Source organism: Ptychodera flava, unplaced genomic scaffold, assembly GCF_041260155.1.
Source record: "Ptychodera flava strain L36383 unplaced genomic scaffold, AS_Pfla_20210202 Scaffold_33__1_contigs__length_2856901_pilon, whole genome shotgun sequence".
In the NCBI taxonomy this organism is placed as follows: Eukaryota; Metazoa; Hemichordata; class Enteropneusta; family Ptychoderidae; genus Ptychodera; species Ptychodera flava.
The window spans coordinates 622203-694291 of NW_027248355.1; the positions used below are offsets into that span (position 1 = coordinate 622203).

The 72089-nt window shown below is 38.8% G+C and overlaps 3 protein-coding genes and 2 long non-coding RNA genes across 5 annotated transcripts; 2 read left to right on the top strand and 3 right to left on the bottom strand.

Annotated features, from left to right (window-relative positions):
- Positions 1 to 22624: 22624 nt before the first annotated feature.
- On the bottom strand, positions 22625 to 46102 carry LOC139127532 (zinc finger protein 26-like). The gene is made up of 3 exons (XM_070693438.1): positions 45863 to 46102; positions 24813 to 27115; positions 22625 to 22690 (listed from the first exon to the last, which is right to left on the bottom strand). The coding sequence occupies exons 2-3, from the start codon at positions 26469 to 26471 to the stop codon at positions 22625 to 22627; spliced, it is 1725 nt and encodes a 574-aa protein (XP_070549539.1). The 5' UTR covers positions 26472 to 27115; positions 45863 to 46102.
- Positions 28524 to 36382, top strand: LOC139127521 (uncharacterized). Its single transcript, XR_011551043.1, has 3 exons — positions 28524 to 28730; positions 35728 to 35893; positions 36244 to 36382. It is a non-coding gene; the product is annotated as an uncharacterized lncRNA (long non-coding RNA).
- Positions 28907 to 36396, bottom strand: LOC139127520 (uncharacterized). Its single transcript, XM_070693425.1, has 3 exons — positions 36175 to 36396; positions 35659 to 35886; positions 28907 to 29549 (listed from the first exon to the last, which is right to left on the bottom strand). Exons 1-3 carry the CDS (start codon positions 36377 to 36379, stop codon positions 29128 to 29130), a joined length of 855 nt encoding a protein of 284 aa, XP_070549526.1. The 5' UTR covers positions 36380 to 36396; the 3' UTR covers positions 28907 to 29127.
- Positions 36669 to 38941, bottom strand: LOC139127533 (uncharacterized). Its single transcript, XM_070693439.1, has 2 exons — positions 37455 to 38941; positions 36669 to 36908 (listed from the first exon to the last, which is right to left on the bottom strand). The coding sequence occupies exons 1-2, from the start codon at positions 38547 to 38549 to the stop codon at positions 36669 to 36671; spliced, it is 1335 nt and encodes a 444-aa protein (XP_070549540.1). The 5' UTR covers positions 38550 to 38941.
- Positions 46103 to 48817: 2715 nt separating the features above from the next.
- LOC139127551 (uncharacterized) lies at positions 48818 to 50097 on the top strand. The gene is made up of 2 exons (XR_011551044.1): positions 48818 to 48999; positions 49876 to 50097. It is a non-coding gene; the product is annotated as an uncharacterized lncRNA (long non-coding RNA).
- The last annotated feature ends 21992 nt before the right edge of the window (positions 50098 to 72089 follow it).

Below are 72089 nucleotides of genomic sequence, written 5' to 3' on the forward strand. Positions count from 1 at the left end.
TCATACAATGGTTACAACAGCCATTTTAACAACGATGTACACGTTTCGGGAGAGATCGAAACATTGGCTGATCTAACATTTTTGGAAAAACATTGAGAACAGTAGAATTAGTCGATGTGTTATAACCAAAAGAGGCAAGTTTCTGTGCGGGGAAAAGTTTTAATGGACAAGAGAAACTTCATGTTTAAAGTAGTAAATACATTTTACTATTGCTGTGAATAAAATAAAATTGCCTTTAGTCAATAACGTAACATTCTTGGATACGTATCCAAATTGTGTAGTAAAAAGATGGATTTTCCTTTGGACATTTCATTTTTTGTGCAAATGAAATTGGCAGTTTAAAAAGTTTGATGTCGGGAGGGATGCACATATCCAAACATATAAAAGTATTTATTTTTCTTTAAAAAAAAATCTTCTTTCATCTTTCGATGTTACGACTACACACACATGTGATACAAAAATTGGGATAAACTACAGGACAATCCGATGTATTCATCCTCTATACCAGTAATATGACGGCGAATCGTAAGACTCCCCAATCCTCTATCCTTAAGATATTGGCACACGTGTTTACAGTTCAGTCTAAGTTCTTTTACGAATTGATCTCCAAGCGAACTCAACGAACAATCACTGCGTCATTTTTATCATTTAGCGTAGTTGAATGCCCAGTTCGCGAGGACACACTCGATGTTCGGAGAACAAAATCGATCTCTTCAAGTACAACTGACTTATATCAGTTATACCACTCTCTGCCTCGTGCCCATTGTTCTAACCATGCTCTCTAATTTCCATAACCGAATATTTTATTATATACCACCTGGCTTTCTTTGTTTTAAAAAGTGTCCGATTTACAAGTTCTTTTGTTTAAAAGTGTCCGATTTACTAGTAAATCGGATAGTTCTTTTGTTAAAAACTGTCCGTTTTACTAGTAAATCGGACTCTTTTAAACAAAAGAACTTGTAAAATGGACACTTTTTAAACAAAATAAGTCACGTGGCGACGAGTAAAAAAACAATTGCGAGACATCACAGTACAATAAATCCCCACAATTCTCTTTGATTTGTATCCATGAAGGTTACTTTTCTAAAAGCTTTTTAAGTTCTGCAAGTAAGCACTAATTTCAGCATCAGAATAATTGTTAAATAATATCCAGTAAAAGTACGTTTAGAAATTTCAGCAAAAGTTTCAAAATAACCATTAAACAACCATGGAAGTCATGTTCTGTAGGTACTACAAATGCCATACTTTTTAGGCAGCAAGTTATGACGAACTGAAGGGGTCATTCTCTGAGAAAACTTAGAATGCAAATTGTCTTTTGTCATTTCCATTGGAAAAAATCAATATCCTTTTGTTTCAAAAAACAGGTGCAACTGGTCTCCCTACTTCCATCACATTATTCTGTATGGCTGAAGACACAATCAGTGGAAAATTATACAGAAATGCTATCTCCTCTCTCATCTTGCATAATTTTCCAAATCATTTAAAGTGAGAATTGAGAAGAATGGTGTTCTTAAAAGTACGTTTTCAGAATTTTGCAAGTAGTCCAGGTATTTGTCTACACATGGGAGACATGGTAGACTTCACACGGTGTCTGGTTCCCTGACCCATTTCCCCGGTAGAGGGCGTGGGGAAATATAGGGTCAGGTACGGCTAATGTAAACATGGACGCTATTGGGTTAAAATAAAACAAGCTGTGATTGGATGAAAGTAACACTTGTAACTTTTTCTCATCTTTCTTGGGTTTCGCACTTTCAGGCTCACTTGACACCAACTTCTTGTTTGTACCACAAAGCCGCGGAGGTAGAAAGAAAGACTTTCTAACTCAATGATTTAGCCACTGTGATTTAGCACACCTCTTAATACTTTTAGAACGTCGACATGATGCCTGGCATTTTTCACGAAATTCGGACACACCATTCTATCCATTGAAATCAATCGTCGTTCACAGTTCCAACAAAGTTTGCTTTCAATTAGCTGTGATATCGCAGCAGTACTTGTGGCGTGTATCGAACGTGCTCGGGTCATTGGGGTCACGCCACAGCCGGCGATGACCTCAATGACCCTAGCGCGTTCGATACACGCAACAAGTACTGCTGTGATATCACAGCCAGCCTTCAATCACCTCTATTTCCCCGTACTTCTGGATTAATCCTTTCAGTTTATGTTTCCCGTCTCGTGTGCCAATGTTTTTGGTTCGGATACCAGTGTTCGAACATAATTCTGATCCAGTCGAATTTTGAACCGGTGTTTTCATGGTAGCAGCCATATTTGTTGTAGCATGTTCTGTCAGGTGACTAACCTCCGCCATCTTGAACAAAATTCTGTTCAAGATGGCTACCCGGTACCTGACCCTATATTTCCCCACGCCCTCTACCGGGAAATGGGTCAGGGAACCAGACTAACCTGGTAGACTTCTCTGGGGAATCTCTGAGAGACAAATCGCAATCAATTATGGGAAATTTACAGTACTGTGCATTATACCAGAAGAAATTTATTTCACCATTAAGTACAGAGTAAAGACACTTTAAAAGAATCACCGGACTGAATTAATTTTGCACGACTGTACATCTCAAAATCAATTACAGGCAGGTCACCGTGAAATAACGGTATTGATTGCAAATATCACTTCTGTGTTAAGGTTATTGTTATCACGATCATTCAAAGCTGAAATTTAGACTTCAAAGTCAGTTATCAACACTGAATGTAGAGGTTTCAGTCGCCCTTCGTAAAGTTAAATCTAGCGACAGGCAAACACACACGCAGTACCGCAGTCATTGTGGATCTACACGTATTTTTTGTACTTGCAGTTTCTGTGCGCCTTTCTCTGACGTGGCTGACGAGAGAAATTATAGGGAGGGAGGGCCAGTATTTTTTTCAAATCACATTGCCCGTAAAATTGTAACATTAAAAATTGATCAATCAAAATTCTGTACATTAGTTTCATATGATAAGGTTGCTATATTTCAAATATCTAGGTCTTAAGCTGCGAATATTAAGAAGATTTTACAAAATTATTTTTGAGAATTTATGACCTGCCCTATCCCCACTCTGCAACTAAGTGAGGCTTATCATACGTAAGAGTCAAACACGGCTGGTGTCTATTGAACTTTGACTGGTATGAGACACTGACCTTCAACCCTCTAATCATCCTGTACCTCACTAATTATGCACATCTATAAATTATAGTCTAGCTAACACAGGTAGAGGTCTGAAGTTTAGTGGACGGAATTGATTATGTTAACTAAGATTTCTGCTAAAATATCAAACGACCAGGATGACATTTGACCCAGCCAATATTGCTAAAGGTCTGATTTTTAGTGGACAGCCATCATTGGACGAAAGTGTTTAGCAAAAATATCAAGTAACCAGGATGACCTTTGACCTGAATTTAACTTATTTGCCAGTATATTAGTGCAACAGCCTTCACATTTGGTGGGATGAGGCGTCACATTATGAATTAGTTAATATTTGTCAAATAAAATATTATTGATGTTGACTATAGCACGTACAGGGACGGCATAACAATTGGGGAGAGTCACTTTTTTCAGCATCATTTAGAAAAATTCGACCTTCCTCCCTATATTTTTTTCCAGTCCCTTACCGGCCAGCACATGTTGAATTGCGTGAACACACATATCGGAGGTCACCACTTTATGCACATACAAGGTGTCTATTAAATGTGATTTAATAGTGAAGATGAATCGATAAAGTGAATTAGAGTGAAAATGCACCTATTCTAGCTGACATGCTAATTCCGTGGCATCGTGAACTTTGGATCGCGGCACGTGAATTGGGCTTACCCCGTTTTGATGGTGAGAGAACGCAAGACAAGGTCTTTGACTCTAAAACCAGGTATGTGAGTTGTCAGAAATTGATAGTCTGCGTCCCCAATCTGCGCTAGCGCATTTCAATCTGCAATGTCGAACTGCACCCCTGTTCTGCAATATCAATCTGCGCCCGTATTCTGCATTCTCGATCCATAAATGTTTTAATTAGATTTTTTAACAGCGACATTTACGAAACTACCGCGATATAGCTGCCGGCCAGACCGTAGGATAAGGGTGAGTGTGGAAATATATTTGTATTGCATGTATATAACTTCGTGGCATGGCTGTGTGAACCGATTATATCTATGGGCCTCCCACCATCATACCAACACTTCTACTCCCTTTGATCGTATTTTCATTACATGTGGGAGAAATCACTATTTATTAACCCATAATACGAGAAACCTATTCAGTGTGTTCGTAATATATTTTTTAAAAATGAGGCGAACTCTGAAGACTGGTCATGAGAGAAAATGCCGAGAGAGTTTGACCGGTTGACCTAGCTGTTAATTTTATGCAGGAAATTACAATAACAATGCTTGGTCGAATGACGCAGTGCCTTGAGGGTGGGATCACCAGTGGTATATGGGGAGGAGTACCTTCCCGATGGTGATAAGTGGTGCAGATTACCGTCGCCTAGGTGACTGGCGTATACGCGTGCCAAAAGACACCTATGGTTGATTTCCTGTTGACCAGTCGGATGGCAGAGTTGCAAATACCTGGACTTAACCATTTGGTTTTTTGTGGGTGTCGGTGGTACTTTGACAATATAAGTAAAGATGCACATATATTGAGTTTATTGTCTTGTTTATGAGCGGCCAGTATTTCCAACAGCATAAATTATGTGCATTTGCCCTTGAAGGAATAAATAATTTTCGAATAAAATATCGCGAATGTAACCACATTCCTTAAGCTCGACGTACACTTAAGTGCCCCAAAGAACCATGAAATCGCCCGACTTTCGATTGAAGAGATGAGTTTTGCCAAACCGCGTATACAGAAAAAGTGGCAGATGACTTTATTTTTAGAATCATAGACAGTATATAGCGAGATGTAAAAAATGTGAAACAGGCTCCCCACCTAACTATCCTAAATGTTTTCGTGTCGAGTTTGTGTTTGATTCGTTTCGAAATGTGTCCCTACATTCTTATCCGATTGTTTGTGTTAATGAAATGTTTGTTTCGCTTTGGATATTTGTAGAGAAGTTTGGATTAGTGTGTACGGTAATGTTTTGTTTGCGAGACGCAGCCGGACCTATGTTGTTACAAAAGTTGATAGAGTCGCCCTTTGACGCTTGCGTTTCGAAACCCGAGTGTGGTTTCTCATCAGTCGCAGTGTAGATTCTTTCCTTAGTTTGTGTTTGTGAAAATTTATTTTAATGCATTTTAGTGGTCTTGCTTTCCGATTAGCGAGGCAAGTATATTAATTTTGGTCACATTGTGAGTCCGTTTGGTGGTTCGGTTTGTTTGTTCTATATTTCTTTACTTCGGTAAATTTTGTTTTGACTGGTGTGTCTTTTAGATTTTTGCGGAGGTTTGTGAATTTTTAGGCAATAAGTACCACTGCGGGGTATGGATTTTATGTTTATTGGATCAAGATACTTACAAGTATCCTGGTTGATGTGCTTGTTCTCGTACATTTTAATTGATAGTTCGTTTACTTTGTTTACTGTTTGTTCTGGCTTGTTGTGTATAATACTGAGTGTTACGTAATTGCCTTTCGCATTCGAGTACGTAATCGTTTGTGTTGACAATAACGAAAAACCGACCCTTGTCGAAGGGTTATTTTCCCAAAATTTGTCCAATGTTTGCAAGCTGGTTTATCGCAATTCTTTTGGCACGCGACATGTTTTGTTTCCTTGTTTGAAAGGGTATCTCTAGAAGTGCGAGTTTAGAAGCTTAAGATAGCTTTCAAGTTTTGTTTTTTTGTTGTTCGTGGAGTCCAATTTGACTTTTCTTTGAATTGTTATTGCGATTGTTTGTGTCTCACGATGTAGCGTAGTCACATTATACGACTTTATTTGTTGAAATCCTGAGGTGGTTTTATTCTGTTGGTTTGGTGGTGTCCGAATGAATTTTAAGCCTTTTGCCTAGTACTATTTTTCGGAGTTTCATAGTTTGAGCGATGATAGGTTGTTGTTGAATTTCATGTTGTTGTCGGCTTTTCTTTGGAAACAGCTGATTTATTTCCACGGCCATGTTTTCTGTTACGTTACTGTGATTGTTTATTTTGTATTTAATGTTGTGTTCCAGTTGTTTGTTATATGTACGATTTTGTTATTTCTTTTAAGTGTTTGTGTGTTTTATGTCATTTTATCGTATTTTTTGGTAGTTCCCTTTTTGGAGTATTTGGTGGCCCTGAAAAGGGCCGCTTGGTATGGGTATTTGTTAGCGCTTGGCGCGTTTGTTTTGGCGATGAGCCTAGCTTTTTATGCTTCTTTTCGCCGATTCGATGTGCTTGGTGAGTAGGTGTTTGCCGCCTTCTTGTCACTGTGTGTGCGTACATGGACAATCTGCATAGCCCTTGAATGTGGTCTCGATTTTGATCAAACTTACAATTAAGGAGTATATATCAAAACTGATAAATGATTTATGTGATTACTGTAGCTATAGATAGGCTACATTCAGGACGGGCAGCGACGGGCAGTAATTAGTAGGCAAAACAGGTGGTTTTCACGTGGGCAGAACTCGGTGCAATGATACTGAACATTAATAGTAAGCCTGTCACCTTGAAGGTAATTCTGTAGGTGAAACAAGGACTTCAAACACACGATGGTACAACAACACCACAAGTGAAACGTACACATAGAAATACACGCGTTCCTACGTTGTGCCCACCCGGGCCACGCGATTAAATATGACTGATACTGCTGGATAGTGTTAATTGGGTCGGTAAACAGTCAATTAATAGTTTAATTGACTACCTGGGTGATTGGCAGGTCGTGTCCAACGACGCATATGCAAAGCAGGCCAAAAGACAAAAGCCCCCAAAGATATTGACAGCTGGCCGGGGTCACCATGAATACGTAATGAAGCTTCACTACGCAGAAACTGCGTAGTCAAGCCCTTCTTAACCGGTCAAACTCTCTTGGCATTTTCCGGCATGATTCAGTAACGTACTATCGAATGCAGTTCGGAATCAAACGCGACACACAGTAATATACAGTTATACTCATGGATTCTAGAGAAATGGTCGATGAAATAAACTTTCGAAGAATTTTCTTTCTCATATTGAGGTCGAAAAATGAACAAGTCAGCCTACAATTATTATAAATCTTGTGCGCGCCGGCCGGTGACTAGTCGACACGATTGGGCCGAACAAAAATATAGTGCTTTTCCGATAACCCGATATAACCCTACCCTACTTTTTACCTGCCGACCCTGAACATTTTAGAGCTACGTAAACACACAAGTAAAAAAAGAAAGGAAAATCCCTTAAAATCACGAGTTCGTTACTTGGCATTTGATTTTTGCTTGAACGAAGATGTCTTTTATATTTTCCCCCTTTTATATGTATGATACATTTTTCTTGAAATGTTGTGGCCAGTGTTTGACCGCCCTGAACCCCTGAGAAATGCATATTTAAAAATAAAAATATTTTGGAAAAAAATTCCTGCCCACCTGTAGCTCCCTACCCTATTTTTGAAAACCCTGTTATCGGAACAGCACAATTTATTTTAAGCCTTGGCTATCTGGCTTTGTACAGATGAGGAGTGCTCTCATATCCTCAAAAGTATTATCTGAAGTTGATCTCTTTGTGAAAAGAAATTTTTACATCTCCTGACAGGTGGTTGCAGGAAATTTTTCGGTATATTTTAATTATCAGACGATTAAAGCCCTAAAAGCCACAAGCGTGTTTCAATTTACCTTGGATATTCTTTGAATTCTACTCACTACATGATGTGTACTCTGTGAAAAACTGTAGTACACAGTTGTTCGTGTCGGAATGAGCAAGTGAATTGAACAGCTTTTACATCATCTTTACTCCCGGCATTTTAGAAAAAAAGCTTAAAACTACAAAAACAAGGACGTCGAGTGAATGACATCATGTTTGCCTCTCGGAAGATTCTGATATGTAGATGCACCAAAGAGAGTATTATTCTACTCGTTCATGTTGTGGCCTTTTTATGAGAGCAACATATCTAGTTCAAACTTGTACACACAGTCCAAATCAGTGATTACTAACATTTGTGTACACATCCTTCAGTAAGTACATTTACATCAACTAAGTTTAGTTTGAAAGGAAACTCTTGAAAATACTGCATTACATCGTAGATCACTCCTTGGTGGGAGTTCGAGTTCTAACATTCAAATCAAAAGACGGCCCATACACTTTGATCAAAACTCATGCAATGCTAGTGCAACACGGTCTTGTCCCGTTTATCAAGGTGCTTGCAAACAATAATATTTTGCCACTCAATTTATTTAAAGGATTGCTTAAACGGGAAGTTACATGACCGTGGACGCACAATAGGAGGATTACTGATGAACAGCCTGTTCCATACACTGGGCGGGATCATCGCTTTCACGGTATAATAAATTTGAATAATCATGTTTTCGTGACATAATGCAAAAAGAGGTCAAACGGTCGTAAGCCTGCATGGAACACATTTCAAAACATATGCGTTCTTGACAAAAAACGGAGAATTTTTTCTATATATTCATAGATATCATATGCAAGATTCAATGACAATTACTTAAACATGGCAAAATTATGGGACGCTGAGACCAAACACGGCATGTCCGATCTAAAGCGTGGCTTTTTACATGTTAACGGAGTTCAAACGTAATTACAACCATCGGCGCCAACCTGCACAATGACCTGAAGTCGGACATTTAAACTTTTGGGGTACACGGATTAGTTGAAGTTTGGATATCCTGTCCGGGATTAACGATCATGATATTAAATAAGTTTAACTGAACAGGCGCCTGTCATAATTTTGATGTTAATAAGCTGTATGTTGTAAGATATATATGAAACATCGTGTGTAAACAGTGCTACCTGTAAATTGCTAACCGTTATGTCACTAGCTATCCGAATATATTCCTGGTGATAAATTCGGCAAACGATTAAAGTAGTAAAGTGTTTGCGAAGTCATTGGCAGGCACGGCACTTGACATCGGAATGGAAGGTCACTTTTCAGCAATATAGTTATCAGACAATAAGCAACTTGACGTTAAATATTATTGCATTATATGTTTTTAAACCATCGTCGGCATGACAAGTTTAGGTTCAATCAGTTTCCCCTAGCCCCTAGTGCCTTGCACCTCAAGGTAGTGCGGGTAAAACTGCTTGCTGCGCCACGACCACGAAACGCTCCGTGTGAAGGTGAGATTTGACAACTCCACGAGTGGAATCTACTTTTTTACTTTGGTAGATTAAAGACAAAGGGATAAAGTGCATGAAGTGAAATAGCAGCGTTACAGTATTCACATGCACTTAGACAACATCCGCTGTGAAAATCCCATTAACACCTACCGTTCACTGCGTGGGTCAAGACCATAGTGTGTACCTGGCAATTAGGCGTCGAAAGGTGGGTCTTACCGTTTTTCTCATAGGGGTGGCAGCTCCCAAAAGATCACAATTTATCGACACAATCGGACAAGGTCAGACTTATGACATTGTTGACGGTACAATTTCAGATTACACATCTTCAACATTTAAGCAACATTCAGCCTCATTAGGCCGAAGTTTCGGCTTCTTTTGGCCCCAAGACATTTCGACACCCCCGTTACGATTTATTTTTTTCCCTTCAAACTTATTAGTAACTGACAGACCAGTCATATTCATAAGCGTGACCTTTGCGTTCTGACCAGTATGACTTTTACAGTGCCATTTAGGCGCCGCTTTCCAAACTTTGACAGTGTCGGCGGCTATTGCTATTGAAAATGATATGAAACTCTCACGATTTTTCACCATGTTCTCACAAACTTTCAAGCATGTGAATGCTTACATTATACTTCTCACTGTTTTGATTTGTAACATTTGGCATGAGTTCCCCCAACCAGGTAGTGCCGAAACGTCTTTGGTCGCGTTGCCTAAACGTCTTGGGGTCGGAAATTGTGCGGCCGAAACGACTTTGCGCGAAAAGTCTAAAAACCCGACATTGTCCGTTCGATGAGAATACTAAGTGAGTTGAACAATTTATAGATTAAAAATGAAATATCAGAAACCGCGGCACTGGAACTTCTTGGGATTAGAAAATACAGGTGGAAACAAATTGAATGGGCTTCAAGACAGCGACAGCACATTTTCCCAAGGCAAAATACGTAGCGATGCAGAAATCACACCCACAATACAATAGCTGCTTTGGTTTGTAGACGTTTTGGCACAATGGTAGTGAACTGATAATGTCGAAGCTGTTTCAATCTCGCGGTCCCGTTTTTCCTTGTCGCATTTCGTTTCCGCACCACGCTATTACCAATAATCGTACAATGCAACCACCCTACCACTAAATGAGAAACCGACCTTGACAAGGTAAAACATACGTCGACTAACAAATGTTCATCGTACACCGGACGAATGTAAATCAAATGATTTTATGGGAATGGACACGACAACATTGTTATCAGTTATCATGGCAGTAGCCAAAATGCTGCAGGACCGAAGACAAATTTCAATATGAATTTGACCGTCACAACGTAATAACGTAATCGCCCTGAGTTTTCATCAACATGTCATCATCGGTCGGTAAACCATGAGACGCTTACGGGCTAACTACTTGCATACAGTGCAAAACACCATCCTAATGCTGAGCTTTACATGTAATAAAGACGGGTCTGATATCATATTCTCCTGGAATCGATGGTACTTATGTTGGATACGAACAACAGCAGAGAGTTATCTATCTGTGACGTATGACAATTGTATGATAATTGTATGGTGGCGCTGTTGATCGGCAGCCTTTCAGATTGTCTCCTCTCTTTTGGAGATTTTTTCGTTGTTTGGACGTGTTCCGTTCAAATTTTTATCTGCATAGTATTTTTAAAGTCTTCAAGCATCAATCCTGATCTGTTCTTCCATTCGTGAGGACTGTCATTCACTGTCATCGAGGCTTTGCTTGGTACAATCGCTGGTGTTTTCATCATGGCAACCCGGTTCCCGTTTCTCCTTGCTCGCCGTTCATGTCCATTGTCACGATGGAATTCGCTTACGACCAATCATGTTGGAGTGCCTTTCAGACCACGAGGACGCAAAGCTGGGTTAAAACATCCCAAACCCAGCTTTCAAATTCCGTCTATTGTCAATACCAGCAATCGCACCTACAGGAAGGTTCAACTTTCTTCAACAAGGGTGTTGCGGCAGATTCCGATCACCGTACATGCTGCTCCAGTTTTAGAAAACAAGCACGAAGCCATTCAAAGGATAACAACATGCAGAACAGCAACCCAGCTGCAAAAAACGACATCCTTTTTATGTAAAAGTTCCAAGGTTGTCTTTGAGTGTTCAAAACTTCAACTGAATGCTGCGTTGTGGAACGCTCGATCTGTCAATGGGAAGATCGGCGCTATAGTATCTACATTGATCGACGATAACCTGGACATTTTAATCATCACTGAGACGTGGCTAAAATGTGACGATGATCCCATAATTGCCGAATTTCATGCTTCCATCAGTGGGTATAACATCCATCAACATCATCGCACGAAACGTAGGGGCGGCGGCGTGGCTGTCATAACACGTTCCAACCTTCAGGTCATCGAAAAACGATGTTGCACATTCCAGTCATTCGAATCGTTGGGTATTACTGTGCATTCGTCCAGTCAGCTACTGAACATTCATGTCTTATATCGTCCACCACACTCATCGAAGAACACTTCTACAACAAATCAGTTTATTGCGGAATTCACATCTCTTCTTGAAAGCGAAGTACCATCGCCCGGACACCTCTTAATCGCAGGTGACTTTAACTTCCATGTTGATGACACCAGTTCGCCAGACGCAGTCAAACTGCATGATTTGCTGGACTGTATGGGCTTACAACAGCATGTTCACACTTCTACCCACGTTAAAGGACACACTCTTGATCTTCTCGTGACTCGAACAACTGACCAGCATCTACATTCTGTCAGAACTGATAACTCGCTCATCTCTGACCATAGTCTCGTCCACTTCAAGCTGAAAGTACAGCGCCCAGCAAATACGATGCTAAAGATCTCTCGTCGCAGCTATGATAAGATGGACGGTGCCGATCTACATAACAAACTTTCATTAAAACTGTCGAATCGCCCACAGGATGCTGATATTGAAAATCTTTCTTATTTTTTCCGTGAGGCTGTCACAGAAGTTCTCAATGACGTTGCTCCAATAACTGACAGACGTATAACCAACAAGGTAAGAGCACCATGGTACAGTGAGGAACTCATAGAATCAAGAAAGAAATTGCGACGGCTCGAGATGAAGTGGCGTAATTCACAGCTGGAGATTGATCGGCAGATTTTCATTCAAGAACGATCTAAGTATGCCCGACTTTGTGATCATATCAAGTCTCGTTACCACCGATCGCGAATACAAGAAGCGGACAGTAGGAAACTCTTTACTATCATTGCTGAACTGTCATCTGTGAAATCGCGTTCTGCCAATTCCGAACCGGATAACATCAGTAAGGATGACCTGCCATCGAAATTTCTTGAATATTTCGAATCGAAGATATCAAAGCTCCGTAACGGGCTGTCTGCGCAAATTGACCAGTGTGATCATACCAGACTACCATCCCACATACTAATTAAATTCACTCCTGTTACAGTCGACAACGTTAAGGGCCTCATCAAGAATGCTCCATCAAAGTCGTGCGAACTCGATGTCTTGCCGACAAAGTTACTCAAGAACTGTATGGACGTTGTAACACCTTTCCTTACACATCTTTACAACAGCTCCCTATCGTCAGGTATAGTTCCTAGCCATTTCAAGACAGCTATTATCCGACCACTGTTGAAAAAACCCAATCTCGATAATAACATACTGAAAAATTATAGACCTGTGTCTAACCTTTCCTTCATATCAAAAATTCTGGAAAGAATTGTAGCCCTGCAATTACGCGATCACCTCACCAAGTTTCGTCTCTTCCCACGTCATCAGAGTGCGTATCGTCCTTATCACAGCACGGAGACAGCCCTGCTTCGTGTACATAACGACATCATGTGTGCGCTAAACAAGAAAATGGACGTTGTTCTCATCATGTTGGATCTGTCGGCTGCGTTTGACACCATAGACCACGAAATCCTACTTCAAAGGCTTGAATCTCGTTTTGGCATTACGGGAACGGCTTTATCTTGGTTCCGCTCTTACCTTGAAAATCGGACACAATCTGTAACAGCTGGGACTGCGTCATCCTCTAGCTCTCATGTGAAATATGGTGTTCCTCAGGGATCGGTGTTGGGACCACTTCTTTTTACGCTCTACATAGCACCTTTAGAGGACATTATCGCGGAACACGGCCTTGAATGCATGATGTACGCGGATGACAGTCAAGTTTATGTCATTTGCAACACGCCGGCTGATGTGCGCTCTTGTCTCGAACATTGCATTGGCAACATTCGGATCTGGATGAAGTCAAACATGCTGATATTAATGACGACAAGACAGAGGTTATCCATTTCTCATCAAGGCTCAAGTCGGACGTGTCGGTGATGGCCAATCTCAGGATTGGCGACTTTGACATCACACCCTCCACCTCTGTGCGGAATCTTGGTGTTAGGCTGAACAGTGACGGCTTTATGTCTGACCAAATCAACCAAATATGCAGGAACGGATATATTCTCTATACCGTATCAGCAAGATCCGCAAATTACTTGACAGAAGTACCACCGAGACATTGATCCATGCCTTCGTCACATCCCAATTGGACTACTGCAATAGTCTCTTGTACGGAGTATCAAAAGAACAGCTTTCTCGATTGCAGTCAGTTCAAAATGCTGCTGCACGTCTCGTCACTCAATCACGCAAATTTGACCATATTACCCCGTGTTGATCGACCTGCATTAGCTTCCAATCGCAGCTCGAATAAGATTCAAGGTTCTGTTAATTACTTATAAAATTATTAATGGTATTGCACCCATGTACTTGAGCGACTTAATTGAGTTGTATGTTCCGGCAAGAAATCTCCGGTCCATGGAAAAGCTACGTTTAGTCCCGCCAAAAGGGAAGTATATTAAGTCCTATGGCCATAGGGCCTTTTCTGTTCATGCTCCTTTCCTTTGGAATTTATTGCCATCAGAGATTCGCTCTTCAAAAAATGTTGAATGTTTTAAACATGCTTTGAAGACTTACCTTTTTACTGAGTTTTATCAACTGTGATTTTTAGCCATTTTGCTCATTTTACGCTCTTTTTACTTCCTTTCCAAATTTCTTTGTAATATTTGTGACTTTTTTCTCTTAAAAACAATCTTTGCTTTCATTTTAGTCATGTATTTTGTTTTCTTCAGTCATGTACAGCACGCTGAGACGTATGTGTAGTGCGCTCTAAAGAAGTTTTTAATAATAATAATTAATAATAATAATGACGCTTGACGAGCGGTCTATCGCATGCAACTTGCGCTTCATGAAATGACGTACTTTTCTCTATGTTCATGTTTTCTACACTTCTCTCCTTTGACTTTTATGCCGCCGACAGGCGATTGGTTCATTTAGCATAAATGACTCCAGAAACGGTCTTCACCCACATAAATGCTGTACAGTGTGAGGCGAATTATTGTCTCAGAAATGCTCGTAGTTTGATTAGTGTTAATCGGTTTTCAAGGCGCGTGAAGATCTAAAAAATGGCTGCTCACTAAATCCTCGTTACTCTAACCGTCATGAATCACAGCATGGAGCTGTTCTTATTTATCTCCATGATTACAGACACCACAAATGTACATCCACATACAAACGCAGATATTTTTGTTGTCAGCCAATATTGCTTTCCCTATATTACTCATTGGGCTCGCTTTCATTCCGCAGCCATGAGTCGTTTCCGAGGTCGAATCGAATGCTGCAATAAACTTACACTGTAATGAACGCTTGTCATGGAGGTAATTAGTCCAAGCGCTGGTGTAGACGGCATCGAGATGCCGTAGCAGTTCCGACAGTTAGGTCGAACAGTTAATACTCTATTAAAACCCTACAACTAATCAGTCAACAGATTATGCATAATCCCTTCCCTGGCACTCCCCAAGTTTATTTACTCATCAGCTACTATGCAGATTGCGCTCTAAAAAGAGTACAACATTCCTATATGCCAAATTTCAGACCTCTTGCTCTATTGGCTTGCCCAGAATTAGATGTGTGTATAATTAATTAGGTAAAGCATATGTTGTCATAAGGTCTCCCAACCTACTAAATACAATGGACATAGCACTTGTGGTTACTTATTTATTGACATAAACATATATTTAAGGTAAACGGTCATCGAGGTCATATGACATTTGGTCAAAAAGATTTCTCGCCTATAGTTATCCCTATATACCAAAAATCAGACATCCAGCTCTATTGGCTCGCTCAAATGATATATGTGCATAATTAATGGGGTACAGTATGTGGTGTCATAACGTGTCCAATCATACCAAATATGAAGGTTGTAGCACTTGTGGTTACTGAGTTATGACAAATATGTATATTTGAGGTCAAAGGTCACTAAGGTCACGTGACATTTTGTCAAAAAATTGTTTTGCTAAGTTATCCCTATAGACCAAAAATCAGACCTCTAGCTCTATTGGCTCGCTCAAAATTAGACATGCGCATAATTAATGCGGTACAATATGTGGCGTTATAAGGTGTCCCATCATACCAAATATGAAGGGTGTAGTCTGGCTCCCTGACCCATTTCCCCGGTAAAGGGCGTGGGGAAATGTAGGGTCAGGTACCGGCAAATGTAAACATGGACGCTATTGGGTTAAATAAAACAAGCTGTGATTGGATGAAAGTAACACTTGTAACTTTTTCTCAGGTTTCTTGGGTTTCGCACTTTCAGGCTCACTTGACACCAACTTCTTGTTTGAATCCACAAAGCCGTGGAGGTAGAAAGAAAGATTTTTTACCTCCATGATTTAGCCACTGTGATTTAGCACACCTCTTGATTCGTTCAGAACGTCGACATGATGCCTGGCATTTTTCACGAAATTCGGACACAACTCTATCCATCGAAATCAATCGTCGTTCACAGTTCCAACAAAGTTTGCTTTCAATTAGCTGTGATATCACAGCAGTGCTTGTGTCGTGTATGGAACGTGCTTGGTTCATTGGGGTCACGCCACAGTCGGCGATGAACTCAATGACCCTAGCACGTTCGATACACGCCACAAGTACTGCTGCGATATCACAGCCAGCCTTCAATCACCTCTATTTCCCCATACTTCTGGATTAATCCTTTCAGTTTATGTTTCCATCTCGTGTGCCAATGTTTTTGGTTCGGATACCTGTGTTTGAACACAATTCTGATCCAGTCGAATTTTGACCAGTGTTTTCATGGTAGCAGCCATGTTTGTTGTAGCATGTTCTGTCAGGTGACTAAACCTCCGCCATCTTGAACAAAATTCTGTTCAAGATGGCTACCCGGTACCTGACCCCATATTTCCCCACGCCCTCTACCGGGGAAATGGGTCAGGGAACAAGACTATGAAGGGTGTAGCACTTGTTGTTACTGAGTTATGGACAAATATGTACATTTTAGGTGAAAGGTCACCGAGGTCAGGTGACATTTTGTCAAAAAAATTGTATTGCTATGTTATCCCTATATAGCAAAAATCAGACCTCTAGCTCTATGGCTTGCTCAAAATTAGATATGTGCATAATTAATGAGCTACAATATGTGGCATCATAAGGTGTCCCATCAAACCATACATGAAGGGTGTAGCACTTGTGGTTACTGAGTTATGGACAAATATGTATATTTGAGGTCAAAGGTCACCGAGGTCAGGTGACATTTTGTCAAAAAATTGTATTGCTATGTTATCCCTGTACACCAAAAATCAGACCTCTAGCACTATTGGCTCGCTCAAAATTAGATATGCGCATGATTAATGCGGTACAATATGTGGCGTCATAAGGTGTCCAATCATACCATTTATGAAGGGTGGTAGCACTTGTGGTTACTGAGTTATGGACAAATATGTATATTTGAGGTCAAAGGTCATCGAGGTCACATGACATTTTGTCAAAATATCCGAGATATCTGCGTGAACGGATGGACTCATGAATGGACGAACAGACGGACATGACCAAATATATAAGCCCACTGGACTTCATCCGTTGGGACTAAAAATTGTGTCACTGCATCCTTTTTGCAATATGAATACGATGAGAAACTAAATTTTTATTTTTAGTGGCCTTACACGTGGGAGTCTCTGGTATCTGAAGATCTGCCTTATACATGGGAGTCTATGGACGTGTAAACTAAAAATATGCAATTTCACCACAATTTGCCCAAATTTGGGAAAGGTCACTCCTATGCACTTCCATACCAAGTTTCAAATCAAAAGGACTTGCGGTTTCAGAGAAGAAGATTTTTTGACCAAAAATGGGAGAAAATTACAAAAAATATCATGAAAAATAGCAAATCCAAGATACTGACCCAAGATGTGCACAATCATTTCAGGTCAGCAAAAGTACTTACATGCTAATTTTTCATGTAATCTCCTGAGTGGTTATTGAGTTTTTTCAATTTTGTCTGTTTTTACATTATTTCACTTAATTTGCATATTTTTGGCAATGACAACTTCATTTGAACAGAATCTCATCTACAGCCCATCATCCATGTACACACCAAATATCAAGATGAAATGTGCAGCGGTTTTGGAGTTTTTGATGTTGACGGACAGACATACAGACATACAGACATACAGACACACAGACAGTTCCCTAGCCTATAAGAATAGCTTCCATTGCCATATATACATATGGCTATGGGAGCTAAAATTTCGGTACATCAGTATTTTATGACAATATTCGTTTATACTGGATAATTAGTATTTACAATATAGGCACATAGCACGTTTAATCAACAAAATAAGTTACTAAAGTTTAATCAACATCAAACTATAAACCGTTCCACAAACGAGCACTAAGACATTTAGTTAGAGTACTTGGATCTCAGCCATTTCCTTTCTGATTACAACTGTCGCATGTCAACCTATGCCCTACTCAAGTTGCAGCTTTTGTAATGTGAGATGACCTCAACAAGACAAAAGATTGAGAGTCCATCTGTACACGCTTGTCAAAACATGTGTATATAAACATGAAAGTTATAACTTCAGAGATTTTTACACATTGTTCATGAGGCGAGGGATTATCAGAATCTGCATGGTCGTCCATCCCCAGATTCTCTGCACAGCCCCTCTTTTGCTATGCAGCGCTATCCTCAACCGTATGATTATGCGCCCTCAACGGTCTTCCTAGCAAGCGAGACCCACAGAGCTAGCCGGACCATAGCGTAGCGAATTTTTATACGTTTTAAATATCGTGCAAGGAAAACCCACAGAGAGAGAATACTTAGGCACAAAAAGCGACGACAATGAAGGTATACGGTAAAACAGTGTCCCGTTCCGCATGCATTTGAACAAAGTGATAAAATATCATTATGGCTTATCTTATTTTCGATAGAGTGATGACCCATCGAATACAATACTTTCTTTGGCATGAAGCTTTGAGTTTATTTCAGCTGTGACAATACAACTTCACACTAATGATTTGAGCTATTGACAGGATCCTGGTGTAAAGGCAAAAACATTACCATCAATATATCGGTCTGTCGAAGTCATGGATTCATGGACGTAAAATTAAAACAAATACCGATTGTTAAACATCTCAGTTCACGAAATTCGCCACGCGTTGAAACAAACAACACAACAAACGCAAATGTTAAAAGACATGTTTTATAACCTCATCAAAAGCACATAAATTAACTCAATAAACATTTCAATTGACAAATAACTAATGAAATGTAATAATGTCGACAAGAACTTATAATGCCAGAAGCAGTAATTGAAGATTGCGTCCGTTTTCAATGATTTGTTTTTGGTTTTATTTACGTTTCGACTTCTGTTGTAAGTGTACCGTATCGAAAGGAGAATTTATGAAAATAACATAATAGTCGACCATAGAGGTCTTATTTGAATCTTGTTATTAATGGTGTTATCTTAGAGGTTTGTCTGTCGTGATCCTTATCAAACTTCATTATTTTATTTGCCGAGAGCGAACTTTTGATCGGTTCCCTTCTCTAGGCCGTCCGCCACGCGTGCACAGGATCGACTGATACGGCTGAATTGAAGTTAATAAGTTAATGGAATGGGAGAAATGGAAAGATTGCGTCCATTTTCAATGATTTGTTTTGTTGGTTTTATATTTTCGAGCTCTGCTGTAGGTGTAGCATATTGATAGACGAACTTGTAGAAATAACATAAATATTGACCACAGAAAGTCTTATCTGTATCGTGTTAATTGTGTTATGTCAGCGGTTTGTCATGTCGTGATCCTTATTAAACAACTTAAAAACCTCATTATTGAATTCGCCAAGAGAGGATACGCGAACTTTTGATAGGTCGTCTCCGTCCGCCACGAGTTTACGGGATCGACCGATACGGCCAAATTGAAATTAATAAGTTAAATTTTGTTCGAAGTTGGTTTAAATTCTTGATCAGAACAGAAATCTCATGCAAAAAATCCTTGAATAGTAAAACATTTGGACAAGATTGTACGCTATCCTTACGCCTGTCATCTCCTGTCTGGAGCTTGGTGACAGCTAAGGGCACTGTCGTCATCTCTGTCCATATTGCATTGAACGTTTTTTACATTCTCACCCATCGGTAATCATATACTGGCTCGTTTAAATACACATATTTGCATTTCAGGTAGTGTTAACAATGATAAACATTAGACCCAACCGTCGTGCCAGGACTCAGCAGTAAATTGTTCATATCGTTCTTGTATGTTAACAATGACAATGTGCCCTTGAAAAAGGAATGGGTTTAAATCTGCGAGGGCTGAAGGAGTGTGATGCACATTTCATTCTCTGTCAGCATCTGTCTAACAGCTACTATGAAGTGAGAGAGGAAGGCATGACGGCTCTGCGTTCATTATGAAGGCAACAAAAAACGAAAAACTACCATACTAAATCAAGTACAGCATGAAACGATCAGTATTTGCCATGACTTTTGGCAAGTCTCTTTGCAGTTGTCAATGTGTTGGAATATCATTGTATTTGATCCAAGCAGTATTTTTGTAATCACTCGCCCTGCAAATCTAACTCGACATTCAGGCCATTAAAGATATTTTTGGTTCTGTTGAAGGGACAGCATGTGATCAAAATAAAATGTGAAAATGAAGCATAATTTGAAGAGAGATGCATGAAACGAGATAATTGAATTAATGAGGTCCCATATCAACTTTCAGCTGCCCTCACAACACCTATAACGTTAACAAAATACAACATCAAATTATAATGTTACTATTGTGTCTAAATTCTTCATTCGATTTCTTTTGTTTTTTGTTGTATACGTTAGGAATAATTAACCATTAAACGTATTATAAACGGTTCTTTGTACACAAACGATTAGATTTGTTTACACAAAGCATAGGCCAATTTAAAGACGCCCATTGGTTATAAATACCGGATTACATGAAAGGACGCTGGTTATGCAAAGAGACGCCTTATGAGTAGCTTGAAAAAAGAGCTCCAGCAATTAGGTTTTTTGCGTGTTTTTAATGAAACACTATGAAATAGGAATGCTCTACAGCAGGGTAAATACCGTATCAATGAATAATGACTACATATTTTTCAAACCGATAAGTTTTTGCCACAATGAGTAATTATGCGTGGCCAGTGAGAACGTCGACCCAGAGGACGACGATGGGGATTTGAATATCACTGCCAATCAAACCTTGTGCAAAGTAAGGCACGAGTCAGCTTGATGTGTACCTAATGTCGATTAGCATTCGCCTCATCTGCTAACGGTGACTAAAAATAAATAAAATATGTGCCAAGATTTCTATTGTCGAAAGACGCGCTCATTAGGGACTGGACGTAAATTAACAGGGGGGAGGGCCGATGGGATTAGGGGGAGGGTCACAAATTTTTGAGCCTCTGTTTGGGGGAGGGTCACAATTTTTTGAGCTCCTCTAAGGGGGAGGATCACAAATTTTTGGGCTTGTTGTCGGTGCACTAAAGGTAGAAAGCAAAATTGTTTGTATAGACAATTATGCTCACATGACATCACTCGCACACTGCCTCTTACTTTCTATTAAGTGCTCATTCCCAACTCTCTGTGCATCTCTTCCCCACCATTATCTTAAATAGGATTGTCTCTCTTGCTGCTATTCTTATCGCCATTAGGTTTGTAGCAAATCCAATCTATTGTTCCTCAGCTAACCTGTGGCACTCTGGCTGCCCAGTGTACATGTAGTGTGTTTCGTTAATAAACATTGGACAGTGTTTTTGCTAAGATTGGGGAACATTGGGAACCCTGGTAAAATTTCTGTTGTCCGCTTGTATGACTGCACTGATATACCAAGGCTTACCCTGGTAAAATGACCGAGGAACCCCGGTAACATTTACCTAGGTACCGCCCTTAACAAAAACACTGCTGAATATTACCACATTATCTTACAAAATCTTCAACCTATAACTATTTGACAATATTATTTCTCATTCCACTTTTTGTTGATCAACAAAAGTTCCCTCTCTTTCATAAGCCACTTCCCTTTAAAATTTAAGGCCAAGCGCCACCCTGCATCAGTCACTTTATAGGTACATGAATTTTAGATTAGAGATACTATTGTTTGAAATTAAGAGTAAGCTTTGGTGGGATAATTAATAATTTTGATTCCAGAAAAGTGATTTTAGTATACTTAAATATTTTAATACAGTCATCTGATTGGTATGGCTTCTTGTGGCATTTTTCAAGTTTATATTGGCTTTACCACGTGGGTACTATCTTTGGAATGGATAGTGTTCATTTGTGTTGTGAAGGCAGGATATATGACATTTGTTGAAATTTAATGTGGGTAATTTACACAGTGAATCAGCCATGTTGATCACGTATTCAGATTGAACATTTGCATTTTCTTGCATTTTCTTCAAATCACTGTCACAAATTCCGACTGCTTAGTATGGCATCATTTTACAAATGGTATAGCCACAAACTGATGACGTCAAATCGCCGTGCACAAAACACAGACTGTGCTGTGAATGAGATGAACAGTACGGTCAGTTTCGTTCCGCCGGTCACGATCGAGCTTCGTGTATATTATATTGAAGGCGATCACAGGTGGGAATCGTTCAGCGGACCTTGGATGAGCCACCATAACATTACTTGGATCAAAAAGAATAAGTATACCGGCGAAGTTAGGGTTCTGCTTCTTTCGGACGTGGGCATTTCACTGATGAAATGGGCGATATTGTTGAGTTCCAGTGATCCCGCACACTCCCGGGTTGAGAGAGCTAATAGCATAGTGTAGGTATGGAGGTGAAACATGCGTAGGTTACTACCTTCGTTGTCAATTTTCACGAAAAATAGAGGACGGAGGTAGGCTTTGCATCATCTCCTTTGCATGAGGAAGGATGGTGGAAGTTGTAAAATTCTTGGTTTATTGTTTAGAATTGATTGTCTCCTGATCCAGGTAGATCAACGTTTTTTGTATTCAGTAAAAAAAAATTAAAAATACGACATTTTTCTAAAAGAATGCACATGAGATAATTTAGGATGCTTTTGGAAAACCTTATTTATCTCGTAGTGCATACAAATTGTGAAAAGAAAACTAATTTAAGTTGGGGAGTTTTTACTGTTATCAAGACTGGAATTACTGGGCGGGGGGGGGGGGGTTGTGACCTAAACGCTGGCATCAGAGGAAACTTGCACAGAAAATACTGGACGCTTCACTGTTGGGAGAGGTGCCTAGAAGGATAGCAGGTATGAACGCAAGTCACGTCTTGTGCGGGTCGCAGGGATGTTTTCACAAATACATGTATATAGGTGTGCTACAGCTCTTACAGTCCATGTACCCAAATCCTCCATATCGCTCGTACATGGGTCATCATTGACAGTAAGTAGTGTCTTTGACACAAACCAAACGGCCCTTTTCAGGCCGCCACATTGCCCAAAAAGAGAACAGTACACCTGTTTTTGGGCCTAAGTACACACACATACCTCATACCTCATGCTCATTGTCACAAAAATTCCCATAAAAATATGAAAAAAAACCTTTCGTAACTATACAATCGCGGCATTATACATTCGCCTGTTTTCAGGTTTGTATCGATTGAATTTTCATTATTTGAGGATTTTGTTGCATATTGTATATCGTAGGTGATCCGGTGTACACGGCAAATGTTTGATCATTAGCACCTTCTACGCCCACACTTTGTGATTGGCAGCAGTTTGAAATGGTCAACGGCTATGTTGTCGATGCCACTGACCGTGTATAGAACGAAATTTCCATCAATAACGCACTTGAAACTGTAAAAGAGACGGTATTATAACACACCACATGCTCATTCCATGTCGCGATTTGCCAGAATACGTCACGTGACGAGAAAATAGATACGTCTAGTCCCCATCGGATCGACAAAAGTGACGTCAGAGGGTATTTTTTGAAAAGCTATTTCCCTAGGGAAATAGTTCTGACCAAATTTGGAAAAGTGCCCAGTCACGTGACCGTAGTGTCGTCTGCAGCTTTGCAACAATGGCGGGTGACTAGAACGTGATGTGCGTCCGGGATAGGTGACGACACATTCTCTGAAACAGATTTTCCAACGTTTTCCAACATTCCAATAGCGTAGGAACTTGAACAGCTCATCGACGGAAAAGATTAAAGTGCAACTAAGGATGTCGCTAGGTATGCTTAGAATATTTTTTGAAAGATAGTGGTACCACGTACGTACAACTGAAACCGCTGTGGAAACATCGCCCGGTAAACTTGTCACAATGGATTGTTGCCGTGCAAAATATCAAAACAGATTAAAAACTATATAACAATACACCATGAGCATGTGGTGTGTTATAAAACACCTATAGCCTGGTCTTTATTCGGGCTATAGCGCTCGTCTATTACCCCTCGTGGCCGTGTGTTACCAGAAACACATCGCTATACCCCTCGGCCTACGGCCTCGGGGAATAGCGATGTGTTTCTGGTAACACACGGCCCCTCGGGGTAATAGACGGGCGCTATAGCCCTCATGACCAGGCAATAGGTGTTTATTAAGCTCACAACGCTATGTCCAAAGTATTCACCAAGCTTACGGATTCCAATTAAGCAGCTATCGTTTCCCTACCCAAGCTATCCAGCACAGCGTAAAGGCTGTCATCTTAATTCAAAAGCTACACTTTCTTAGGTACCCCTGATCGTAATGTAGCACTTACAAAAAACAACTCTATCAATTTCTTATCTAGGACTTTGCAGAAAATGACTTTTCACTTCTCACCATCAATTTTTTGAACAAATTGTTCATTTTCTGTGAGTAATCATGTGATATGAGAGACTTCAACCATGTGAAAACCTTTTACCATAAACTTTAGAAAAAGGGATTATCATATATATTCTAACTGCTGTTAACTTTTAGGGTTTGACTCAGGGTAAAACCCTTCCCAAACATTTTGCAGTCAAATATAATGGCTTTTAATTTGTATATGTCCTGATGTGATCTTTCAAAGTTCTACTCTGTGTAAAACTCTTATCAAAGACTTTGCAGACAAAAGGATTTTCATTTGTATGTGTCCTGGTGTGAAATTTTCGATAGCCACTCACTGCAAAACCCTTCCCACACACTTTGCAGACAAATGGCTTTTCATTTGTATGTGTCCTCATGTGAACTTTAAGGTGTCAACTTTTTGAAAAACCCTTCCCACACACTTTGCAGAACAATGGCTTTTCATTTGTATGTGTCCTGATGTGAATTTTAAGTCCCCAAATGGTTGAAAAATCCCTCCAATACACTTTGCAGACAAATGGCTTTTCCTTTGTATGTGTCCTGATGTGAACTTTAAGTCCCCAAATGGTTGGAAAACCCCTCCAACACACTTTGCAGACAAATGGCTTTTCCTTTGTATGTGTCCTGATGTGAACTTTAAGTCCTTCACTTGTTGAAAAACACTTTCCGCACACTTTGCAGACAAATGGCTTTTCCTTTGTATGTGTCCTCATGTGAACTTTTAGGTCTCCACTCTGTGCAAAACGCTTTCCACACACTTTGCCGACAAATGGCTTTTCCTTTGTATGTGTCCTCATGTGAACTTTTAGGTGTCCACTGCGTGCAAAACCCTTTCCACACACTTTGCCGACAAATGGCTTTTCCTTTGTATGTGTCCTCATGTGAACTTTTACATATCCACTCATTGAAAAACCCTTCCCACACACTTTGCAGACAAATGGTTTTTCATTTGTATGTGTCCTCATATGAACTTTTAGTCCTCCACTTGTTGTAAAACCTTTCCCACACACTGTGCAGACATATGGTTTTTCATTTGTATGTGTCCTCATGTGATCTTTTAGAATTCCACTCTGTGAAAAACCTTTCCCACACACTTCACAGACAAATGGCTTTCCCATAGTATGTGTCCTCATGTGAACTTTTACATGTCCACTCGTTGAAAAACCCCTCCCACACACTTTGCAGATAAATGGCTTTTCCTTTGTATGTGTCCTCATGTGAACTTTTAGTTGTTCACTGCGTGCAAAACCCTTTACGCACACTTTGCAGACAAATGGTTTTTCATTTGTATGTGTCCTCATATGAACTTTTAGTCCTCCACTTGTTGTAAAACCTTTCCCACACACTGTGCAGACATATGGTTTTTCATTTGTATGTGTCCTCATGTGATCTTTTAGAATTCCACTCTGTGAAAAACCTTTCCCACACACTTCACAGACAAATGGCTTTCCCATAGTATGTGTCCTCATGTGAACTTTTACATGTCCACTCGTTGAAAAACCCCTCCCACACACTTTGCAGATAAATGGCTTTTCCTTTGTATGTGTCCTCATGTGAACTTCTAGAATTCCACTCTGTGAAAAACCCCTCCCACACACTTTGCAGACAAATGGCTTTTCCTTTGTATGTGTCCTCATGTGAACTTCTACATGTCCACTCTGTGGAAAACCCCTCCCACACACTTTGCACACAAATGGCTTTTCATTTGTATGTGTCCTCATGTGAACTTTTAGTCCTCCACTTGTTGTAAAACCCTTCTCACACACTTTGCAGACAAATGGCTTTTCATTTGTATGTGTCCTCATGTGAACTTTTAGTCCTCCACTTGATGTAAAACCCTTTCCACACACTTTGCAGACATATGGTTTTTCATTTGTGTGTGTCCTAATGTGATTTTTTAGAATTCCACTCCATGAAAAACTTTTCCCACACACTTTGCAGACAAATGGCTTTTCCTTTGTATGTGTCCTCATGTGAACTTCTACATGTCCACTCTGTGGAAAACCCCTCCCACACACTTTGCACACAAATGGCTTTTCATTTGTATGTGTCCTCATGTGAACTTTTAGTCCTCCACTTGTTGTAAAACCCTTCTCACACACTTTGCAGACAAATGGCTTTTCATTTGTATGTGTCCTCATGTGAACTTTTAGTCCTCCACTTGATGTAAAACCCTTCCCACACACTTTGCAGACATATGGTTTTTCATTTGTATGCGTCCTGATGTGATTTTTAGAATTCCACTCCATGAAAAACCTTTCCCACACACTTTGCAGACAAATGGCTTTTCCATAGTATGTGTCCTCATGTGAACGTTTAGATGTCCATTCCTTGCAAAACCCTCCCCACACACTTTGCAGACATATGGCTTTTCATTTGTATGTGTCCTCAATTGAACTTCTAGAATTCCACTCTGTGAAAACCCTTTCCATGCACTTTGCAGGTGAATTGCTTTTCACTTGAATGTGTCCGGACGTGAACATTTAGATTTTTCAGTTTTTGCAAAACCCTTACCATATACTTTGCAGATTAATGGCTTTTCACTCTCATGTGTCCCGATGTAGATTGTTTTAGAGAGTTACTGCTTTGAAAGCCTTCACTACATTATTTGCAGAAAAACTGTTTTTACAAATATGAATCATTGTGTGGTATTTCATGTCTTTGTTCTGTGTAAAACTCTTTCCACATTCTTCACAAACAAATGTCCTTTCTTCACCATCCAAATGACTTTCTTCATGTTATTTCCATGTAAAATACTTGTCGTAAGCTTGGACGAAACATTTTTTCTTTTTCAAAATGGGTTGCTGTCTGACTCATGTTTTCTGTTAATGGCTTCCCCTTGATTGTTGATCTTGCTGACAAGACGTTTTTGCAAGAGATGTTTTTGAATATTCTGAAATAGATGCATAAGTGGAATAAGTGTGAAAGATATTCTACTTTAGTGTGTTATTAGTATAGAAATGAGATTGTTTTTAATGTTGAATTATTCATTATACTGACGAGAATTCAGCTGGCCGCCATCTTGAAGTCATGAAAATTAGCCTGTCATAGAAACAATTAAATAATAATATATCTTTTAAAATTTCATTTGCAAAATCTAGATGCCAAATGAAACTGAAATTACAAAATATACAGGCTATTTGAATCTCCTCTCCGAGACAAAAGTGATAAGTAGGCTGTCATATTGATAATGCTAGCTAAATTGATCAATGCTGAAAGAGAACCAGTTAAAATATTTTCTTTTTGTAGAGTTTGACAAACAAAATCAACAACAAGTCATCGTCGATGACTCAGACCCCATTTGTTAAGGGTACTTTGATTTAAAGTCCTCAGAGAGGACTCGAGTATGTTAAGGCGAGGCTCTAGAAATTTCTCATGAATATGCAAATTAGTACTAATAAATATTCATAACTCCACGAGCGCGCTCAGCCAGCGTGGCCAGGTTCAACTGGATCGCAGATGTGTCTGTGTACGTGTGGTGTGCGAGTGTACGCTTCGGCTCACATGGGCAAAAGACCGAAACGGGAGGTTTGGAACGGCATTTATGCCAACCCACCTCACCGTTTCGGTCTTTAGCATATTCAGAGCCCACTAAGTTATGACTTATACATATCAAAATCGCGAAATGGACTCAGACGAAGGATATTGTGGCTACGCCATCATGGTCGATCGCCGCCGCGGCCATCAGCACATGTTTCATGATGTTGATTCGCCATCATTCATCAAGCCAGGCCAGGGACAGACTCAGGTGCCGCTTTTGAAACTACATAATGAAGGTAAGTATATATCAAATATTTTCAAAACGAATTCCAGGAGTCACACGCATACGATAACAGCATGTTTTGCCGTGTGTCTTTTAACGGGGGGGGGGGGACTTCGAACTGCAGATCATGCAAGAAATTTTAGAAACACGTGATCAGTTTTTCCTAAATTCCTTCGGCTAAAGGCTGCCAGGTTATCGATATTTTGAAACGAATGTACTCGTAGGGCTTCTATTACCATGTAAGCATTAAACTAATACAAGCTGACGAAGCATACAGCTTTCATTAGATGTAGAGGACGTCGTTTAACATTTACTTGTTCCAAGTTGTCTCACTGACGTTTTTATGTTTGCATAATGTAATGACCTTCAAATTCCAATGTCTAGAAATCAATTATGTAGTTTACGTCCCCACTGTCTAATAATTTGTAGTCTTGTCGTCTCTTATGAAGTGCATCTTTTTTCCATTTCTATCTCGGTTTTAAATGTTGGGTTAGACAATATTTACTGACAGTGATTGGTTGTAGTGGTAAGGAAGGGGGTAGTTCATTCCATGTGAAGAGGGGTATTTTATATGGCAATGAAACAGGAAGGGGAAGAATATTACTCATGCCAGTTGTGTGTAGATATTAAATGGCTTTCTCCTTATGGAATACAGGAAACAACCAGTGCATTGCAGTGGCAGTTTAAAACATTCTGCTTCATATTTGCTATTGCGGAAACCAATGAAGTGAAGAGCAGTATTCAGGTAAGATCATGATACCCCATGAACAAGTTCAATACATATTTATTAGTCAGTATTCTCAAAGACTGTATACAGCACTACAGGAGTTGGTTGTTTTTTCCCAACAAAATTCAATATTCCAAGAATATAAGAACAGTGCTACTTTAAAGTATGCATTAATTAAACATTATATTGCCAAGATTAGGTATTGTGCAATTTAACAAAATAGCAGCTCTAATATTGCTGCATGGAAATGCAAATATATATTTTGGATGAAAATTGATAAAACCATTTCGCCAATTGCCCATGCAAAAAAAAATGCACAAAGCTCTTTGCGTCTCTCTTACAATGTAGCAAGCTTAAAAATGCAATGATATGTACAATTGTAAACACAGTATTTGCCTTCGTTAAAATACAGATTCTAGCAATAATCAATATTCCAGCGTTTTAGGAATTGGGCAGCTAATTTTGTTTGTTTGTACAATTTCAGTATATGTTTATTCTTCTTACAATCTTCCAAATTCGGTGCACTGCCCCCATGATTTACACAATATTCTTGTTCCCACTCTTTGATTGACTTTTTGGCTATTCTGTATGATTTTAACAGCTTCGTTCCTACTTGTACTTTAGCTTCTATGTATTCGTCATTTATTTTCTGATTGTTGGGATAGGCCCTCAAACGATTACCTGTTTTGTCAAATTTGTCTACTTCTTTTGTCTGTCCTAGCACAAATATTAGACTGTCAATCGTGGCGGAGTTGTTGTTAACCTTCTTTGATGGTTCTTCTTGCATGGCCATGCTTGAATTTGTGGTTTCTTCGACATGAAGTATGCTTGACTGATCTGCATGCAAATAGCATTTTTATGTTCAGTGTTAGAAAAGTACAAATTATAAGTGTATACCAAAATTTAATAAATTATTAAGCAGTTTCATTTGATATTGGAAAATCATATAATAGATATAAATTTTATGACAAGAAATTCAGTGCCATACTTTGACAGCTCTGATGCTGCTTCCATAATTTCAGATGCTATTTGATTTTTTGACAAGCAAATGCTCTCAGTGTGGATTGTAAATAAGCTCAGAGATATCATAGCACACTTGCTTAGCATTTGCAAGATCATTTTTTCAACATGATTCAGGTCCACACCAGTTGAGTAGCATTTAACTTTAATAGTCACAAACAGGTAAGTGTTACGTGCAGAGAAAACGAACAAAAGGGTGAACTCAGCAGTTAACGTTTAAACAAAATTTATTACGAAAATAAAACTAATTGCTAAGTCAGGGATAGAGTACAAGCTTTAAAGTGTACAGACTACTTATCTCAGCTGGGACGGCAAAGCTCCAGTCTCAGAGTTGTAACAGTCAGTCGGATGAATGAACAGTCCTTTGGCTTGCAGGCTTGAACTGCCACAAAGTCCACAGTATAAATCCAGCGTTGGCAGTGAAGGTCTTGAAAAGTCTTGAGAATGACTACTGCTGGAGTTTAGTAACACACAAGAGACACGATCCCAAAAGTCTGACTGGAAGCTGAGCACGTCCCTTTTATAAAGGCATATAAGAACAATCTAGAACTTTTATTGACATGCTAATTACTGTTCTAAATTATCTCTCTTACACAACTAATCAACTTTCCAGAACATTCCAAACATGACTAATTGAATTCAAGGTTGTGAGGTCATTAAGGGCAGTGACCTTGAGAATGTTCTAGACTAATTGAACTCAGGTCATGATGAGTGTGGGGGAAATGACCTACATAACACACCCCCTCTTCAAAAAAAAGAAAATTTTTCAAAGAAAAATCTTTCTTTTGCAAATGTAATCTTGAAAAGATTTAAGTACTCAATTTTTTTTCTTACTCTAAAGTAAAACTCTTGAAAGTGAACAACAATAAACTCTAAATACGAGAGAGACAGTCTGCAATTAAATTGTCTCTGCCTTTGGATATGTCTAATGTCAAGATTAAACTCCTGTAACATTAAACTCCATCTTAGCAATCTCTGATTTTTGCCTTTAAATTTCTGCAGAAAACAAGAGGGTTGTGATCAATATAAACCACTATTGGCTGATTTGAAGAAGAAACATAAACTTCAAAATGCTGTAAAGCTAGTATCAAAGATAAACACTCTTTTTCAATTGTAGAGTAGTTTCTCTGAGATTTGTTAAATTTGTGTGAAAAGTAGCAAACAGGATGTCCCATGACTATCTTCTTGCAATTTGTTGTTGGAAAACTTGAAATGGCACTGAATTTGGCATAAAGTATGCACGGCAAAGTCCGGTTATTTTTACTGAGTTCGATAAAGTCATTGTTCGGCAAATACTTGGCTTCCTCCTGGAGATATTCCGCTTTCGCAGGATTCAGTCCGTCTGGATGTTGTTCCACTGGATTACTGTCGCAGACATCTTCGTTGTGGTAGATGATGTTTGTCCTCGTTGGAACATCTTGGAACAAATGTTCATGGATTGGTTCTTTCAGCTGTTGTTGGTGTTCTGGCTGGCGGGTGTGCAACTTTGTAGACTCCAGCTTCTCCAGGATTTCTGAGTTCTGAAGCTTGACCGAGCCCAGCTTTGAGTTTAGAGTATTTTCACTCAAGTCAGTTTCAGTATCACTATCTTCATAATGGCCAGAACTGACTGTACTGACAGGCTTTGTTTTAGTAGGATTATCCCTATCCAAATATGGCTTAAGCATATTTATGTGACATAGCTGTTTTTGTTTTCGCCTGTCAGGTGTTATTATGATGTAATTTAAATCACTCAATTTCTTATCATTAGGTATGGCCCAAAGTAACGAGCATGGAGTGGTTTGCCAGGAACCGGAAGTAGAACAAGAACTTTTTGACCTGGTTCAAACTTCCGTTTTGAGGTGTTTTTATCATATTTGGTTTTCATTGACTGCTGAGATGACTCAAGATTTTCTCTGGCTAATTCACATGCTTTAGAGAGTTTTGTACGAAAATCTGACACATATTGCAAATATTCAGACAATCATCATCGTCTGATAGGAATTTCTCTTTAACGAGCTTAAGTGGGCCACGGACTGTATGTCCAAATACAAGCTCAAATGGGCTAAACCAAGAGACTCCTGAATTGACTCTCTAACAGCAAAGAGCAAAAAATGAATTCCTTCATCCCACTGCTTCTCTGTGTCAAAACAGTAGGTCCTAATCATGTTTTTCAAAGTTTGATGAAATCGCTCAAGAGCACCCTGACTTTCTGGATGATAGGCGGATGACCTTACTGTTTAATGCCTAGCTGATCCATTACTTGTTGAAAAATACCAGACATAAAGTTGGAGCCTTGATCGGACTGGACACATTTAGGGAGGCCGAATAAAGTGAAAAATTTGACTAAAGCTCTCACTATAGTCTTTGTCTTTATATTTCTCAGTGGTATGGCTTCGGGGAACCGAGTTGATGTACACATAATTGTCAACATGTACTCATTTCCTGATCTTGTTTTTGGTAGGGGCCCAACACAGTCTATTAGTATCCTACTAAATGGTTCTTGAAATGCAGGAATTGGCTGTAAAGGGGCCTTTGGAATAGTCTGATTTGGCTTTCCTACCATTTGACATGGTGACAAGTTTTACAGAAATGTGCTACATCCTGCCTGAGATTAGGCCAATAAAAGTGACTGAGAATTTTATGATAAGTTTTCCTGACTCCTAAGTGACCAGCCCAGGGGGTTTCATGGGCCAGGCGCAATATTTCAGCACGATAGGGCTTTGGAACCACAATTTGATGTTTTATAGCCCAATCGTCATCAACCAAAACATCTGGAGGTCTCCATTTACGCATGAGAATACCAGACTTTGTATAATAGGAAACAGAGCTATCTGAAGTTTTACCTTCATCATCTACCCTGTCAAACAAAGACAAAATATCTGGGTCTTTGTGTTGTTCTGCAATGAGATTTGATCTAGAAAATGTCTGACTTTGGTCAGCAGAAGTTTTACTGGAAGTTTCAAATCCACGAGGGATAACGGAATGATCCGTGTCAAACACCTGACTGAGAAAGGTGTCATTTAAGTCAACATCTGTGACATTATTTTTGAGAGTATTTTGATTCTCGGAAGTTTTCTTTGACATGGCTCGAGTAATGCACACGAAGGAAATAAATCGGGTATCTCTTGTTCAATTGGCTCTGGATCCTGATCTAAAGTAGGATTATCAGTCACAAGTGGATTAGTAATGACCTTGTCCCCAGCAAGGTCGTTTCCAAGAAGAAGGTGAATCCCTTCAAAAGGCAAAAAAGGCCTAATACCTAAAGTCACAGGTCCAGAAACAAAGTCCGAAGACAAATAGACATTATGGAGAGGAACAGGAATGTAGTCATTACAATCTACCCCCTTAATAAGAACTTTAGAACCTGAAAATGACTTTTCAGAAAACGGCAGGGTATCTGCCAACAAAAGAGACTGGGAAGCCCCGGTATCTCTTAAAATTTTGACAGGGGTAGCGGAAGAGAAATCACTAGAAAGTGATATAAAACCATTATGAATAAATGGCTCGAAAATACCCATAATGCTATCCTGAGAAGAATTGACCTTGACCTCATTAATTGGGGATGAGAGGGGTTTAACCTCAGAAAATGTGTTGCACACATTATTAGACTCTAATTGAGTTGATGAAGAAATAAAGCCGGTTGGCTTAGATCCACTTTGACCACTTTGACCTTCACGTTTTCTTTTCAATTTGAAACAATCTGACATTAAATGGCCGTCTTTCTTACAATAATTACAAGAAAGTGTACCGAACTGTTTGTCAGAAGGAGATTGAGACTTGGGATCTGATGATGTGTGAGTGTTACTTAAATTTTGTGAACTGTTGTCATTTGATTTCCTACTTTCCTTTGAGAAATTCTTGGATGAAAAGGAGGAGTTAAATTTACCTGCATTGTTTCTGTATGAAAAGGACTGGGATGGTTTGCTGAGAAATGAAGATTTGTGGGTCAATGAATAATCATCGGCCAAACGTGCAGCAACCTCCAATGTATCTGCCTTTTGTTCATTGATAAACGTCTTGATGTCACTCCGGATGCACCTTTTAAATTCCTCAATCAAAACAAGTTGTCGTAATTTGTCATAATTCTGACTGACCTTTTCAGAAGAACACCAACGATCAAACAGTTGTTCTTTTTGTTCGAGCAAATTCAACATAAGTTTGATCCTTCACCTTCTCACAATCCCTAAATTTCTGACGGTAAGCTTCAGGCACCAACTCATAGCCCTTGAGAATTAATTCCTTCACAGAATCATAATCTGAAGCCTGCTCTACTGACAACTGAATGTAAATTTCTCTGGCTTTACCCACCAAAGCACTCTGCAAAAGCATAGACCAGGACTCCTTAGGCCAATTCAGACTGTGAGCAATTTTCTCAAAATGGAGGAAATATTTATCAACATCCTTTTCTTGGAAAGGGGGAACTAACCTGAAATGCTTAGTGATGTCAAACTTGTCTGAAGGGAAGAATTTTCCTAACTGTCCAAGCTCTAAACGTCTCATTTCTAACTGTAGTCGATGTTCTTCCAATTCTCTCTCCTTTTCTCTCTGTCTTTCTTCCATTTGTAATTCTTTCTCTCTCATTTGTAATTCTAGTTTCTTGATCTCCAATTTGTCTGCATTTCTAATTCTAATTTTCTTAGTTCAAAGGTAGACTCGGGCTCATAATCTTTCAAGGTGGATTCCTCAAATTGGCCTAAATCAACTAGATGTTTGGCAATACGGTACTGTATTTCCCTCTTGCGCATAGATCTTTTGACTTCTACTTTAAGGAAATTGGCCAGTGTTATGAGGTTGTCTTTTCTGAGGGAATTAAATGTGTCCTGATCAAGGTCATCCATAAATTCGTCTGGTTTAAATTCCGCGATGATTAAATTTCGGTGAGCTCATAATATACAGTAGTTTGGAAAAGGCTGGCACAATATTGTCAAACGGCTCAAAATGTTCGTACCCCGGACAAGCCCCCAATTTGTTACGTGAGAGAAAACGAACAAAAGGGTGAACTCAGCAGTTAACGTTTAAACAAAATTTATTACGAAAATAAAACTAATTGCTAAGTCAGGGATAGAGTACAAGCTTTAAAAGTGTACAGACTACTTATCTCAGCTGGGACGGCAAAGCTCCAGTCTCAGAGTTGTAACAGTCAGTCGGATGAATGAACAGTCCTTTGGCTTGCAGGCTTGAAACTGCACAAAGTCCACAGTATAAATCCAGCGTTGACAGTGAAGGTCTTGAAAAGTCTTGAGAATGACTACTGCTGGAGTTTAGTAACACACAAGAGACACGATCCCAAAAGTCTGACTGGAAGCTGAGCACGTCCCTTTTATAAAGGCATATAAGAACAATCTAGAACTTTTATTGACATGCTAATTACTGTTCTAAAATTATCTCTCTTACACAACTAATCAACTTTCCAGAACATTCCAAACATGACTAATTGAATTCAAGGTTGTGAGGTCATTAAGGGCAGTGACCTTGAGAATGTTCTAGACTAATTGAACTCAGGTCATGATGAGTGTGGGGGAAATGACCTACATAACATAAGTCACTGGTGATCCTGTTGTAAACCATGTCTGTGCAATAATTCTATGAAATAATGTCAAACTGCATACATATTTCACATGAAAGGTAGCATATGGATCAGTTTCTGTTGTGTATATGAAAGCTGTGGAAACAGAGCTACATGTACCTGTGGTGGGGAAGGCTAGGCTATATGAAGTCAACTCCAACATTCACATTGACCTTTTGATTACCCTCATAGACACAGCCTTTCCTGTCACAGATAGCTGCATTTCCTTAGCTATGTAACTGACTAAGAATTATTTGCACTGCTATCTGGTGACACAGCCAAGTGTTAGGAACATCAACTGCTTAACATGTCACGTAATGTATTTGCCTTTCAGGTGAAACTGATTACTTTCTTGATGTTTCTACTAAAAATGATTACCCTGTTGAGTGTAGCCATTGTCCATATCATCTGTTTCCATGTCTTCAACTTCAATTTTCTTCTTCTCAGGTACACCAGTAGGTTCAGGATCATCAAAGGTCATTGTTATTCCAGGAGCAAGTACATCATCCTCAACTGATACGACATGTTCATGGATACCATCAAACATGGAATCATCGTCATCATCTGCTTTTGAAGAGGGCATGTGCTCTGGAGTTTCCTCTGAATCTGCAAGGTATATGTAAAAAATACCCATATTAATGTGTTGAACATATTTCTTCAATATATGTTATTATGTAATAATGAGCATTCATTTGATTATCCTCATAGACACAGCCTTTCCTGTCACAGATAGCTGCATTTCCTTAGCTATGTAACTGACTGAGAATTATTTGCACTGCTATCTGGTGACACAGCCAAGTGTTAGGAACATCTACTGCTTAACATGTCACGTAATGTATTTGCCTTTCAGGTGAAACTGATTACTTTCTTGATGTTTCTACTAAAAATGATTACCCTGTTGAGTGTAGCCATTGTCCATATCATCTGTTTCCATGTCTTCAACTTCAATTTTCTTCTTCTCAGGTACACCAGTAGGTTCAGGATCGTCAGAGGTCATTGTTATTCCAGGAGCAAGTACATCATCCTCAACTGATACGACATGTCCATGGATACAATCAAACACGGAATCATCGTCATCATCTGCTTTTGAAGAGGGCATGTGCTCTGGAGTTTCCTCTGAATGTGAAAGGTGTAAAAAATACCCATATTAATGTGTTGAACATATTTCTTCAATATATGTTATTATTGTTATTATGCAATAATGAGCAATTGGTACTAACAGTCAGAAAATCATTACCTTAATTAGCTATTTTACACTGTTGTTGTGTGTTTCAACTTCATGGATTCAAGAAATACATTGCAGTTGATACACAAGACAAAATCCCTCAAAATAGCCGAAAGTTACACAATGTATGGCTAATTTAGGTTAAAGTGTGATATAATTTAGGTTAAAGTGTGATATAAACCACTGTTTCATTCAAATATATACTCTTACCTCTTATCTTCAAAGTTTGTGGTAATGCTGCCATTTTTTCACCATTGCTATCATAGAGCTTTATTTGGTAGAGTGGAATGGTAATTGCACCATTTCTTACTCCATTCACACAATCCAACCAACATCTGTTGATATACTGTTGTTCCTTTCGCAGGCAAGATGAACGGAAATGATGCAGAGGTGGTCCTGAATCCTATGGGAGTATAAAGGTAAGTATAGATTATTCAAGCATGTTTAGCTTTAAAACAGCTGTAACATTTTCAGTGTAAGGCCAGTGTAAAAGGCAGTTCCTGATACTGTATATATGTGATTACTGTGCTCTGGGATAATCGTGTACGTTAGAAATTTATTCGTGATTATAATGTTCCTAAAGTAAGTGATAATTCTGAAAAGCCATAATTATAAACACAAGTTCCAATACCCAATCGAGCAATGAGATAAATGCAGCAATGATAGTGATCCAGCAGCTATGTGTGTGATGAGTCATCACAAATATATCAGGAAGACTGCATGACAGTATATATGAAGCTGTAACTTTTGGAGATATAATTTCAACATGTTCTCTTTATTAAACAGTGTTTTCTCAAATTTCCCAAGGAACATTGCAAAGCCTTGTATCCATCTTATCAACACTACACAGCCTGTTTGTTTGTTGTCAACATTGGTCATTATCATGGACAATGATTATACAGGTAAACCTTGTAATTTTTGTGAAAAATAAAAGAAAAACTTTACGTACCTTGAAATCATCCTGAGTATCAAAAAATTCAACACCAATGTCATTCCTCTGCCACCAGACACCTTCACCTTGCATCAAGAAATCTGCTATTCTTTCATAGTGGCTTTGCAACAGTGTTGGTCTTCGACTTATTGTTTCTGCTGGGATAGTGGTGTTTGGTCTTTTGGGAAGTTGTTTTGCAATTTTACTGATGTCTGATTCAGTAATTTGTGATGAATCTCTCTCCCTTGTAATTTCCTCTTCAGCATCCAGGCGTACCATGGCGTTTCCTATGATGCCTCCAGGCCGCTTTGATGATGTTGCTTTGGTAACTCTCCGAATTCTGTTGAACACTCTCTCCTGGTTTTCAGCATTGGTTGATCGAAGAGAAACCACTCGAAGTTGATCCGGCTGATGAACAGTTAGATTGTGGAAGTACCTCCCGAACATCTTTCGTTTGGTAAGTTTCTTAGGATTACTGAAGATCGCTTTACACATGATTCCATGTAGAAAGGCAACATTATACAGTCGAAGAATCAAGCGAGGGCATCTTTCGTGATCATGTTTATAGGCTATTTCACTTATTTCAGCAAGCGTGTCTATAAGCTGACTGTGTTGACTACTTACACTACTTTGACCACTGACCTTTTCATGTAGGTACTGTGACACCAAAAGGATCGCCTTGCGTGCATCACATCCCCGAATTTCGTCTTTGTCACCATACATGTATGTTGCCTGAATAAAGGTTTGTAAACTGACCGCTTCATCTTTGTCTTCAATGTCTGATGGTAGCTCTTCTAGTACATTGTGTATGTGACCTTTTATATCATGCAGGGGCTCTGATGGTAAGATTTCATATCTGGAGCAGTTGATGTCAGCAAGGTTTGCTTTTGGAGATAGATGAAGCAATGATGGTACTCTCTGAATACCGTGTAAGATTTCAGAGAGTTTAACTTGCAATTCAGGTTTCTTTAAACCTTCTGTTTCTTCACCTCTAGCATCCAGCTCTCTTCTTAAGTCAGCCACTGTTAGGTTTGCAAACGGATGAATTGTTTGCCCTGACCTCTGTCTCCATATGGGACTTCCCTGGATCAGCAAGTCATGCTTCTTTTCCATGGAGAGAAACTTCAACCTGTAACATGAAGAGAGATTGTCATGCTTTTTTGATTCCACTCCACAGATACACTGGTAGTGACCACCCTTTTAGTGTCCATCTTCAAATTCCTGTGCTGGTTCGTCACCATGGAAGAATCTATGTACATCTTCATACAGTATCGTTATTTTGCGGGTCGACGGGTCAAATTGCGGGTCAAAGTGCGGGTCGATTTGCTGGTCGCCCGAAAACGATAGAAATCAGACTTATCTTCGTGTACAATTGTTTCTTGAAATAAAATGAACCATGAAAAACACCTAGTTCCTTTAAGGTCATATTTCCTTTCGTGGATACCACGAAAAATACAACATCTTTGCCGATAATTACACTTCCGGGTTTCACCTATTGATCGAGAATGCAGGTCTGAGTGCGCCACCAACGACCTCATGCATGAGAGGAGCAAGGCTTTTATTTTATTACTCAGGTCGCATGTCGTGACCGGATTTCCATACAGTACAGTACATTACCAACAATTTCTCTTGATTTGCATGCTTGAATGTTTCCTGTGCCAAGCCTGTTTTCTCTTCAACACATTTGTAATATTTTAAACTGCAAATTACCAGTTTATTATTAATTGATAAAAGTGTACAGATGACATGCAACATTTCTGTTTGAATTACATCTCAAATTACAGAGGTGCTGAAAATACTCAGATTTTCGATGCAAAATAATCACTTACTGAGGTGGCCTACACCTGTTAATAGTCCAAAGTGAAAATGTTCTTTAATGACAAGAATGATATCACTTTTCAGGAAAGACAGGTGCAACTGGTTTCCCTATTTTTATTGAGATATTAGATAAGGCATTTGAAAATGTCAGAAATTATACAAAAATTTAATGCAGGGCAGCAACCAGCACTTTGCAACCTCGAGTACCCCAAAGCAACCTGAAAACCCGTAAGAAAATAATGGCTGACTGTGACCCACAACTTGTAAACTGCTCAGAAAGATGTAGCCCGCAGCGACCCGCAACCTAAATATTGGCCAGAAAGGAGTGACCCGCACTTGCCCGCAGCAACCCACACTGGCCCGCAACCTAAAAACTGTTAAGAAAGGAGTGGCCCGCACTAGCCCGCACTGGCCCGCAGTGACCCGCAGCCCGCACGACCCGCACAATAGTTACACTCATCTTCATACTGGTGTCTTCCATCATTGGATTTTATTGGCTTGACCGCACTTTTTAGATCTTCAACTCTTGTTTCAATGTAGGACAGCTGATCAGAATCGTAAGAGTTCGATCTGCCCATTATATATAAGTGAGGCTTCTCAACAAGACTATCAACATTTACTTCTTTCCCATATTTGTTCAGGTACTCTTCATTAGTGAGATAGGTAGCGCTCTCATACACCCAGCTTACCATAAACACAATATGGGAGTGGTTAGCTACGGTGCTACATGTATGGTCATGCCATACTTTGAAGTGACGTGTATAATGTAGTTTCTTCAGTTTTCTTCGCATTTCATCCAATGTTTCTCCTTGTTCGTACTCGTGAATTCTTCTTAACTCATCCTTCATTTCTTTTTCTTCTAGGTTCTGATAGTAGGGGTCATCACATCCATACACCTGACTTCTTAGAATGCCCAGTTTAACTTGTCTGTCAAGTTCTTGTTTTCTGATAGTTTCTAAATTTATTTTCCGAGCATAGATTGTGTAGCTTTCTTCTTTTAATTTGCCATCTTTTCCAATTATCTGCTTTTTAAACTCTTTAGGTGCTATTAATTCACCAATATCAATTTCTCCATTTCTAATTTTTGTTTTCAGTATTTCCTGCAGGGTCCTTGCTGGCCTGCCCTGGTGTAGTGACACCTCCCCTCCAAGACCTTTCAGTGTTTTCCGAAGAACTCGTCTATCAAAGTCACGACCTTGAACTTGCTTGTGAATATTGAACTTGTCAATATTGATGCCAGCTGATTTTGCATATTCTTTCAGGATTTGACCTCCATTTGCAGCTGCAACCCCAAACTTTCTTGCTAGGCTACTCCAGTTAACTTCCTTACCTTCCTCATAATTTGATATTTCACTTATGAAACTGCTCTTGTTCCAATCTACAGATGATGGTTTTCCGATTTGGTCTTTTGGAATCAACTTGTTCGTGGACTCTAACTGAAGACGACGATTTACTCTCTTCTTGGCTGAATCAACAGACTCGAACTCAACAGATCGACGACATGTTTCATAGCTTGAAAATGACTGACCAGAACCGAGTACAGTCTTCAAATCTCTGTCATTTTCAGTGTGTGATTTTTCAATGCTTTTTTTCATACCGGTGTATATCACTCGTCTATCTTTTCTTTTTTCTTGTTTGCTAATTTTTTTCTGCAAACCGATATCCTGAACTTTTAAAAGGGCTTCATTAAATGGTGTTGAATAAACATTATTATATGACTCTTCCAGTCGATGGTATAACTGTCCAGCTGCTCTGACAGCACATTTAACAGGCACATTGAGCCTTGTCTCATTAGAATTTCGCAATTTTCCCATCTGTCTCATTGTATCTTCTATGACATCGATTGTAGAGAAAGGTAGACTCTGAACATGATTCTGATAGTATTTGTTCAACAGCAGAACGTCAGCATTGCTTCTTTGACACTCATTACAATCGAATGCTGTGTGCAGAGTTTGGATTGATAAAGGCAGTTTTTGCCAACTTGCTAGAGAAAAATGCTGTAGAAATGTTGTCTTTTCATGTTCCCTGTTCAGATGCAACCACTGAGCTTTAGTACTGAGTGTCTTCTCAAATTTTGAGAGTTTGAGTTTAAACAGATCACTGTCAACTTGCATTTTACTGCTAGTTGCCATAATAGCCTGATAGGTAGCATACCTGTGTCGTATGGATGTGTTGTACACTGGCATAAATCTTGTTTTGTTGACATTTTCGCCTTTATCCTGTGTAGAATTCCCAGGTTTAGGTAGCTCTTTTGTTGCTCTTGCTGCAATTGTCATAAAATAACCACAAAACGTCATATCACACTCTAAATGATTCAGTGAAAACTTTGGTGAAAGAAGCCAGCTTTCGTCTGCTGCAAAATTGAATCGCCAATTTTTTGTCCGATCATTTGAGTGACGTTGAACTTTGACCTTTCAAGGTGTACGTTTTCAGAGCGAAAGTGGGTGAAACGCATATCATGCATATTGCGGCATCAGCACTTTCTTGAATGTAAATGTAGTACACAGACACGTTGACCGTTGACAGTCAAAATAAAGCTTTATTTCTAAGAAAAGTTTGATCTTTTTTCTGTTTTTGCAACATCTTGTTGTCAACACTCACGACATGTACAAAAAACCGTCAGAGACAAAAGCAAGGTTGAGTATTTCTCGATCTCCAGAACTACTCTCACACCGACGCTATCGCTTAATGCGACAGCTGAAACATGGGGACAGTGAGCGTGCTGAAATGGACGCGAGCGTCTCGTTGCTAGGATACAATCAGCTGTCTCTACCCAGAAAGCATTGCATGTTGGCTACACAAAGGCTCATTCTGGTCCCTGGATGGGCTTCCCCAGGGGTCTCCCCGGGGCGGCTGGAGTCTCAAATTACAAAGAGAAAAATGCAAAAATCCAGCCGCTAAACATGTTATATTTCTAAAATCGCTGATTTAAATATAATATTGAAATGTTTGTCAATATCATGCTGACAATTCTTTTCCCCGGAAAGCAAGTGCTGGCACAGTTTGCCCCCGATTACGCTCGTATCGGAAGTCGTCCGTCAAGGGTCAGCTGATATTTTGTGGCGAGTCATTAGTAAGGGGGCAAAATTTCTTACAGTATGGGTGACACTAGTGATGGTAAGTGGGGCCAAAGCGGACAATGTGGTCATTTACAGGATCTGGGGAAGTCTACCGGCTGGATTCTGTTCTCGAACTGACAATACCATTTTCGAACCAAAACTACCATTATTTAGTCAAATTAACAATTATTTCAGGGATTTCATCAATATAATACTATTTTGCAGAGTCGCTTTTTATAAAATACGTATACAAAGTTTGACTAGTACAGAAGGTTGCGCCGATTTAGCCAGTAAAACCGAAACGCACTCGGCGATAGAGGGCGCCCTTTAGGGAGCCGTGCCTTAACATACTCGAGGATGGAGTAGAGCCCTCTTCATTAATTAGGACTGTGATAAAAATACTTTGATACAGATGGCACTCAATGGCCAAGAATGAGTTCCATGGTGGTGAAAACATAAAACCAATGTAGGCCGCCATCCTAATTACAAAAGGTCATTAAATGAGTCAATTAGGAATTAATCGACATGATGCTGTCAGACATTTTTGCATACTATCCAAACACTAACAGATTATCACCGGTACCATATTTAATAAAGTTTGATGCACTATTTACAACACTAGGAAATCAACATCTGTATCAAGTTTCATCAATTTGACGCAGTATTTGTGGATATATCACTCGAATTAGGAAAGTTCATTACATATGCGATGACAAATTAATTAAAATGACACTGATAAATGTCTTTTTCACTGTTAGAGCAATGTGAACTTAACATCCTACCAGGTTTCATGAAATTGGATGCAGTATTCCTTGACATATCAGCCTGATTATGAAACTTCAGTAATTGACATGAGACTGCTACATGCTGTAAAACAGATTGACGCGCATATGTATGAAAAAACTCAATGTCCTTGTACCAACTTTGAATTATACTGGTCGAAATATGTCTAGTTATGGCTCTGTACATGAAAACATTGTAACAAAATCGCCACCACGCAGCCGTATTTGATTCTACTGTCTAAAAAATCGACATACATATGTATGACTTAAGTCAATGTCCATGTACCAACTTTGAATAAAATCAGTTGAGACTTGCCAGAGTTATGGCTCTCGACATGAAAAAATCGTAACGAAATGGTCACCATGCAGCTATACTCAATGTTATCGTAAACAAATCAATCTGCATATGCATGATGTAGGTAAATGTCCTTGTACAAACTTTGAATAAATTGATTAAGACGTGCCTGAATTACGGCTAGGACATGAAAAAATTGTAACAAAATGGCTGCCATGTGGCCATATTGGATCATATGATGAAAAAAATTAGCGTTCATGTGTATGACATAGGTTAATGTCCTTGTACCATCTTTGAATAAGATCAGTTGAGATATGCCTGACTTACGGCTCCGTACATGAAAAAATCATAACAAAATGGCCGCACGGCAGCCATATTAGATTGTATCACAAAACAAATTGACGTGCATATGTATGACATAGGTCAATGGTCTTGCACCAATTTTGAATAAAATTGGTTGAAACATGTCTGAGTTATGGCTGTCAATGGTCTTGTACCAATTTTGAATAAAATTGGTTGAAACATGTCTGAGTTATGGCTCTGTACATTAAAAAATCGTAATAAAATGGCCGCATGATGGCCATATGACAAAACGAATCGACGTGCATATGTATGACATATGAAGTAATCCTTGTACCAAGTTTGAATGAAATTGCTCCAGGCATCTCTGCTATATCTGCATGAACAGACAAACGCATGCACGGACGGACGCACGGACGCAGGTACATGACCAAACCTATAAGTACCCCCGGATGGTGTCCGTGGGGACTAAAAACCAAAAATAATAATAAGACTAATCCAGATTAACTCCAACAGATATAGGTCGCTTGCATCATTATAAGGACATTGAATATAGGTGTCAGAGAGGCACTGAGTTCAAAATTTCATTTTAACTCTCCACTGTTGAATCTGCACAAAGTTAGGGCCTTCCTTATCCTCAGTGTAAAGGGTTCAGGTGAAAATGATTCTCTGAATAACGATACAACTTCCGCTTAAAGGTAAAGTTCACCAAGGATGACTTCTAGTGTGCAAGCTTTGGGGTCGCTTGTCTTCTTGCAGTTGGAGTTAGGCTTCATCAACTTTGAAAAATTTGAAAAATGGGAAAAAGCGCCAAACTTGGCGCTTTCATCACGTGATATAGCAGGGACCATATTCAGATAAGTTTGGCATTGCCCACTCTCCCTCATGTTCACACAAGGCTGTACTTGCATGCATGCATGCATGCATGCATGCAGACAGATGGGCAGAAAGAGACATACATACATACACACATACATACATACATACATACATACATATATACATACATACATACATAGACACACAGACACAGACATTCATACATGCATACATACATACATACATACATTCATACATACATACATACATACATACATACATACATACATACATACATACATATATACATACATACATACATACATAGACACACAGACACACAGACAGTTGACACTATCTTACTAGATAAGCTCTCTTTTCATGTACCAAATTTGAGCTAAAAAGGCATGTCAAAATGGCACACTAAAAAGTAAAGATTTTGTAAATGTGACTCCAGGAGGCCGAGAGGAAATTTTTTAGCAAAGACTTACAATACCTCTCCGTGCATAATGACTTCATATCTGACAGCAATCTTTACTTTTCTGTCATCCTTAGTTTCGACTTGATTATTTTTCAAAGGCAACCTTTATTAATCTTTTTCTTCAACTCTTTCAAGCCCCCCTCCCACCTCGACATCAAAGGTTCCTCCCCTTAAATCACATACAATACTATCCCTCTTACATAACCCACAGGGCCTCACAAGTGGCTATTTAAGTCAATATTACAGCGTTTTTCTTTTCCCCGTTTAGGGCCCACTATACATGCCAATGCAAGCTACACAAAAGACAGCTACACAAGTGTTGTGCTCTTCACCTGGTTTATTTGTAACATTGAAAAAGAAAGAAAAACGCTGTAATATTGACTTAAATAGCCATTTGTGAGGCCCTGTGCATAACCAATGACCCTTGACCTGACCTAGGGCTGTTTTCTTAATACAATGTACACAATTACGGGTTGAGTGTCTTTGCCGCAAATCTTACTTTGATCAAAGTTGGATGGATATGGCCCGTTTCGGTTGGTTCGACACAAAGTATGGATGTAAACAAAAGATCCATGCTCACAGTTGCTTGTGGTTCGATACACGGCGAATGTCACTGTAAGCACAGTTGCGAGTGTAGTGATACGTACCGGCCGCCGCGTACTATGCATAGAATAATTGGTTATTCTATGCATAGTACGCGGCGGCCGGTACGTATCATTACACTCGCAACTGTGACTGTAAGCTTTAGAGACGAGGAAGTTCGTGAACAAAATGGCTGTCGTTGAGTGAGGAGATGAAATTCCCTTACAAAGAGGCTCAGTTCATTCAATAAAGCAGCATCGATGGCTCCCACTACATCTCTAAATTCATACCTGCTATCTTCTTTGCGTCAAGATTTATCTTCTGTGCATTTCCATGTACGATTTCCGAGGTGATCCTTTCTAACAACAGCTGTCAAACAACCATGGCTGGATCAGCATACCGGTGCACTGCAGTTTGTATCCCCTGTAGTCCGGTTCCCTGCCCCCTTTCTACCGCTGGCTGCGCTGCGCTAACGAAAAGGGGGCATGGAATCAGCAGACTGGGATCCCCTCCTGATCTTGTCCGAGCACATGCGCAGAGAATCAAACAATGCTTCACTGAAATGATAGCCAGCTATATCAGTTGATTTCCTTTCTGTTGCCAGTTTTGACACCCGTAATAAAATCCAAGCTCCTGTTACTGTTGTATGTGTAGTTATCTAAATAAAGCAAATGTTGAATTTCCAATCTTTACTTAAATATGTAATGGATTTAAGAAGTTTTAAAAGGTTGTTAAAGGTGAAAATCTGCCCATAACTATCGATATTTAATGACTGTAATGATACATTTTAAGCCAGGAAAAATGACGCCTGCAAATCTATCAATGACAGGACACTAAGGGAACGAGCACAATTAACGGCAGGGGGGGGGCCGGAAGAGAAAATATGTGGTGCGTATATTTTTTACAGGCCCCCCTAACACCAGCAAAAATTTTAGTGGCCCCCCCATCACCGGCAACAAAATTTTTGTGGCCCCCCCCCCCTCCCCAAAAAAGAAAGATTACATAGGTACAAAGTTGTACACATATATATAATCCTTATAACTTTTAATATATGCTTTAGTGAAAACAACATTCTTGCATTCTTGAAATAAATAATAAACAAATAAATATATAAATAATAAACAAATAAAATAACTTTACTTCAACTGAGTATCTGTATGATGTTTTCAGATGTTGGGGAAAAATGTATAACATGACCGTTGTGATTTCAATGCACTTTCCACAACCCAGTGTCTGCCTTTCTATGACTACCCAAGATATTCAATGTTACTCCACTGTAATGAAAGTCTGCCATTGGAATAGTCCTTCATGGGCTAACTATAAAAGACCCATTAATGCCATTTTTTCCTCCCTTTTTTTCAGTATTTTTTTCCTGTGTGTCCACTACGTATTCTAGTTCTGAACTGCCTATTAGCCAGTCCACATTCCTGTGTGGAACAGGTTGAATGGTTATTTGAGGAAAAATAGGCAGTCCATAGCAGTCCAACCTGCCACATGCCAGTATTGGAAATATGACATGTTAAAATTTGAACATTCATCACTGGCTATGAATGTGAAATCAGACTCAGCCATGTGAAGTAACCATTCATTAGCAGTCCTATTGAATTCATGATAGAAGGGAAGATTGTCAATGGATTGAATGGTAGCTTACACATGTGGCGGTAAAAATTTAGACATGCATTAATAAACTCCAAGGACTGACTTGTTGTCAATTCTCATGTTTTCACATCCCTATTGTCTATTTAATTTAAATAAATTAGGCGGCACTCATGTGTAGAGTTGATTTTACTTGGGTTAAGTTTTTCAGGTGAAATTACTCATGTTTGCACTATAGAAATGCCACATGGGTCACATTTACCAGTTAAATTGTTCTCAGACTTAAATATTTAGTGGCTACAGAAGCAACGGTTTGCCATTTTAAAGTGACAGTATAAAGCTGTAAGTTTTTGATTTTGTTAATATTTTTGTTATGTATCAACTGCACTTACTTCATTGGTTTACAAATTTAAGTTGAATTAGCTCGTTGATATTATCAATACAACCAACATACACTTTGTGTGCATGTATATTATAAAAGTTCACTGTTATTGTGTTCAATTGAAGTTTAGTCGAGACCAAAATGTGTTTACCAACAATAACAATGCTGACTGTACATAATACAGGTTGTGAAGACTGGATATTTGAACGTGTTTTAGAAAATAGAATAACATTAGCAATACTGGCTAACATGATTTTGAAAAGAGAGAAAAACCTGTAGTCGATGTACGAAGAACACAATTTCTGCCAAAATTATGAAGTTACAGCCTATCCCTTAAATATAATTAGCATTAGTTTCATTCATCTCCATTCAAAAAAACGAGACCAGGGATTTTCAGTATAAACCAATGAATATGACAAGAGGGAAGTCATGCAGATGGCTACAAACGTCTGTGAGCAGCCTCTAAATTAAATCAGCACAGATAAAATTTTAAACATCGTTTATTTTTATTTTCAAAATGTGCAATAATAAACACATGTTCACCGCTAAATATTCCATATGATCGGAACCTGCATTCTATTGAAAGGTACTCACATTTCCAGACGTAATATGGTTGGATCTGTCATTAAATTTTTCTCATACGGTCCATGTTTTCGCGTACGTCCGTCAGCAACTGGCTATGATGTGCAGTCATGTACATGTACGTCAGATCATAATCACACAACGACGAACACACTTGCGACGGTTCTGCATCTGCCATTGTAAAACTTTCGCGATTACAACTTACATAAAACTTAATGGAAACGCAGTACAGGTACTGTTCATCCCCAAACCGTTCAAAAGTCGAGCCGGATGGACTAGCGGTTCTGACGATGTATGGTCGTGACTTTGGAAAGAGTTGTGTTGGAAGAGTGGACGGGACGCAACAGGGTATGAACGTAAGGGTCCCGTAAATGAGTACGCTCGGATTTAAAGAGGCTGATCAGAATTGCAACAGGGTTCACTTAGTGTGTTTGACGTCCGTATTTTAACTGATCTCTTCATATAAAGTCAATTTTTGCTTATTGGAAAAATCTAAAGGAACAGTTTACGCGTACTTGAAATGTCAAAATTTTGCGACGATCACGACCCTTGACCTTTCGAATTTGACCAATGCTTTGTGTTCCCACACGATCGTTGTCGGATATCACATTGCATCTCTCAAATGAGATTGCGCAGATTTTTTTGAAGTAATGGCTGTTCAGACCAGCTGAATCTCACGATTATGGCTGATTTCTCGGTCATTTCTTCCCCCAGTGACGACACATTTTGAGTCAAAACAGCAAGTGAGTTAGGTCTAAGTGGTAATGTTTCAGTTGGCATGAAGGTAAAGTGTATTTCCCCGCGACAGTGTTGGATGCAGTGGCCGAGATAGCAAGTCGTCGTGGACGATAATTTTCCATTCATCCGGTAAGTATTTGAAATGCATATTTATAAAGGGCAATTACGAAATTAGTATGCCTTATAGAGAGGCTTTTCTCTGCACATTGATGTTTTCCTGGGAAGCTTGGTTTTGTATATGGCCCGACATTTTTAACCTGAGCTTTAGGGGTGAAAAGAAAGTACGTATCTGTATACCTGGACAGGGCGGAGGGAGGTGTACAGTGTGGCCATTAACGCAAAACAAAGCTGGGCTTGAACAACGCCTAAGCTTAGTTTGCGTCCATGGTCTCACTCAGTGCAAAAACACTGCTATAAAAAATAGGCGAAATGAAAATATTAAAAAAACCCCAAACTACCGGTAGATCGTAGGATGAACATGGCTATGTAAACTTGTGATCGTTTGTACCACCCGGTCTTACTTGCATTTTTTACTTCTTTTGTACATGGTTACTTTTAAAATCCATTGTTAATATGATATTGCCAGGTAAGAAGCCTTGTATTGAAAGACAGAAAAAATCTTTAGAAATGTGATACGTCTTAATTTGCAAGGGACAGCAGCTGTAATTTTTATTGAGTTCAATAACTTGTTTGCCTCATGTATTAACATACTTTCTTGTATTGATTCAAATTATGAATTGTGATGCCCTCACTTTGTAAAGATGTACATAAATTAATCGGTATAGTGGCTGTGGCAACTAGTCAAGTCAATACAACGTACACAAGCACATTTCTAGACATATATGTTACATTTTCAATGTATTAATTTTGCACTCGCAAAGATGTATGTAAAAAATTCCTCTATGTGTATGTAACAAATCACACACATGTTCTGAAACTTTATTGTAAAGTTGTCGTCTTAATAAATGTTGCTAAGTTCATTCTCTTCTCTCTGTTTCATTTCAGTGTGCATGTCAGCCAAGGCCCAAGAGAAATTTGGCAAGAATAATCATGACTTACGTAAAGAAGTCTTCAATGTCAAATTTCAAAACAAAATAGGACATGAAAGACGAGACTTGGCCAGAGTTAAATGAACTCTTTTAAAACTAATCTTTGACTAAATCACTTTTCACTGTGTCTATGAAATTTGTTAAAGCCAAAAATTTATTAAATTGGTCATCAGACTTACAGATATGTTTGTGCTTTTTATTTTGAACGTTTGGAAAGGTGAGTCTGCTTGTGTTTGCTGTGTTCAGGTGAGTCAGAGTTGCTTTTAACTCTGTTTGGCCGTCTTAGTTTTAGGCCAAATATGGTTAAATTACATATCCAACCAATTGTATCTTATAATTCACCGTAAGAGGCTGTGTAAAAGTACTTGATTTTACTGGAATTTGATTTCACTTATTTGATGTTTGCTTACACCTTGCAAACATGCAAATGTAACAATGTTTACCAAATTCATAACGGCAACATCAAAATAAGTGAAATCGGATGTCAAATCAGTACTTTTCATGGTGCTCTTTTTCTGCCAGGATGACCCTGTCATTCATATGTGCATTCAAAATAACCATTGGTTCACATACATGTGAGTGGATTCAGAATAACCATTCATTCACATGTGTGTGAATGGCTAGCTCATTTAAATATTTCGGCCTATACACATGTTACCAACGTGCTTCTGAAATGAATGTGGACTGCCTGACTGCCTATTCCCTATGCACATGCATTAAGTCATGCCAACTAGCCATGTGAATGCTAATTTCACATGGTACTGACAGGCATTCCTGTTCTATAAGGGATTCCTATAGCATGATGAAATAACCAGTTTCAACCGAGCCTCTGTATCATTACCAACCATATTACTGTTGACAAATGAAGTCAATTTTCAATAATAATATTGCTCATTTTACACATAACAACTGCATTGTGAGGTTTAAGACTTGGTATTTCATCATGCTACAAGAAGTTTAACAAGGAACTCCAGCTTCAACAGGGAACAAAAATGCTGAAAAATATTCTCTGTCTGTCATGGTGTAAAAAATTTTGGTGGCCCACCCCTTACTTTCCCTGGAATTTTCATGGCCCACCCCAAGAACACTCATTTTTTTTCGTGGCCCCCCCATTTTCTCTTCCGCCCCCCCCCCTGCCGTTAATTGTGCTCGGTCCCTAAATATTCATATCGCCGTATGACAGGCATGGGAAATTTTCAAAAGCCAAATTTCAGATTAGTATATAGGGACTGGACAGACATTACGGGGGTGGCGGTGTTTTTAGGGGTTTTTTTGACGAAAAGTGTTTTTCGTGAGATCATTTTGAAGGGTAGTGAAATATCACTGATGCCTTTTGGGGAAGGTCACCATTTTGTTTGCAGAATGTATGATGGGGCTTATATATTGCTTCATCCAAAAATATAAAATTATAATACATGGGCGTCTATGAGGCAAACTGTTAACAATTTTCCCCGACAAAACAAAACTATCATGTACATCTGTATATATCTTTGATAATTGATGGAAATGTACTTTCCTTGAAGGCAGAGGTAAAAATTGAACGTGTTTTCCGAAACATAATTTTGGATTTCAAAAAAAGTGTTAATTTACCTTGCATGGCATCGTGTGAGAAAACAATGAATGATTTTTTTATGCAAAACCACGGTCTCTCTATCACGGTCTATCACCACCCCTCTAGCACAGTTTGTTCAGGTTAAAAAGTATTTTTTGAAAGTTCAAAGGTTAAATGAGAATATTCGTTTATTACTATTGATATGGCTTGCGACACACTGGGGGCACTGTCTTTTATGCATGAAAATGGGCGAGTGTTACTTAGTTTCAAAGAATCTTGAGCGGTCATTATTTTCGGGCAGCGTCATTTTGAAAATCTAAGGTAATGTCCGTGCTAACCCTTTCCATTCAAGAAATATTAATTTTTGCATCGCGTTTTAAACAAGTAAATGTATAGCCCGTGAAACATGCAAAACTATGTTGAGATGCGACTCAAAAACATATACCACACAAGAAAATTTAATCGACTGACAGAAAGTGGCTTCAGGTTCTGGTAGTAGATATCTCGGCTGCGTAATGACTAGAAAAACCAAGTAGGGTCGACCGCCCAAGAGCGTCGATAAAATCGACAAGGGATAAAAACGGCACTGCACCGAATTTTAAATGTTTCAAGCGCGATCGTGGACATAAAGTACACAAAGACCAACTTGAGCCCAGCCTAGCTTAGGGATGGACCATTTGATATCCTGGGGGATCTAGAAATTTTTTAAAAAGTATTCCCAGCGAATGTCAATGAGAAGAAAATCAGCCAGAGGGGGTTGGGAAAAATAGATGGCTCACTAAGCTGAGAGGAAAAAAACATCAAAAGTTACTTTCTGGAACACATATTTTTTATTTTCAGGGCGTCCTTCGGGCGCAAATTTAAGACTGTTTAAGATACACAATGGTTCTTTGGCCAACTACATTTTGAGAGGTGCTAAGAATATAAAACATTGAAGGCTTCTTCTCACCGTTGTTAGAGATATACGATATAGTTTGTCGATCAATTAGGTTTCATGTTAACGGGGAACATGGTTAGCCACCGGTGAATCTATAGTGCTCGGACCCTGGACATGGGATCAGCCCCCCCCCCCGGGGGAATCGGTTTTATGATAGAGTGTTTCGTAACCGAAATGGGGTGTCCCTTCATCAGTCGCTCGAATAGTTTTGTTTTCCACATGTTTAGTTTGATGGTCACCACTGTTCATCAATAAGAGACGCTAGAATCATGACGTTGTTGTCTGATTGTTGTGTGCTTTGTTGCTTAGTTCGTTCGTGTTCGTTTATTTCCTCGTGTATGGTTTTTCCTTGAACGAAGATGTCTTTTATGTTATTGTTCCTTTTATATGACATGATCGGTTTTTTTTGAAAAACTGTGGCGAATGTTTGATCGCCCTCTATTATTTTCCAGTTTCTTGATAAGAATTGTTTGATTAGGCTGGTTTTAATATACCGACTGAAGGTCGTTGTATAGACAAGTTTTTTCATTACGTCATTCCTCGTATCTTTGTCGATGAGGTATTCTTGATGTTAGGTTGACTTCATTTCTGATACGAGATAATTCTGATGTTTTCGAGATATTTCTGATGTTTTCGTGTACAAAAAATTATCACCTGGACTACACTCAGTTCAAGATGCATAAAGATTTGAATATATATACAAGTATTGTAATCCAACTGATTATCTAACGTGCAACACTTTACTCTGCACACAGTAGGGGACTGTGCATTTGTTGTTGGGGGAAAAAGTCATAAGGAGTGCGGGGAAAAAGTTACCAGTAATCAGAGAGTGAAAATAAAAATTGAACAGTGGATCAGGTACGAAAAAATTACAGCCAGACCCCCCAGGGATATTTAATGGTCATCCCCTTAGACTAGTTGACCCCTCTAGCTGGTCAGCTATCGAAAACGTCCGTACGAGCTGTATAAGTCTTTAAAACTATGTGACACTCGCCCGTTTTCATTCACAAAGGACAGTGCCCCTATGTGTCGCACTGTAAGGCTGTGCCTACATCCGGGGCCTATATCTGATGCAGATAGATTAATTTTGCGTCTAACCCGTACGGTGTACGTATGTCCTTGTTACATTATATTAGCAAGGCAAAGCCGAATCACATAGACAAAACGATGATATTTGTACACGCATTTAAATATTAAAGCTATTAATTCCTTCGTGATCAGTGTCCACGACCATTTCGTTAATATTTACACATTCAAACGTATTGTATTACTCGAGATTGTATCACTCCGTGTCCCCCTCAGTTTACAAATATAATGACATCGTTGCCTTCTGCCGTCCCAGACACAAGAATGCCAACACTTCAACAGAACTATTTGCAAAGGGCGCGAACACTGACTCAAGAGCGGGAACAGAGCAGTAAATATACACAACGTCCGATGTAAACGCGACGCGACGCAGACATTCGATCTGTGTGAATGCCTAGCCTGGGCGGAGTAAGTCTGGGGTCTCGACGTCGACTTTTGGCCTCCGACTATAATTATGGAGTATGGGTGAAGGTCAAAAGACGACGGCGAGACCCTAGATACGGGCGGCCTGAGTGTTAGACACGAGGATTTAGACGTAATACGATTTTCGGTCAACTTGAACAATAAGTTGTAGAGGCACTCCCTTTGTGCAAATGACCCCCGGGAAATGACCTCCATGAACACATGCTACAGCGAGGGAAAACAACGTGAAGTACCGAAACAAAACCCGATACTCTGATACTTCCTCTAGTTGAAGTCAGATATTACGTAACCTTTAACTCTTGCCTGTAAGGGGGAAACCAATTGATGTCGGGGGGGCCTGAAGGAAATGGTACAGCAGAAATTTTGTCCGGCCACTGCGGCAGTATTTTTCCCATTGTCTGTCCTGTGTAATGTTAATAATTATAGAGGCATTTCCCTTCTTCCTATATTTGGCAAAATATTTACAAAGATTTTCAATTTTCTTCTAAAATATATTGTTAATTTAAGAACATTTTTTCAGAAGCTCAGGCTGGGTTTTGGCCCGGCTATACTACCATTAACAACATTTTAACACTCCAGTCTATGGTAGCAAAATATCTGACACTATGAAAATGGAGATTTTATTGCATTTTCGTAGACTTTCAAAGGTCTTTGACTCTGTGCTGCATAATTTGTTGTAGGATAATTTGATTCGATACGGGATTGACGGTAATTTTTTTCTATTTTCAGATCATTGTATAGGAATTTACAATCTTGTGTAAACATTTCTGCAGGTATTACAAATTCTTTTGAATGGAACATGGAAGGCCATATACAACGCCCCATATCTTATTTCTTTACTCATCAATTACCTCGCTTCGTGCATTAATGAGTTCAGTTGCAAAGGTGTTTATGGTGAAGAAGAAGCCCAAACTATCAATATTTTGATGTATGCAGACGATGTGGCCGATGGATCAGATATGCCAATCCACACTCAGAGACAAATTTTATCAGTTACAGCTTAATTGTTCTCACTGGCATTTAAGTGTCAACTTTGATTAGACTAAACTTATTGTGTTGCGCAAAGAGGTCGGATAAAAAAATTATGAACGATGGCTCATGATAATAGGCAAATACAAGTACCTGGGTTTAATTTTCTCGTATAGACTTAGTAGGAGCCTTAACAAGAAACACCAAGACTCACCGGGAAGAAAAGCCATTTTCCTATGAAAACTCTAATAAAAAAGCTGGGAGGTGAGAGTGTCATTGTCAGATTCTTTTAAACTTTTGATACTTATGTCACTCTACTTTTATTGTACGGCTGTGAAATCTTGGGTTTCAATCATGTTGTCCCTCGTTTAACTTCCATTGAAGTAACCGTGTATTCTCCGTTAATGAATCTTCTGTTTTAGCAACTGCTAAAGTCATTAGCAAAGACGACAGACCGTCCATCCTGTTTGACTTCGTACTTAGATGGGAGCGACCTTTCTCCCCTACCCATCTTAAGTTGATGGTAGATGCATATCAAAGGCATGACATATGCAGATTTGGAGATGATTTAAATTGTATACTTTCTGGAGAGAGACACACTTCTGGGCACTTCTTCCTCGACTTTACACACTGGATGCAGATGCTATGGGACTTTGACGTATGACTATAGCGAGAAACCCAGTCAGTTTCACTACGGTGGACCACGGCTTTGTATACAACGGACGTTAAATGTTATTGTAACCCTGTAGAAGTATGTGATTAAACTGACCGAATGATGGTGCACCACTCGACTGTATGTGCGTTATTAGCTGACTTTGTGTCGGGTAACTGAGATAGCAACGACAACCATGAACAATATACGTGTTGAACGATCAAGACAAAACTACAATTCGACCACGCCACGTGACACAATGACAACATCTGACAAGATCGTCTTCATTGGTACCATCATGAAAGAGTGTATTCAACCGCGAACCCAATCTGCAGCAGGGTCAGCGTTGACTCTCTGTTGTGTGGCCCAACGACATAAGGGGAGAACCATTTGATTTCTGCGGGGATGGAGGATCTGGGGAAAAAAATTGTCGGCAGGTGAAGGACAGAAAAAAAAATTTGATCCAACAATGGCTTGAGAAAAAAAATTGTTCCAACAGACAGGAGAGAAAAAAAATTGTCGCCACGTGCTAAAATCACCAAAGTTTGGGACTGATTTTAAAAAAAACGCTGGAGGGAGGCCGCCTACGGCGGCACTAATATTGTCAATATTTTAGAGTGAATCCTGATGTAAAAAATCTGGCATATAAATAAACTTCAATACTACACAATGTTCAAAGTTTCATTGTGATGACAATGTTTTAAATATGTTGCAATAAAGCATTGACACAGTCAGTATTAAAAGGGGAACCATTGGACTTGCTGTGATCTGTATCTACTGAAAATTTAAAACAAACGACACGATTCAATGAACTACTTTTAAAAGCAATATATTATTCTTAAGGTAGTTTTCCACCTTTGCGTCGACCTATTTTCAAACGTGAATTTTGCCATCAAAATGTGTACTTTTACCCAAGTATTATATATCACCTGAAAGCTATTGCTATGAATTTTTTTGTTTTATCAAGAAAATTAGTGTGCGATGAATTTTTTTGAAGATCTTAGTGAAAGTGTAAAGAAAATGGGTGGTCTCACGTAAAAAAGTTTAAGTCTGAGCGGAGAGGGGCTATTGTTTAGTTGATAACGGGCAATTGGTCTTCAGAATACTGGCTACAAAACCGTGTCTCAGATTTTTGAAAAAGGCCTTAGTTTTTTCACATCATTGAGTCAAAGTTTATCCACCGATTAGTCTTATAACGCCGCCTAATTAAGCAGCAATAACTCGACTTTAAAAATCTTCATAAAGAAACTGAGACACGGTTTTGGAGACAACCTACTTGACAAACGTCTGTGAAAATCTGGTGAACTTCCGTTCACGCGTTCTCGAGTTAAACTCTTTTGAACGTGCTGCAATGTGACAAAATGCCGAACTGAGAAAAAGGCGATTTAGTAAATTGGTTCGGTTTTTTCCTTTTGAATGGCAATAAACAATGTACTCAACCGACAAAACACTAAAACCAGACAGTGAAATCAAAGTGTTCAACTTCAACAGTATATTCACTCATTGAAATCAGTGTCAACGGTCGAAATGAGGCTAAAAAGGGTGAATTTTGGGAGCGTTGTACTCTTTTTAGAGCGCAATCTACACAGTAGCTGATGAGTAAATAAACTTGGGGAGTGCCAGGGAAGGGATTATGCATAATCTGTTGACTGATTAGTTGTAAGGTTTAAATAGAGTATTAACTGTTCGACCTAACTGTCGGAACTGCTACGGCATCTCGATGCCGTCAACACGAGCGCTTGGACTAATTACCTCCATGACAAGCGTACACTACAGTGTACGTTTATGGCAGCATTCGATTCGACCTCGGAAACGACTCACTGCTGCGGAATGAAAGCGAGCCCGATGAGTGATGTAGGGAAAACAATATTGGCTGACAACAAAAATATCTGCGTTTGTATGTGGATGTACATTTGCGGTGTCTGTGATCATGGAGATAAAAAAGAACAGCTCCATGCTGTGATTCGTTACGGTTAGAGTAACCGAGGATTCAGTGAGCAGCCATTTTTTAGATCTTCACGCGCCTTGAAAACCGATTAACACTAATCAAACTACGAGCATTTCTGAGACAATAGTTCGTCCTCACTCTGTACAGCATTTCTGTGGGTGAAGACCGTTTCTGGAGTCATGAACCAATCGCCTGTCGGTGGCATAAAAGTCAAAGGAGAGAAGTTGAGAAAACATGAACATAGAGAAAAGTACGTCATTTCATCAAGCGCAAGTTGCATGCGATAGACCTCTCGTCAAGCGTCATACGTCACAGCATGGAGGTAGTAGTCTTCCTACCTCCATGGTCACAGATAGATAACTGTCTGCTGTTGTTCGTATCCAACATGAATACCATCGATTCCAGGCGAATATGATATCAGACCCGTCTTCATTATATGTAAATCTCAGGATTAGGATGGTGTTTTGCACTGTATTCAAGTAGTTAGGGGAGAACCATTTGATTTCTGGGGGGGGTATGGAGGATTTTGAGAAAAAAAAATTTGTCGCCAGGTGAGATAGAAGAAAAAAAAAATTGATCCTGCCATGGCCTGAGAAAAAAAAAATTGTCATAACAGACAGAAGTGAAAAAAAAAATTGTCACAATGCACCAGAAATTAGCAAAATTTGGAAACCCTATTCTCATGTATTCTTTGCCGGCGCGCCGCCATAGGCGGCGCAAATGTTTTTACCACAAGCAATTCTTATGTTTTTTTCCCAGCACTTATGATATAAGCATGCACTACATAGGTCTACTTACACCTCAGTGCACTCAATGTTTTCCTTCCCTTTCCTGACCCAAGAAATCATATTTCAGGATTTCTGTTGCAATATCTCAATGGCATATGCACTACCTAAAGGGGACTTTTTGACTTCTGTAAATTGTGAAAATTTTAAAACACAAGACAGGAGTCAATAAACTAGTGTTAAAATCAATATAGTATTCTCTCAATATAAATATATTAGGAAGATGTACAAGTTGACAATGAAAAATTGAGGAACAACAAATGTATTAATACAAGGGAGAGGGTCACTAAAAAAATTGAAAACTTCAGGGGGCGTTACTCAAAATGTGGAGAGGAAGGGGGACGGGTTACTCAATTTATTTTGGCGAAATAAATTGAAACACATCTCAGATTGCACCATTGCACACATCCATTTCTCAAAATTTTCAATGCGAGAGGGGGGCACCCCCTCTCGTGCTCTCCCCCCCCCTTGGCTTTTCTAACAGTGTTACTGGTAAAAGACAAATTTAAAATACCTATCGGATTGCACTAAACTGCACCGTGGCGCACATCAATTTCTCAAAATTTTCCCAGGATCTAGGACAAAACTGAACTGTTGTGAATTCATCCTTTATTATCACAGAGACATGTTTCCATTTACCTCACTTCAATGACCATTTTGACAGTTAAACATACCATATTCAAGCTTTTCATTAGAAGCTGGCAGCTGGAGAAATGACACAAGAAGGTCACAAATTTTCCGTTCCTGTATATTTATTTCTTTCAGTCTCTGGCAAACAGAACTGTTTTTCACAAATTGTATTGTCATCGTTTGGTTGTTGAATATTGTGACACAAACACTGATCATGCATAAAATGTAAAAATATTGCAGTGTTCAATGTCATTTTCAAACAGTTTTACCAAATGCAAAATAACCTGAAACTCCTCTCAGATTGAACCATTAAACACATCAATTCCCAAAATTTCCAATACGAGAGGGGGAAACCCCCTCTCGTTTTGCTCTCCCCCTTGAGGTGTTCTAACAGTTTCACTTAGTATAAAAAAAAATTAAAAAACACCTCTCAGATAGCACCAGACTGCACCATTGCACACATCAATATCTTAAACTTTCCATGCAAGATACGGGAAAGCCCCTGTGACACTTTCCCCCTAAGCCTCTCGCGTGTTCTCCCTGTACTTTAAAATTCTGCCCGGTCAGATATCCTAGTGAAAACCTTGTCATAATACCCATCCAAATTAACAATATACTATATGGTTAGATACTGCGTGAGCTTTTATATCTTTATTTTATTGTGACTTGCAATTTCATTTGATGGGTTCACCTTTTTTGAACCATCATGAGATAACTGATGATAGTCTAGCAGAGTACATCAGGATTTCAAAGGTCTTTACTGTTAAATTGCTGTATTTTGTAAATTTTACAAAACATGTATTTGTATTTAACTTTTCTAAGTGGGGGGGGGGGGATCAGTCAAAATTTCAGAGTTAGAGAGGGGAGTTACTCAAATTCATCATAGTTGACGGGGGGGGGGGTTGCACTTGAAATTTCTGAGTTTCAGGCCGTAAATAATTACGGCTCCCTTATATACAACGCATCACAAACTTGATGACAAAGAAAAAAAATTTGCATTGCTACTCCATTTGAAAAAAAAAATTGATGCAGCTCTGACAGTAGAAAAAAAAAATTGCTGTCACTGTGACAGGAAAAAAAAATTTGCTCCCATACCCATTTCCTCCATACCCCCCCCCCAAAAAATCAAATGGTTCTCCCCTTAGCCCGTAAGCGTCTCATTCAATGGTTTACCGACCAATGATGACATGTTGATGAAAACTCAGGGCGATTACGTTATTACGTTGTGACGGTCAAATTCATATTGAAATTTGTCTTCGGTCCTGCAGTATTTTGGCTACTGCCATGATAACTGATAAAAATGCTGTCGTGTCCATTCCCATAAAATCATTTGATTCACATTCGTCCGGTGTACGATGAACATTTTTTAGTCGACGTATGCTTTTACCTCGTCAAAGTCGGTTTCTCATTTAGTGGTAGGGTGGTTGCATTGTACGAATATTGGGTAATAGCGCGGTCCGGAAACGAAATGGGACAAGGAAAAACGGGACCGCGGGATTGAAACGACTTCGACATTATCAGTTCACTGCCATTGTGCCAAAACGTCTGCAAACCAAAGCAGCTATTGTTTTGTGGCGTGGGATTTCTGCATCGCTACGTATTTTGCCTTGGGAAAATTTGCTGTCGCTCTCTTGCAGCCCATGCAATTTGTTTCCACCTTGTATTTTCTAATCCCAAGTAGTTCCAGTGCCGCGGCTTCTGATATTTCATTTTTATTCATAAATTGTTCAACTCACTTAGTATTCTCATCGAACGGACTATGTCGGGTTTCTAGACCTTTTGGCGCAAAGTCGTTTCGGCCGCACAATTTCCGACCCCAAGACGTTTAGGCAACGCGACCAAAGACGTTTCGGCACTATCTGGTTGGGGGACCCGTGCCAAATGTTACAAATCAAAACACTGAGAAGTATAGTGTCAGCATTCACATGCTTTAAAGTTTGTGAGAACATGGTGAAAAACCGTCGAAAAGAGTTTCATATCATTTTCAATAGCAATAGCCGCCGACACTGTCAAAGTTTGAAAAGCGGCGCCTAAACGGCACTGTAAAAGTCATACTGGTCAAAACGCAAAGGTCACGCTTATGAATATGACTGGTCTGTCAGTTACTAATAAGTTTGAAGGGAAAAAATAAATCGTAACGGGGGTGTCGAAATGTCTTGGGGCCAAAAGAAGCCGAAACTTCGGCCGAAAGAGGCCGAATGTTGCTTGAATGTTGAAGATGTGAATGGTGTCTGTTGCGGTATTCAAGTGTTCCCGCTGTCACTCAGGCCGCCAGTGGAACGTACCATTTATGTATACGGGACAGCCTCTTCAAAGATGTTTAACATTACGAAACTTATCCACCACTTCTGGTGCTTTTACAAAAGCACAAAAATGTCCCAGATAAAACATTTAGTGCGTGGGCCATTTGTGTAATCTGAAATTGTACCGTCAACAATGTCATAAGTGTGACCTTGTCTGATTGTGTCGATAAATTGTGATCTTTTGGGAGCGGCCACCCCTATGAGAAAAACTGTAAGACCCACCTTTCGACGCCTAATTGCCAGGTACACACTATGGTCTTGACCCACGCAGTGAACGGTAGGTGCTAATGGGATTTTCACAGCGTATGTTGTCCAAGTGCATGTGAATACTGTGACGCTGCTTGCTTAGCGTAATCCCTTGTCAATCAAGACTTAACGGTAGTCTCAAACGCCAAAATGTACACCTGTGCCTCTCGTACATTTTTATTCCAAAATTTCACCCAAAAACAGGAACTTCACGACCAAGATATTCTACACACAAGGAAGATCAATATTATAGGAATACTTTTAAGGGATAAAAGAAAAATCGTGTTTTTGACTCAAAATACCAAAACAAAGGCGGAAAGCTACCTTAAAATATGTCTTTCCTTGCAATGAAAATACAATAACAAATAATGAAATACAAACACAACTTTTGTAAAACATGACTTCTTTCCTGAGAAGTTGACAGTACTGATTTTATATAAAACACAGCTATAGTACTGACTTTCACAACTGTATGATCACTACACTTCTATACTAGTCACTATCAGCCTGATTTAACCAGACGGCTGATCTGTTCAGTGGATGGAACAGATCAGCCGTCTGGTTTAACCAGGCTACTATTACTCTACTGGAGACTATGGCAGTGGCTTCATGGATGACAGTAGGCAGATCCCATATCTTTTTGGTTCGGTACATGCAGGTACCTGCATATTGGAACGGGTCAAACTACACATGCAAGATATTTTGTTCTGGTTCCTGGTACTACTATGATGGCTTGAAGGAAAGCAACTCAGAGGGATCAGGGATACAGCACTCACAAGATCAGTCAGCTCCAAATGGATTTTTACTAGTTATTTGTTGTACGTAAAATTGTAATAGCAGAACGATGAACACAACAAGTTATTAAAACATCCGGTTGTGAACCAATAACGTGTATGTATAGCATATTGTATTAACCAGATATGAACTGAAAATGCTCACGTGTTTCATTGTATATTGCAGTTATGTGCAACTTCATTGAAAATATTATGATCAACGAATTGAACAAGAATCACCGCCGATTACGTCATGAAGTATACAAATATGTAATTAGCTGAAATAAAAATATCAAAGTTCTTTTACTGCTGTCATTGTATCACCACTTTATATAGCAAGTGTAATTACCATTGGCCAAGTCCTTCAAGTCATATATGCCGAGTTGTGAAAGCTCATCAGACATGCAAATTATAAATTAGCTGACATGAAAATGTGAAATGACTTTTGATATTGTTTTAACCTGGTATAATCATCAATGTACATAGCATGTTTTGCCAACTTTGATCAAGTAAATCCAGTATATATCCCTAATAAGCAAAGGTCATTAAATATGTAAATTAGGAATTGGCTAAAAGTAAAAATGCTTAATGATTTTCAACAATGTTGTATCATGGTATCTGCAATATATGTAGCAAGTTTTGTCAACTTTGGTCAAGTTGATTCATATATATATATATCTAATTAGGAAAGTTCATTTAATATGCAAATTAGGAATTGGCTGAAGAGAAAATGCTTAATGACTTTCAATAATATTGTATTTTAGTGTCTTTAATGTACATAGCAAATTTCATCAATTTTGATCAAGTCAATTCAGATAAATATCCCTAATTATGAAAATTCATTTAATATGCAAATTAGGAATTGGCTGAAGTAAAAATGTTTTTTGATTTTCAATAATATTATATCACAGTATCTTTGATGTATATAGCAAGTTCCGACAACTACAATCAAGTTAATTCAGATATATATCCCTAATTTGGAAAGTTTATTAAATATGCAAATTGGGAATTGGCTGAAGTAAAAATGTTTAATGACTTTCAAAAATGTTGTATCATAGTAGCTTCAATACATGTAGCAAGTTTCATCAACTTTGGTCCAGTCAATTTAAATATATATCTCTAATTAGCAAGGTTCATTAAATATGTAAATTAGGAATTGGCTGCAGTTAAAACGTTTAATGACTTTCAATAATGTTAAATCATAGTGTCTTTAATATACATACCAAGTTTGGTCGATTTTGATCTAGTCAAATCAGACATATATCCCTAATTAGGAAAGTTCATTAAATATGCAAATTAGCAACTCTCTTTAATGTCACCCCTTAATGGTTCCCACTACTGATATATCTTATTGTGATCAACATTTGTAGCAAATCTCATCAAATTGTGTGTAGTCGTTTTTAATGAATATCCGTTTTTTCTAAAACAATTCATTATGCAAATGAGCAAAAAGTATGCAAGCCAGACCAACCAAAAACTAATCAGTTTTTGCCATTTGCTATCTAAATCTATGTACCAGATTTGATTCTGATCTGATCAGCTGTTTTTGAGATATCGGACCAACAGACAGACAGACAGACAGACAGACAGACACACGGACACACAGACAGACAGACAGACAGATAGACAGACATCGCTACGACATATGCTCACGTGTATAAACACGTGAGCAAAAAATTGGCAAGCGAGAAAAAAAAATTTGCTTTGCCACTGCATACAGAAACCAGATATGAACTGAAAATGCTCACGTGTTTCATACAGTTATGTGTAAATTTGAACCTTTGCCACATGTTTGCAACTTCATTGAAAGTATTATGATCAACATAATGAACAATAATCACCGCTGATTAATTCTCAAAGGTCATGAAGTATACAAATATGTAATTAGCTGAAATAAAAATATTAAAGTTCTTTGACTGCTGTCATTTATATAGCAAGTGTAATTACCGTTGGCCAAGTCCTTCAAGCCATATATGCCGAGCTGTGAAAGCTCATTAGATATGCAAATTGTAAATTAGCTGACATGAAAATGTGAAATGACTTTCGATATTGTTTTAACCAGGTATAATCATCAATGTTGTCATGTTTTGCCAACTTTGATCAAGTAAATCCCAGTATATATCCCTAATAAGCAAAGTTCATTAAATATGTAAATTAGGAATTGACTTAAGTAAAAATGCTTAATGATTGTCAATAATGTTGTATCATGGTATCTGCAATATATGTAGCAAGTTTTGTCAACTTTGGTCAAGTCAATTCAGATATATATCTCTAATTAGGAAAGTTCATTAAACATGCAAATTAGGAATTTGCTGAAGAGAAAATGATTAATGACTTTCAATAATATTGTATTACAGTGTCTGAAATGTACATAGCAAGTTACATCAATTTTGATCAAGTCAATTCAGATGAATATCCCTAAGTATGAAAATTCATTTAATATGCAAATTAGGAATTGGCTGAAGTAAAAATAGCGTCAATGACACTGTAGCTCCCATCCTGGACTATTTAGTGTTTGTTCTCTGGTAGATATTTGAACATGTGTGAAAGGGATAAAGTGCATGAAGTGAAAATACTTAAATGAAATGTACTGGAGACAGTGAAATATGTTTAATTTAATTATTCAGAATATAAAATGGAAAAAATACAGAATTAGATATATCGAATACTGTGATACAACCATTAACTCAACAAGTCATTTACAATGACATAGTCCCCACTTGTAATAGGAGTACTAGTCTTGATGGGGCAGGAAAATGTGGTCATTAAGAAGTATCATTGGAGTGTATATGTTGAGATCTATGGGCACATAGGTCTATGTCGTTGTTCCCAATTTGAAACACATGAGGCATGTCTAAGTTACGGTTCTAAATCGGGAAAAAAGATCAGACCTCTAGCAGTATTGGCCAGCCAAGAAATACATATGCGCATTATAAATGAGGTACAAGATGTGACATCTTAAGGTCTAATATCCTATCAAAATTGGAGGGTATAGAACTTGTGGTTACTGAAATATGCATATATATGTATAATCAAGGTCAAAGGTCATCAAGGTCACATGACATTTTCAAAAAAAAAATTATATTCCTAATTAATCCCTATATGCCAAAAAATCAGATCTCTAGCTCTATTCGCTTGCCCAGAATAGATGTGTACATAATTAATGAGGTAAAGCGTGTGTTGTCATAAGGTCTCCCATCCTACTAAATACAAAGGACATAGCACTTGTGGTTACTTATTTATTGACATAAACATATATTTTAGGTAAAAGGTCATCGAGGTCACATGACATTTGGTCAAAAAATTTCTCTCCTATAGTTATCCCTATATACAAAAATTAGACATCCAGCTCTATTGGCTCGCTCAGAATGAGATATGCGCATAATTATTGAGGTACAGTATGTGGCGTCATAACGTGTCCCATCATACCAAACATGAAGGGTGTAGCACTTGTGGTTACCGAGTTATGGAAAAATATGTATATTGGAGGTCAAAGGTCACCGAGGTCACGTGACATTTTGTCAAAAAAATTGTATTGCTAAGTTATCCCTATATACCAAAAATCAGACCTCTAGCTCTATTGGCTCGCTCAAATTTGATATGCGCATAATTAATGAGGTACAATATGTGGCGTCATAAGGTGTTTCATCATGCCATACATGAAGGCTGTAGCACTTGTGGTTACTGAGTTATGGACAAATATGTATATTTGAGGTCAAAGGTCACCGAGGTCACGTGACATTTTGTCAAAAAATTGTATTGCTAAGTTATCCCTATATACCAAAAATCAGACCTCTAGCTCAATTGGCTCGCTCAGAATGAGATATGCGCATAATTAATGAGGTACAATATGTGGCGTCATAAGCTGTCCCATCATACCATACATGAAGGCTGTAGCACTTGTGGTTACTGAGTTATGGACAAATATGTATATTTGAGGTCAAAGGTCACCGAGGTCACGTGACATTTTGTCAAAAAAATGTATTGCTAAGTTATCCCTATATACCAAAAATCAGACCTCTAGCTCTATTGGCTGGCTCAGAATTAGATATGCGCATAATTAATGAGGTACAGGATGTGGTGTCATAAGGTCTCCCATCATACCAAATATGAAGGGTGTAGCACTTGGGGTTACTTAGTTATGGCCATATATGTATATTTGAGGTCAAAGGTCATTGGGGTCACATGACATTTTGTCAAAAAAATTGTATTGCTAAGTTATACCTATATACCAAAAATCAGACCTCTAGCTCTGTTTGCTGGCTCAGAATTAGATATGCACATAATTAATAAGGTACAGGATGTGATGTCATAAGGTCTCCCATCATACCAAATATGAAGGGTGTAGCACTTGTGGTTACTGAGTTATGGACATATACTCATATTTAAGGTCAAAGGTCATCGAGATCACATGACATTTTGTCAAAAAATTTGTATTGCTAAGTTATCCCTATATACTTATTTTCACTTTGTTTAGTGTGATTAGATATTATTTTAGCTGAAAAAAGGGTCCAGGGAAAGTAAGGAAAATCCAGTATTCCACAGTGTAACAATTGGCTGAAAATATAAAATTCTTTCAGTCTCTAGAATCCGAAACCGAATCCGAAACCGAATCCGAAACCGAGTCTAATTTCAGCATCGTCTAGCCAGAGTGTAACGTGGGGATAGCGCCCTCAAACCACAGATACCGGCTTCCCATAGACTACCATGTATCAGAAAAATTAAAACTGTGATAACTTCATTAATATGCAAGCCACGCCCACCAAAACCTTTTCAGTTCTAGCCATTTGAATTCTGAAGATGTCTACCAAATTTGACTGAAATACGTTCAGCCGTTTTTGAGAAAGTGGACCAACAGACAGACAGACAGACACACAGACACACAGACAGACAGACAGACAGACATCGCTGCGACATATGCCCACGTGTGTGAACACGTGAGCAAAAAATAATTTGATGCAGGACTGACAATACAAAAAACCAGATATGAACTGAATGGCCTCGCGTGCACATTTTGTAAAGTACATCTCAATGCTCCCAAAAACGATACAATCATCTGTGCCGCGCCGTGTAGCAGCAAAATGAGTTCGTGACCTTTGAAGTACGCGTTTCAAAAAATAAATACCCATGGGAACCTGCTCACCACGCCACGCAACTCATGTACAGCTGACTATGGTGCACTTGTCAGGCGATGGTCGATGATTCTGGTTATTGCCTATATTGTCAAGTTCAATGCCTAATTTACGGAAACACGAACTCTGTCTAGTGTATTCGAAGCTCTGCGTACAGGTTGTGCACACGGCCTCTACCACGTGGTGTCCTGTGGACAGTGTGGTACAAGCCGTCGGCCTACCACCGTACCGCCGGGAAACGCACACCTATTGTACGCAGGAGCTAGCCTACTGCTGCTGATTTAACATCAATGCCAACATGGAAATCTCATGAAAAATTTGTCATTGTTGGTTCTGTAGCTAATACAATCTTGAAAAGCAACTTAAAAGACACAGACTGTCAATACGTCGCCATAATATTATTATGCTGATCTCAGCGGAACCATGCCGGAATATAAATTCGCTGACACACACACAAGATTGAAAAGTGTCACTCTACATCTCATTCTCAGAGAAAAATGCATTGATCAAATATTATGACGCTTACCTTCGATAATCTAGCTTTTGGTTCGCTATGTCCAGAGTAACCCACACGATTCTTAAAGTCAAACGTCGACACGACGACATCAACAGTCAAAACTCAAGATTAGCGATCAGCGCGGCCGAGTGACTGAATTCAGAAATCACTTTGTGTAAAATGTTTTAGTATAGCGCCCTCAAACATACTTACTTAGCGTCCCATAGACTTATACAGGCCACAAATTTTCTTTTACTCATAACTTGATAAATTCGCAAAGCACAACCACCAAAAACTAATCAGTTCTTGCAAATTTGAAGAACAAATTGTGTGCGAAATGTGATCGGAATCTGCAAAGCCGTTTTTGAGATATCGTGCTAACAGACAGACAGACACACACACAGAAACGCCTAAACCATAACCTCGCTGCGCGCATGCGCACGCGAGGTAAAAATTGCTGTCACAGTCATGGGGAAAAAAAATTTGTTGCCCCACCCATTTCCTCCATTCCCCCAGAAATCAAATGGTTCACCCCTAAACGCAGCCACTGACGTTTATTCAGACACAGCACCCAAACTAAACGTCATCAAAGGCACAGAGTCTAATCAATCCCACAAATCAAACAAAATATTCAATTTGTATCCTTTGTAACAAAAGATTCTAACAATGAGTTCGAGAATAAAACCAAAAATACGCTAAATCCTGTACAAAAAAAATACCACAATTATACGGTGTCGCTCAAATTTGATCAGAATTGGTACATACAAAAGATCAACAATAAGTGTTATTTCTATCTGTTCAGTGCAGGAAAATTACACGTTGATGTTATGACAATTTCTGCACAGTACAACCAGAAAGACAACAACAAATATTTAAACCAGAAAATTAAGAATGACAAAAGTAATTAAGGTCTGAAACTTTAGGTACTGAAGGTCAACTTTAGCAATATGCATAGCAGAGAATCTTTCAACCATATGGATGTACAAAAATAGACATCCATGGTTTCAGCAGATCTGTTAATATGTCACAGTTCATAAACAATGACAGGAAATGACCAATTAGCTGTTTCAGTTACTGCTGCCACTCCCAAACATAATAGGTACCCTGCATACAAATAGGTTAAAGGTCAAAATCCTCTTATTCAGATGTGTGGGCTGATTCAGTTCACTGCCACCACTCCTGCACACTTGCAGTATTTCCCTTTTTCTTACCTCATTAGCACATTTTTGACACAATTCACATCTCAACCCCTACATTTACCTGTACAAAAAAATCCTGAGACGGTAGCTTTGGCGGTATGGGAGCCTTTGTGTGTGAAGGACATACATCCGCATATACATACCCACAAATATACAGACATACAGACGCCACTCAGACTCATCATATAAGCTCTTTTTGGTATTTATATATAAAACCAAATATGAGCTAAAAAGCTTGAACGGCGAGGTATCACGTTTCCTGCGTCTGCATCTACACAAACTTCCTTGTTTAACCGAGATGGCAGCTTCAACGAAACTTTGACAGCTTCAACCTAACAAACACAGCAGAAGGCAGCTAAAAAAAGATTGCTGCCATCGTAGTTGCCAGTGTAATATATTTTCCATATCATGTCATTTCATGCTGCCTTCAAGTTCATCACCGGATGTCTATTATCAACGTCCAGTTCCGACGACAGCCAGCACACAATCATTGATTGTAACCGACTCCTCTGCCCATGCCCTGTCAAATAATAAATCAGCGACTATCCGTACCGATGAATGATTCCTACCCTATTTCCAAAGAACCTCCACCATCGTATTCACAAACACCTTGAATGGCAAGGAACACGACTTTAGACTTCCTGGTATTACCAGATTTAAGAACCGGCGTGACATTTTCTTGTCCGTCCTCGTTTCAAAAAATTAGTGCGCTTTTCCATTGACCCTATCCGTGTTCAGCATCAGTTGTTTTTCGAAAGACGGGGAAACCCTCGCTTTAGTTTCGGAGTTGGATGAGGTCATTGATAACATTGAAATTTAACTTTTTTCTGTATTTTTTTCTGATCAAGACATGGGTACATCTGTCTAAAAGACATTCATAATAAAATAATCACTGTGTTCAAGAAAAAAATAACAGGTCCTGGTAACGCCAGCACTCCTTATAAAAAGATTTCATGACATTAGCTACATTGTGTGTTTTGTCTGTGAAAACGTCATTGGCTGCGTTTATTTTGTTGTGCGGCACAACAGAGAGTCAACGCCGACCCTTTTTTGCTGTAAAACACGATTGGAACTAATTTGGGATAACTTGATCTTCAAATTTTTCAAATTTCTCAAAACTGCCGGGTGCCCTTTTACAGAATGCCTCAACATTACAAATTACTCATGTGTTACGTAAAAAGAAAGGCAGACGAGTTTACATTTGCAGATTTTAAAGACATTACTTCATCATCAGATTATCCCAAATTAGTTCCAATCGTGTTGTAACCACAGTCGTGATCGCACCCATTCCTTGGCTTTAAAATTTAGTTGCCAAAAATAAGTCGATGATTTTTGCAAAAGATTAGAAAACTACATACGATGTCGTACTTTTGGTCCTGCAAACAATGAATTATATATTAACTTTTCCAGACACAGTCAGCAAAACGTCGGGTATGCGCGTTTCCAACTTTATAATTACAAGAATCCCTTCGATCAGCCCTACAAATTGTTCAAAGGACGATTCGGTCTTCGTGAATTCAGTCTACTTTTCAATTTCGACAATCTCTATCAGTCTGTAGCCTCTTTCTTGTTGGAATCAGATTTCTCATCATAGAACTATATAGGGACCATTTAATTGAAGTATCAAAAGAAGATCGACAATTCAATTCATAATTCATGATTGCCTATCGACTTGTCGACAACTGTATCCGCGTCTCACTGATACGATATCGAACACAAATTTTGAAGAATCATACGGGTGATTAAGAAATATATCAAGCTTTTTAAAATCAAATATAACAATAACAAAATATTACACTATTTGCTGATTTATTATGATTTAAAGAAAATAAGTGAGAACATTAGTAGACACCCGAAAACAAATGTTTTTGCTGATCATGTCACAAAAGTTTCATTAAAATGGAAAATCTAAAAATGTTTCCAAAAACTTCGAAATATAACATTGCTAGAAAACAATTAACAAAATTCACATGAAATACAAATCAACTATCAACTAAATTATGAATGAAATGTTAACGCCCGATTTACCATCGCACCAAATATAAAATATAGCTGCAAGCCGGGGCCAAAGCAAACTTAAGTGGGAAAAAAAGGCAAATGTCATCAGAGACGGCAAAGGTCACCTCGGTTATATGTGCTTTTTTGCAAAAAAACTTTGTTCCTATTGTACTTCTGTCAACCAAAATTCACATCACTAGGTTCATTGGCTAGCTCAAAATATGTGCACAATTAATGAGGTACAGGATGTGGCACTATAAGGTCTACCATTACACCGAAAATTAAGACAATAGCCCTTTTGGCTACTGTTTAATAGGCAAATAAGTATATTTGAGGTCAAAGGTTATGAAAGTCATATGACATCACAAATCAGACAACTCATTCAATTAATAGCCCGGAATTAGATATGCACATAGTTAATGAGTTACATGATGTGGCACCATAAGGTCTACCATGCTACCAAATATGAACTGTATTGCCCTGGTGGCTGCTGATTTAAACGCATATAAGTATACTTGAGGTCCAAGGTCATTAAAGTCACATTATATTTTGCCAAAAATATTTGCTCCCGTAGTAATCCCTGAGTGCCAAAAAAAACAAACGTCTAGCTCTATTACCTAGCCAAGAATTACATATGCACATAATTAATTAGGCACTTGATGTGGCACCATTAGGTCTACCATGCTACAAAATATGAACTTTATAGCTGTTTTGACTACTGATTTATAGGCATAGAAGTGTATTTGAGGTCACAGGTCACAAAGGTCATTTTGTCAAAAATCTTTGCTCCCATAGATATGCCTATGTGGTAAACATCAGACCTCTAGCTCTATTGGCTAGCCTAGAATTAGATATGTGCATAATAAATGAAGCACATGATGTGGCACCATAAGGTCTACCATGCTACCAAATATGAACTTTATAGCTGTCAAAGGTCATCGAGGCCATGTGAAATTTTGTCAAGTCTTTGTTCCCATAGTTATTAAGATTGTTACTAATTAATAACAGTGAGGTCATGTGACCAATCAAAATATGAAGGGT

Excerpts from the sequence above, each read along its gene's own strand:
- LOC139127532 (XM_070693438.1), bottom strand. The coding sequence starts at position 26,471 with ATGGAGTGGAATTCTAAAAATCACATCAGGACGCATACAAATGAAAAA. Across the intron at positions 22,691-24,812 it reads AAAAGCCATTTGTCTGCAAA|GCACCTCTCCCAACAGTGAA; the intron begins GTGTGTTGGAGG and ends CTATCCTTCTAG.
- LOC139127520 (XM_070693425.1), bottom strand. The coding sequence starts at position 36,379 with ATGCCCTCTTCAAAAGCAGATGATGACGATGATTCCGTGTTTGATTGT. Across the intron at positions 35,887-36,174 it reads CAATGGCTACACTCAACAGG|ATTCAGAGGAAACTCCAGAG; the intron begins GTAATCATTTTT and ends TATACCTTGCAG. Across the intron at positions 29,550-35,658 it reads CAATGGCTACACTCAACAGG|ATCAGTCAAGCATACTTCAT; the intron begins GTAATCATTTTT and ends ATTTGCATGCAG.
- LOC139127533 (XM_070693439.1), bottom strand. The coding sequence starts at position 38,549 with ATGGAAAAGAAGCATGACTTGCTGATCCAGGGAAGTCCCATATGGAGA. Across the intron at positions 36,909-37,454 it reads ATACTCAGGATGATTTCAAG|GATTCAGGACCACCTCTGCA; the intron begins GTACGTAAAGTT and ends ATACTCCCATAG.